At 42.9% G+C, this 72,089-nt stretch overlaps 1 protein-coding gene and 2 pseudogenes across 1 annotated transcript; 1 reads left to right on the forward strand and 2 right to left on the reverse strand.

Moving 5' to 3' along the window:
• LOC146566588 (uncharacterized) overlaps positions 1 to 1,195 on the forward strand; it is a 1,832-nt pseudogene extending 637 nt beyond the window's left edge.
• Positions 1,196 to 2,349: 1,154 nt separating this feature from the next.
• On the reverse strand, positions 2,350 to 4,203 carry LOC146566589 (uncharacterized; annotated as a pseudogene).
• Positions 4,204 to 31,243: 27,040 nt separating this feature from the next.
• Positions 31,244 to 33,072, reverse strand: LOC146566590 (uncharacterized). Its single transcript, XM_085285884.1, has 4 exons — positions 32,753 to 33,072; positions 32,360 to 32,611; positions 31,702 to 31,791; positions 31,244 to 31,530 (listed from the first exon to the last, which is right to left on the reverse strand). The coding sequence occupies exons 1-4, from the start codon at positions 32,880 to 32,882 to the stop codon at positions 31,271 to 31,273; spliced, it is 732 nt and encodes a 243-aa protein (XP_085142010.1). The 5' UTR covers positions 32,883 to 33,072; the 3' UTR covers positions 31,244 to 31,270.
• Between the last annotated feature and the right edge of the window lie 39,017 nt (positions 33,073 to 72,089).

Below are 72,089 nucleotides of genomic sequence, written 5' to 3' on the forward strand. Positions count from 1 at the left end.
CTGCTCCATTTGAAACAATCAGCCATGATGTGACATACATTGAAGACACTCCAAACGATAACCTTCCACAATCTTCCACGCAGTCTCTAAGCGCTAACACTTCTCACAGCAGTGACATTATTTTTGTTGGCCCCTTTTCTGACAGTGAGCCAATAAATTTGGATGACACCCAGATTTTTTCTCCACAACCTGGTCCATCCAGTGAGAGAGTGAGGAGAGTAGTGGTGGTCCACAGAGGGCAGGTAATGTCAGAGCTCATTTCACATTTTAGTGATAAGGACCTTGAAGATGTCGACATCAAAATCCAGGTCTTACTGCCTGATGGAACACCTGAAATGGCCCATGACGATGGGGGAGTTGTGAGAGACTGTCTTTCAGAATTCTGGAAAGAATTCTATGGCCAGTGCACCACTGGAAACGTTTAAAAAGTGCCCTTCTTAAGGCATGATCTTGGGCAACCGGAGTGGGAGAGTGTGGGCAGAATCATTGCATTTGGATGGGTTAGAGAGAAATATCTGCCTGTGAAAATTGCACCTGCCATTCTGGAACAAGCTGCCTTTGGATATGTAAAGAGTGATATTGTGGAGAATTTCCTTAAGTTCATGCCTGACTCTGACGTACAGTGTTAGAGGCGTGGTGATCAGACTTTAGCACCGTGGACCAAGAAGAACTTATAGACATACTTGATAACCACAGCTGCAGAAAGATACCAACAGCCTGCAATGCCACTGAAGTCCTATTGGAGCTTGCACACAAAACACTTGTCCAAGAGCCTGCCTATGTTATTGAACAGTGGGCAAGAACACTCAGCACTGCATGGGAAAGCCTTTGTGATCTATCTTCAGTTTATGAAACCCTCCAACCAACTCTGAGAAAAGTTCTCAAGTGTCTCACTTTCCCTGAAACAATGACGGCTCACCAGAAGCTGATTCAGAAATATCTAACTACATATGTGAAGAATGCTGAGAAGGAACATTTGTGTTTGTTCCTCAGGTTTTGCACAGGTTCAGATTTAAATCTGGGAAAGAACATCATCATTGGGTTTAACGAACTGAAAGGTTTCCAGAGACGACCTGTGGCACACACATGTGGGTGTGTACTGGAGCTGTCGATAAATTATGACAGCTATCCTGACTTCAGATCGGAGATGAACAGTGTGTTGGAATCAAATGTGTGGGTTATGGACATTATATAAAGGTTTGATTCACGGACAATGGCTTAAAAGCCATTGTTGTTTTACAACAGATTATATTTGAGTTGTGAACTAAGACTAAAGTGTTCCCATGTGAATGTCACAGCAAAGGTTTCAGGTGTTTAAAAACTGAGTTCCAAGAAAAAGTATTTGGTGAAATACCACTGTAATGCAATTTGAGGTACTTCTTTGTGTTTCTGTGTTTTCCTATTACAACTGAGGCAATATTTTTCTAAACACTTGTGAAATGCATTTCTGCAGCGGTCTCAGAGTCTGGAGACCATTTATAAGCATTCCCATTTCCTCAGTCAGCATGTGTGCATGTGAACAATGAAAGCAGTTTTTCCACCTTTTATTCATTTTTTCTATTATTTGAATCCAAAATCAACTTTAAAAAATGCATTAGGTTAATTTTAATTTGTCAAATTTTATTAATGTAATGTCACAAGATGACATGTATTGTAGTGGTTCACCAGAAAATTAGAGATTGAGACCCCTGCAATATGTAGTATATAGTACATGTAGGAGATATATGCAATATCTCCTACATGTTTTATCATCGTGCACACATTTTACAGTTTACAAGTCAGGTTTTACTATATCATTGTATTTTATTACAGTTATGTTTGTACAGTTCTGTTTAGCCATCTGGGTTATGGTGACTTTTGCTAAATTGAATGGCCATAAGGCACACCTATATGCTTTTATTTTGGATTTCTGTGAAATCAGCAATTGCTTAGCTGAAGGTTGATTTTTGGTTGGCTTTTCCTGATTTTTGTAATGGAAAAAAACCCTTGTGTATCATAGCCCCCTTTTTCAAAACTGCATAGCCAATGGGGTAGTTATTTAAAAGATATTTTCCTATATTTTGGTTTTCATGTTTGAACCTAATGTATTTGCTTCATAGTGGTTTTAGACCACACGTTCTTATTCTTTAATTGTAGGATATTGTTATCAGATCTTGCCATATTATCCTCAATCTCTTTTTATTGTCCCATTCTTTTTGTATTTTTAATAATTATTGAATTTTTGCAAAACATATTGCATATTTTTGTTGAGTGTATTGTCGTACTTTTTCCAAGTCTTGTGCTGGCAATTAGCTTTTTATAAGAATACTCTAAGGTTTTTTATGTTACTGTAAATACAGTACAGTTATTTTGTTTTAAGATAAGATGATGGCAAAAGATCTGTGTTTTATAATAAAGTGTTCAATGAGACAAATTACATCTTTCATTTTGGTAATTTCTGGGTTTTTATTATTCTGAGGCGCAATCCAAAAAAAAAAACCATAGGCCCATAAATCTCACTTAGTTAGGTTATCCATATGCTAAAAAATATATAATTATACTGCCCATAATCAGGAAAACAGTCAGTATATATAAAAAGTCTCAGCAGTGAAAAAAAATGACAGTGAAAAAAAATTTTTTTACTGCTACATAACCAGATATTTCAAAACATCAATAATTACTCAAATAAAAAGAAAGATGAAAAAGCATATTTACAAAAAGTTGAAATCATAATTCCAAGGTGACATGCGCTGCATATCCTCCAAATAGCAGGTCTAACAGACATTATGTTTACATATGTTTTAATAATAAGGCTTTTAAAACAAAAAGTTGGTTTGTTAATTGAAATAAACCATCCAAAAAAAAAGAAAAAAAAAAAACCCCTCCAAAAATTAAATACAATTTTTATAGCCTTTTTCAATTGGCCCTGTTTGTGAAATACATTTTCAGGCCCTCAAAACCCATGTATGTGTGCCCCAAAAACGACAACCATCCAAAAATTAATAACTCATAAAAGTTTACAGTTTAAATATGAAAATACAGCATTAAAAATGCATAACGATGTCTAACCTTTAAGGCAAAAGCTCCAACCCAGTAAGCATCAACTGCCTTAGCTTTACATACAGATCCACTGTATGAAACACATCATCTGAGAAGTCCAGGTTATGTTCTGACATGAGTTCTACACAGAGATGAAAGACATCCTCTTCACATGGAAAGTCTTTGAACACGCATTCTTCAAGGCAGGCTTCAACTTTGTCCATATTGACATGTTTGAGACAGTCCCTCGCGCCATAAATGTCTGGGAGGGCATACATAAAAGATGGTCGGCCATGAGGACTTCAGGAGTTGTGGACTGGGCGCATTCTGTGGTCATTCCAGGCCAAAGCAACTTCATTTAATTCTTCCTAGATGAAAACAAAATGAACAAAAGAAACATTTTCAGGCATACAGTATGAAAATGTTAATGTACAAAAGCACAACATTGATTTTCTTAGCTTACACACCATTAATGTAGCTTTGAGCTACATTAATGATATCTATCTGTATTTATATATATATACACACATACCTATACACACACACACACACACACACACACACACACACACACATATATATATATATCATGAACAGACAGATACTTATTTACTTAGTTTTGCCCCACCAAAAATGCTAACCGAGTACAGAGAGAGGCCTAAACACATAAATAATCAATGTGTTATAATGTATAATTGTGTTCCTTGATATATATGTGGATTTTTTTTTTTAACAAAACAGTTTTTTTTTAAAAAGCACTACTTTTCACGTGTACTTTAATATATCTGATGTTTCTATAATATACAAAGGCCGTGTGAGTTGTTACAAATTAAACAGTTACAATACATGTCGTTTACACAATCACCTATGTAAACTCACCTGTATAATGTGAAGAAAACAGAACTGGACCAATGATTTGTCCAAGAAAGAGTCTGAGAAGTGGCCATCCTCTCTTAGTTTGTCAAATAGTTCAATCCAGTACTGGATACACTGGCTTCGTAAGATTAGCCACCATCTTTCAATGCGTTGATTTCCTGTACTTGCTCCAAATATGACGTGCTCTCTTTCTGGTTCATTGTCTGTAAAGTGCAAAAATCATTGCATGTGAGCAACATGGACGTTTTCTGTTCCTAGATCTAATCTCACTCGATCAGGGCAACCACCTTGTTGAATCACGGCATCCATGAAGTAGCCAGCAATTACTCTCGGGTCATTATTTGTCTTGTAAGCGTCTAGCCATATTACACTCCTTGAAAATCTGTCAATGCATCCACTGATTGCAATCCCAAATGGCTTCAGTTTATCGTAGCCGTCGATATGCCACACATAGTTGGGGCCTCTGCTATGATACACTCGCCTCCACAGTCGTCTACGTGACCTCAAATCCACACCTTCTCCATCGAATAAACGGAGCAGAAGACGAACGGTTTCTCTGTCAGTAACAATGCCATTCATCCAACACTTCTGGTGCATCCAACGATACCCATGACACTGTCCTGAGGTTGCCAATTGTGCTTGTATAAAAGCTGCCACCTCTCCCACCTCTGTTTTGTTCTTTCTGCGCCAAAGTCGGTTGTTGTGTAAAATCCTTTCAAGTGTACGGAGGCTGATAGTAATGCCATGTGATTCAGCTAATAATGCAAGAATCTCCTCATTTGTGAAGCCACGCTTAAAATACTCAGCAATTTGTGAATTCATGATCCGTATCTGTAATACTGTTAGCATTTCTGTAGCATTTGTAGCTGAGAGCTTCAGCTTCCGGGTAACAAGGAAATGACGTCATTCACATAGATTACTGATTGGCAGAGCTAACTCGAAATTTTGAGAAAATAACTCAAAATTTTGAGTTATTTTTCTCATAATTTCGAGTTATTAAGTCAAAATTTCGAGTTGCTAAGTCGAAATTTCGAGAAAATAAGTCGAAATTTTGAGAAAATAAGTCGAAATTTCGAGAAAGATAACTCGAAATTTCGAGTTAAGTATCCTTTTTTTTTTCAGTGGCGGAAACGGGCTTCCATACATGTCATAGAGAAACTTTGCCTTAAAATCTTTTACTGAGAGCGAGAGAAAAAACAAGAACAGCAGGAGGTGTGTAAAATGATGCAGCAGAAGGGACTGAGAATTATTTACTGAAACTATCTTAACCCAACTTAACTGTCTAAAAAAAGACCATTAAAAGTCCTAATAAGGGCTCTAATTGTTGACTATCTTTATCCTGAGGTTAACACCTTTTGACAATGATGATAAAAGCCAAACCAAGACAGTTGTGAGTGTTTTCTAGGGAGTTTCCAGTCGGGGTGCACTTTGTATTCAGCTAGCTCCAGGCTGGAACACTTTTTTTGGCAAACCACACTGATAATGAAGGCAAGAAAAGGATAGTTCCTCTCAACGCGTGTGGGGCGAGAGTGTCCAAGTTGAAACATAACAATGTCTTGGAAACCCAGAGACTTCAGCTTCAAAGAACTGGTAATGTTGGTGCAAAATCATCACTGCCTGAAACCATCCATGACTGTTCAGTTTCAAATTCCACACCCATTTCAGTGGCTGCTTTCATGGCAGAGCTGAGACAGTTATTGGAACACTGTGATTTTGGAGGCATACTGGATGAAAATGCAAATGCAGATGCCTTTAGCTGCTTCCCCTTCTCTTGGATCCCTAGTCATTCTAGCTTTCCCCCAGAAACGTTTTTTTATTTAGATAGACTATCCTGCTCTCCTTGTGTGTGTGTATGCTACACAATTCAGCAGTAGCCAAACTCCTCTTGAAATACCGCGCAAAGTCAGGATGTAGCATCCAACTCCTTTTAATTAGTACATGTTTTTTCTCATGGAGTAAAACTGAAATACAAATGACATAGCTACTATGTCTAAAGGGTTATGCCACTGGAAATAGTTAATTCATAAAACATATATTAACTATACAAAGCAATACACAGCATAACTATGTAATTCTGTTCTCAGACATGTGAAGCTAGAGACACCAGCAACCATAGTCAATTGTCTTCCAGGGGCCAGAGCAGGCAACATTGAGGGAAATTTAAAACTGCTGGCTAAGGGTAAACGTAAATTCAGTAAAATCATAATTCAAGTCGGCAGTAATGACACCCAGTTACGCCATTCGGAGGTCACTAAAATCAGTATTTAATCGGTGTGTAACTGTGTGAGCTCCCAAAAAGACAACAAACAAACTAAAAACCAGCAACAATCGACTTAAACATAAAAAATCACAAAGAAAGAACAATACAGTATCCACATCTGAACCAAAGAGTAAAACAATGAAATGTGGATTATTAAATATTAGGTCTCTCTCCTCCAAGTCTCTGTTAGTACATGACTTAATAATTGATCAACAAATCGATTTACTCTGCCTTACAGAAACCTGGTTGCAGCAGGATGATTATGTTAGTTTAAATTAATCAACACCCCCGAGTCATTCTAACTACCAGAAATCTCGAAGCACAGGCCGAGGGGGCGGTGTGGCAGCAATCTTTCACACCAGCCTATTAATCAACCAAAGACCCAGACAGACTTTTAATTCATTTGAAAGCCTGATGCTTAGCCTCGTCCACTCCAGCTGTAAAACTCAGAAGCCAAAAAAACACTTTATTTCTTTGCACGTTGTCTTTTAAACAACTGCATCCTCCCCTCTCCTGAATCTCATACACAAAACATGCAGTTTCTCTTGAATCTAATGCCACTTCTTCAAGTGCCACTTTTTCTATTTGGTCACATTAGTTAAGGTGGTCTTCAGAAATTAATTGTCATATTTGCTTAGTAATTTGAACAATTGTCACTCCTATATCTTCTCTTTTCAGTTTTCACACATATAGCACCATCTTCAGGTTTAGGGGGTACTATCAGGGGTAATAGTTAGTATGTAGTAGATTTCAAGAGTTTCTGCTGTTTCCCATTTTCTGCATACAGTGGGGCAAAAAAGTACTTAGTCAGCCACCGATTGTGCAAGTTTCCTCACCTAAAATGATGACAGAGGTCAGTAATTTGCACCAGAGGTACACTTCAACTGTGAGAGACAGAATGTGAAAAAAAAAATCCATGAATTCACATGGTAGGATTTGTAAAGAATTTATACGTAAATTAGGGTGGAAAATAAGTATTTGGTCACCTCAAACAAGGAAAATCTCTGGCTCTCACAGACCTGTAACGTCTTCTGTAAGAAGCTTTTCTGTCCCCCACTCGTTACCTGTATGAATGGCACCTGTTTGAACTCATCATCTGTATAAAAGACACCTGTCCACAGCCTCAAACAGTCAGACTCCAAACTCCGCCATGGCCAAGACCAAAGAGCTTTCGAAGGACACCAGGAAAAGTATTGTAGACCTGCACCAGACTGGGAAGAGTGAATCTACAATAGGCAAGCAGCTTGGTGTGAAAAAATCAACTGTGGGAGCAATCATCAGAAAATGGAAGACATACAAGACCACTGATAATCTCCCTCGATCTGGGGCTCCACGCAAGATCTCATCCCGTGGGGTCAAAATGATCATGAGAACGGTGAGCAAAGATCCCAGAACCACACGGGGGGACCTGGTGAATGACCTGCAGAGAGCTGGGACCAAAGTAACAAAGGTCACCATCAGTAACACACTACAACGGCAGGGAATCAAATCCCGCAGTGCCAGACGTGTTCCGCTGCTGAAGCCAGTGCATGTCCAGGCCCGTCTGAAGTTTGCCAGAGAGCACATGGATGATACAGCAGAGGATTGGGAGAATGTCATGTGGTCAGATGAAACCAAAGTAGAACTTTTTGGTATAAACTCAACTCGTCGTGTTTGGAGGAAGAAGAATACCGAGTTGCATCCCAAGAACACCATACCTACTGTGAAGCATGGGGGTGGAAACATCATGCTATGGGGCTGTTTTTCTGCCAAGGGGACAGGACGACTGATCCGTGTTAAGGACAGAATGAATGGGGCCATGTATCGTGAGATTTTGAGCCAAAACCTCCTTCCATCAGTGAGAACTTTGAAGATGAAACGAGGCTGGGTCTTCCAACATGACAATGATCCAAAACACACCGCCCGGGCAACAAAGGAGTGGCTCCGTAAGAAGCATTTGAAAGTCCTGGAGTGGCCTAGCCAGTCTCCAGACCTCAACCCCATAGGAAATCTGTGGCGGGAGTTGAAAGTCCGTGTTGCTCGGCGACAGCCCCAAAACATCACTGCTCTCGAGAAGATCTGCATGGAGGAATGGGCCAAAATACCAGCTACTGTGTGTGCAAACCTGGTAAAGACAACACAACAACAACAACAACAACAATCTTTATTTATAGAGCACATTAAAAGCCAGGGGCATGCCAAAGTGCTTTACATGAAACAATAAAACAATAAGATGATTTACACTAAAACATCAGAATCATATAGGTGTGGGATTATGTTCACAGGTAAAAACCACTAATAGGAACAGTCAATAGCACACAGCTGTAGCAAAGAGAACTGTACCATCATACACAGTGATAGAGGACATAGGCAACGCAACAATAAAATAATAAAATAATTAAGACTATAACGTCAGAGTCATATAAGTGTGAGATTATGTTCACAGGTAAAAACCACTAATAAGAATAAACTATAGCACAGAGCTATAGCAGAGTAAAGCTGTAAAGCTGAACCATCAAACACAGTGATGGAAAACATTGACAGCACAGGACAACGCAAAACAACCAGACACATTAGAACATTAGAACAACACACTAGAAGCAAGGCGAGAATTTAACTGGTAGAAAAAGCAAGTTCAAACAGATATGTTTTTAGCCGTGATTTAAAAGATTGAATAGAATCAGACGCCCGGATGCCAATCGGGAGACTGTTCCACAGCTCAGGTGCAGCTAGAGCGAACGCTCGATCACCTCTAGACTTCAAGCGAGATCTGGGCTGAACCAACAATGACTGTGAGGAAGATCTTAAGGCCCTCGTAGGAAGATATGAATTTAAGAGTTCCTTAAGATAACTTGGCCCTGTGTTATTAGTAATTTTAAAAGTAAACAACAGAATTTTAAATTGAATACGAAATTTCACAGGCAACCAGTGCAGATCAGCAAGGACGGGAGTGATGTGAGCAAACTTCCTAGTTTTAGTTAGAATGCGTGCAGTGGCATTCTGGACTGTCTGTAATCTATGTAAAAGGGTAGAGTGGAGACCATAATAAAGTGAATTACAGTAATCTAGTCGTGACGTAACAAAGGCATGGATAAGCTTTTCCAAGTCATTGTGCAGGATGTAATGTTTGGCCCTGGAAATAAGGCGAAGTTGGTAGAAACTAGATCTGACGACAGCAGATACTTGTTTGTCAAGTTTAAATGAGCTGTCAAGTAGCACACCCAGATTCCTAACAGTGTCAGGGAAAGAACCTATAGTAAACGTTTGACCTCTGTTATTGCCAACAAAGGTTATGTTACAAAGTATTGAGTTGTATTTTTGTTATTGACCAAATACTTATTTTCCACCCTGATTTACGAACCACCTCAGCTGGCTCCTTTCGATGTGGAGCAGCAGCTGCTCTACTCTGAGCCCCTCCCGGATGGCCGAACTTCTCACCCTATCTCTAAGGGAGAGGCCAGCCACCCTTCGGAGGAAGATCATTTCTGCCGCTTGTATCCGCGATCTCGTTCTTTCGGTCACTACCCACAGCTCGTGGCCATAGGTGAGGGTAGGGACGTAGATCGACCGGTAAATTGAGAGCTTCGCTTTTACACTCAGCTCCCTCTTCACCACGACGGACCGGTGCAGCGTCCGCATTACTGCAGCTGCAGCCCCAATCCGTCTGTCGATCTCCGGCTCCCTTCTCCCATCACTCGCGAACAAGACCCCGAGATACTTGAACTCCTCCACTTGGGGCAGGAACTCATCCCTGACCAGGAGTGGGCACTCCACCCTTTTCCGGCTGAGAACCATGGCCTCAGATTTGGAGGTGCTGATCCTCATTCCCGCTGCTTCACACTCGGCTGCGAACCGTTCCAGTGCGAGCTGGAGGCCCTCACCCGATGAAGTCAACAGAACCACATCATCTGCAAAAATCAGAGATGAGATTCTGAGGCCACCAAAGCGAAAGCCCTCCGCCACTTGGCTGCGCCTAGAAATCCTGTCCATAAAAATTATGAACAGAACCGGAGACAAAGGGCAGCCCTGGCAGAGCCCATCACCCACCGGGAACGAGTCCGACTTATTGCCGGCAATGCGAACCAAGCTCTTGCAACGGTTGTATAGGGATCGAATGGCCCATAGCAATGGGCCAGACACCCCATATTCCCGCAACACCTCCCACAGGACACCCCGAGGGACACGGTCGAATGCCTTCTCCAAGTCCACTGTAGCTCAGGTGGCAGAGCAGGTCAGCCACTAATCAGAAGGTCGGTGGTTCAATCCCAGGCTGCCTCCTGGCTGCATGCCAAATATCCTTGGGCAAGATACTAACCCCGTGTTTGCCTACTGGTGGTGGTCAGAGGGCCCGGTGGCGCCTGTGTCCGGCAGCCTCGCCTCTGTCAGTGTGCCCCAGGGCAGCCGTGGCTACAATGTAGCTTGCTATCGCCAGTGTGTGAATGTGTGTGTGAATGGGTGAATGACTGAATGTAGTGTAAAGCGCTTTGGGGTCCTATGGACTAGAAAAGCGCTATACAAATGCAGGCCATTTACAAAACACATGTAGACTGGTTGGGCAAACTCCCATGCATCCTCAAGTATCCTGGAGAGGATAAAGAGCTGGTCCAGTGTTCCGCGACCAGGACGAAAACCGCATTGTTCCTCCTGTATCCGAGGTTCGACTAACGGACGAACTCTCCTTTCCAGCACCCTGGCATAGACTTTCCCAGGGAGGCTGAGGAGTGTGATCCCCCTGTAGTTGGAACACACCCTCCGGTCCCCTTTCTTAAAGATGGGGACCACCACCCCAGTCTGCCAGTCCACAGGTACTGCCCCTGATCTCCACGCAACATTGCAGAGGCGTGTCAACCAGGACAGCCCTACAACGTCCAGAGCCTTCAGGAACTCGGGGCGGACCTCATCAACACCAGGGGCTCTGCCACCAAGGAGTTGTTTAACTGCCTCAGTGACCTCGCCCCCGGAAATTGGCGGGTCATTCCCCTCATCCCCAGAACTCTGCTTCCTCCTCGGAAGACGTGTCAGTGGGATTAAGGAGGTCCTCGAAGTATTCCTTCCATCGCCTGACTATTTTCTCAGTCGACGTCAGCAGCGCTCCGCCAGCACTATACACAGTGCAGGTAGAGCACCGCTTTCCCCTCCTGAGACGTCTGACGGTTTGCCAGAATCTCTTAGAGGCAGTCCGAAAGTCTTTTTCCATGGCCTCTCCGAACTCCTCCCACACCCGAGCTTTTGCTTCAGCCACTGCCCGAGCCGCATTCCGCTTGGCATGTCGATACCTGTCGGCTGCCTCCGGAGTCCCACAGGCTAACCAAGCCCGATAGGACTCCTTCTTCAGCCTGGTGGCTCCCTTCACCTCTGGTGTCCACCATTTGGTTCGGGGATTACCACCACGGCAGGCACCAACCACCTTGCGGCCGCAGCTCAATGCAGCAGCTTCGGCAATGGAGACGCTGAACATGGTCCATTCGGACTCAATGTCCCCAGTCTCCCTCAGAATGCTGTTGAAGCTCTGCCGGAAGTGTGCGTTGAAGATCTCGCGGACTGGGGCCTCTGCTAGACGTTCCCAGTACACCCTCACTACGCGTTTAGGTGCACCAGGTCTGTCCAGCGTCTTCCCCCGCCACCTGATCCAACTCACCACCAGGTGGTGATCAGTTGACAGCTCAGCCCCTCTCTTTACCCGAGTGTCCAGAACATATGGTCGCAGGTCTGCTGATACGATTACAAAATCGATCATCGACCTACGGCCTAGAGCATCCTGGTGCCACGTCCACTTATGGACACTCTTATGTTCGAACAGGGTGTTCGTTATGGCCAAACTGTGATTAGCACAGAAGTCCAATAACAGAGCACCGCTCGGGTTCAGATCAGGGAGGCCGTTCCTCCCAATCACGCCCCTCCAGGTCTCGCTGTCGTTACCCACGTGAGCATTGAAGTCTCCCAGCAGGACAACAGAGTCTCCAGGTGGAGCACCCTCCAGCACCCCGCCCAGGGACTCTAAGAAGGCTGGGTACTCTGAACTGCCACTCGGCGCATACGCGCAGATGACAGTCAGGACCCGTTCCCCGACCCTAAGGCGCAGGGAACAAACCCTCTCGTCCACCGGGAAAAACCCCAACGTACCGGCAGCAAGCCGAGGGGATACTAGGATACCCACCCCAGCCCGCCGCCTCTCACCAGGGGCAACTCCAGACTGAGACAGAGTCCAGCCCCTCTCCAGGAGACTGGTTCCAGAGCCCGAGCCATGTGTAGAGGTGAGCCCGACTATATCTAGCCGGTACCTCTCAACCTCACGCACTAACTCAGGCTCCTTCCCCACCAGAGAGGTGACATTCCATGTCCCTATTGCCAGTCTTGGCAGCCGGGGGTCAGTCCGCCAGGGCCTCCGCTCCTGGCCGCCACCCGGCACACAATGCACCCGACCCCTATGGCGCCTCCTGCGGGTGGTGGGCCTGCGGGAGGATGGGCCCATGTCTCCTCTTCGGGCTGTTCCCGGCCGGGCCCCATGGACTAAGGCCCGGCCACCAGACGCTCGCCCTCGGGGGCCCCGGTAACCCTATCCCGGGCAGGGTAAACTGTTCCCTCGGTGTCTTTTTCATAAGGGTCTTATGAAAACTAGTTCATGAATTTATTGCTTGTAGGCTGGACTACTCCCTGAAAAATCCAAAATGCTGCATCAAGGGTATTGACTCCTACAGTATATTGGCTTCCCTTCATTGGCTCCCTGTTAAATCCAGAATAAAATGTAAAGTCTTTTTACTCACATACAATGTCTTGTACAGCTATGCCCCATCTTATCTTAAAGCACTTTGCTCTCAGACTGCTAACCCTGATGCAATTCCACCCCATTGAACCCATCACTCCAACCATACCTCACCACTGTCTGAATGGAAAGATAACCAAACTATTCAGTTAGCTCATGATTCTTATCCATATATTCCCTAAAAACTGCAAAAACGATTAAAATGATTTATGATGCTTCTGATAGTATTTTACTTAATATTACAATAAACACTGGATCAGTGACACACACACACACACACACACACACACACACACACACACACACACACACACACACAGGCCCCTTGCTTGCTTGTATAATAGCAAAGCAGGTCCGGTGAGAAGAGGTTTTACCATGCATGGAAGGTTCAGTTCTCCTTTTTAAATCCAGAAAGCCAATTCCCTTACCTTCATATCTCCAAGCCACACACACATATACACTCATATACACAATACCACAGAGCTCTCTGCTTCCCTGGCTTTCCCTCTCTGATTGCAATTAGTGAATTATGCACTTGGACTTCAGCCAGATACGCAGAATTCAATTATTCATGAATGCTAATAGGCAGACTCTCTCCCTCTCTACCTTTTCATTTCTCCAAAGCCCTCCTGGGCTCTTGCTCATATAGCCCACACCAGAGAGGCAATATAGACCTTTTCACAGAGGCATGTTAATAGGAGTTGCTCTCTATTAAAACAAATGATGACATTGTCTGTAAAGCACAATACAATAAGTCATTTTAGAGGGATTACATTAGCCTTCCCCCAGGAAAAGCAAGCACAAACTCAATACAGCTTTGGAAAGTCAAACTAAACTGAATAGTTATTGATGTTCAAACAGGTACCTCCAATACAGGAAGGCTGGAACTGCCTCTCTGTTAAAAAAGTTCTATATCTGATCCTGCAAGTATTATCCAGTAGGCAAACACAGCTTAGATGGAGTCAGGGACGAGACTTGCAAAGCTCTAACTGCTACTCAGCCCTCCAGATGTCGATGCAATGTCCTCTGAAGGCACTCTTGACCAGGGTGGCCCTCTGGCCAAGTCCTCTCCCTCTTCAGCAACACCCATTATCAGCAGGTCTATTCTAAAGCCATGCACTTGGTAACTAACTGGGTTTAATTTAGTGGCCTGGAAAACTAAGTTCCAAGGATCCCTTCATTTTTAAGGCTAGAATAATCCACAAAAGGGCTTATGAGTGTTGCTATTGTAATACATAGGTATTACATAGGCTTTACTGTTTCACAAAAGGTTTAAAAGGGATTGGGGATTGCAATTATTTCCCATGAACAAGGAATTCCCAGTAAGCACGGGTCATAAGCTCGCGTTGATTAAGTCCCTGCCCTTTGTACACACCGCCCATGTGTCCACAATTTCAACTTTTTGAATACGCGACATTTTACTAAAAGAATTTAACAGAAGCAAAGCAAAAGCCAAATAAAATAATGTTAATATTCACAGACACAAATCACTTGGATACTAAAACATATCACCTAATTAACCTACTCTGAGCCAATGCTGATTTTTGTTCTGATCTTGAGAGGAGAGAGACAGAAAAGCAGCATCCCTTAGAAATTCAATCCACAGGAAAATAGTGGAATTTACAATCTAACACAGCAAAAGTGAACACAAAAAAGCCACAAAACATAAAATCAAAGTCGACAGTCTAAACTTTCCCATATAGAAAAGATATATATAAATCCACAAAGTTTGTATCTGTCTTGTGTGAAACTTGTATGAAAAGCATACAAGAGTGAAAACAGATATAAGATCGCTTGAAAAACTATATAAATAAAACTTGTATGTTTTGGATACTTCCTAAAACAATATATGAAAGTAATGAGAACATGGCTACTTTCATGAGTAAATCATATAAGCCTTATATGATTTACTATATGAAGCAAGCCAAATCTGATGCAAGTCTTTTATAAGTTTTTTCTATTTTTTTCCATATGGGCTAACATTTGCAGAGAACACTTTTTCTATGTTATACATTAACACAATTAATTATTAATGAATTAATAATGAATTCCGTTGCAACTATTAAAACCCAAATGCATATTGTTTCCTTCATATTTCTTTCAGTTTTATGCTATTTTACCATGATTTTATTATTTTCTCAGATTTAACATTTGCTCCGTCACACATGAATATTCATTTCAACATGATCTGTTTTTACACTCTCTTTCACATCAGAATAAATCTGATAGATCTGATGTTTTTAACCACGATATGTACTTCCTGTGTCAGAGTGATGCTTAAAACCATTTATTACTTCTAGGCTGGACTACTGTCATTTGTTGCTATCAGGATATCATAATAATTCTTGAAAAGCCTTCAGTTGATCCAAAATACTGCAGCAAGAATACTGACAGGAACTAGAAAGAGAGAGCAGAGTAGAGGGGGTCATCTGATTATTGCCTGGCCAATCCAGTCTGTCGTCTGCATTCTTTACCCTTGGGCATGTTAGTCTGTCGGTATAGATAGAAACTAAGTAGGTGCCTAAAATCTTCCCTTTGGAAAGACAAACCCTGTTTATTAAGTTAAACACTCTACCAAGGATAAAGGAGGACTAGATCTGCGTAACTTTCAACACTACTTCTTAGCCAACAGGCTTCAATTTATCTCAGGATGATTAAAACACACCCTCTCAGATGAACCTTGGCTAGATATAGAACAGGCACTATGCAATAATCTAGAGATTTCAGACCTACCATTTATCAGCTCAAACATCAAACCACATGAATGCTTTAAAAGCATCAACATCAGCTCTTCTTTGACTGCATGGTGAGAGTTTCTAAAAATGACCGAGTCTTTATTGATCTCATGCAAACATACACCTATGTGGAGCAATCCTGACATATTACAGAACAATAACATGATTAGCTTCACAGATTGGAGTTGTAAAGGAATTAAATACTTGGAACATATATTCCATTTGACAGATTAGTTACAGAGTATGGGATCAATAAGAACAGATTCTTAGCATAGCAATAAATTAAATCTATAGTAAAAAATAAATTTAGGCTTAATCAAGTTACAAACACCACCAACTGTGGTACAATTCCTTTATCTCAACCACCCAAGTTATTGTCTAAAACGGGTCTCAGACTCGCATCCCTGGGGCCACTTTTGGCCCACGTCACTAGCGATGTGTCGGTCTCAAATGAAATGGCTCTTAGAGCCGGCTCTTTTTTTTTAATTTTTTTATTTTATTTTTAATACTTTCTCTTTATTGATTTTCATCTTATTTTACATACAGAACTAAAGAGGGCAAGGGAAACCAACACAGTCACATATGTTCGCATATTCCAAAATACACAACGCCTTGTTTTACTTACACATATTACACATTACACAGGTGCATGTTCCATTCAAACAAATTCGCAGCTGTCCCTCTGCATCACAGAGGTATCAGTTTCTAGTCTCTTGACATATAACGATCCCATCGTTCCCAAAGTCTCTCTCCTTTCTCCTTCTGTAGCCGCAGTGAGAGGGTAATCAGTTCCATATGATGAATTGTGTTAATAATGTCTATGACCAGCTTCCGTGTGGGGGGGCTTGTCTGTAACCAACACTTAGTAATTGCCTTTTTGCATGCAACCATAATTATTTTCAGCAAGTATGAGTCTCTGTTATTTATATCCTCAGGGATATTCTCAAGGTACATGGTACTAAAGGAGAAGTCCAGTGTTACTTACAGCACATCCATCACCATTTGTTTAATCTCCTCCCAAAAGGTCTTCAGTTTAGGGCATGACCAGAAGACATGGAAGCAACCTGCAGCGACCTCCCCGCACTCCCTCCAGCATGAAGCGCCTGAACCACTTATTTTGGATTTCTGCTTTGGTGTGATGAAGAATCTAATTAAATTCTTCCATCCAAAATCTCGCCATGTTAAAGAATTTGTGGTAGACAACACATTCTTCCACATCCGCAACCAATCGTCCTCTGAGATAGTTATACCTGCTTCTTTTTCCCATCAATGACTGACATATCTTGTTGAGGTCTTTTTCATGGCTGTAAAACTTCTGTATATTTTGCCTATAGTACCTCTTATAATGTTCTCACCATAAGCATCCATAAATATTTGGATCACCCCACTAGCATCTGCGTCAAGCATTCTAATTTCCTTCCGGAAGAAGCTCCGAAGCTGCAGGTAACGATAAAAATCTTCCCTGCCGATCTCGTAAATCTGACACGTCCTCAAAATTGATCAGCTCCCCATGCTTAACTATCTTACAGATCGCAGTGATTCCATGCCTGGACCACTCCCTGAATTTATGGTCTAACAATGCTGGAAGGAAGCGTGGGAGATACGCTGGCCATCCCAGCAACCCTATTTCCCTATTAAGACCAAAAATTTTAATCACATCTGCCCATTTTTTCAGGGAAAAACTTACACATAAATTTTGCATCTGATATGCCTGTGGCAAACTCTCAAGAGACCCCAGAACAGACTGCATTGGGAAATTCATCAAAGAAAGCTCAATGTCCTTCCATTTTGCCTCAAACTTAGAGTTACACCAGCACACTACAGGTCTGATCTGGGCTGCCAGATAGTAAGCCTCAAAGCACGGTAGAGCCATGCCCCCCCACTCACCAGGCAGCTGCATTGTTGCATATTTCACTCTCGGCCTTTTATTTCCCCATATGAATCTTGAGCAATGCATATCCCACTCCCTAAATTGTTTTGCTGGAACCTCAACTGGAAGTGCTGCAAACAAATATAGCAGCTTTGGGAGGATATTTATCTTTATCGCTCTAACTCTGCTGCCCAGATCGAGGGGGAGCAGACCCCACCTCTCCAGATCTTCATATATCTTCTTGTTCACCCGATTATAATTAACTTCATATAACAATGCAGGGTCTTTTGTCAGCAGGATCCCAAAATACTCCATTTGAGATTGATGCCATCCGAATCTATATCTTGCTACCAATTGTCTTGAGGGGTTAAAGAAGAATGTCAAGATTTGAGTTTTTTGAATGTTCAGTCTATAACCAGACAGTCTGCCATATTCTTCCAGTATTTCCATAAGCAGAGGAATTCCCTCTTCCGGGTTTCCTAGCGCTACCAGCACATCGTCTGCATACAAGCAAATTTTATTTTCCACATTCCCCGTTGTAACCCCCTCCAATCGAGTATCTTCCCTGATACATTGAGCCAACGGCTCAATGAAAAGGTTAAAGAGCCGTGGGCTCAACGGGCAGCCCTGCCTGCAGCCACGTTGTAGCGTTATCCGATTTGAGAGGCTTCCATTAACTTTGATCCTCGCTGTTGGAGACATATAAATCATTCTTATACACTGAATAAACCTGTCACATAGCCCAAATCTCTTCAACACATGAAACAGAAATTCCCACCCAACTGTATCGTATGCCTTTTCCGCATCAAGCCCAATGAGAACTGTTCCAGTTTTCCCTTTAAGTATCCGGTCAATAATATGAATGGCCCTTCTGATATTATCGTGTGTTTGTCTGTTACCAATGAAGCCTGTTTGATCCTCCTCTATCAGCGTGGGCATCAATGTACTCAACCTCCTAGCCAAAATCGCGGCAAATAGTTTATAGTCTATATTTAACACGCTAATAGGTCTATAACCTCTGGGGTCAGTTTTATCCTTCCCTGCTTTTGGTATGACAGAGATATACGCCTCCCGCCACGATGGTGGGAGTGCCCCCCCACTCAGAGAGTAATTAAAAGAGGCCTTTAGTAGCGGGATTAAGGGTTCCCTCATCTGCCTATACCACTCTGGTGGAAATCCATCATATCCTGGGGCTTTAAAAGTCTGGAGTTTTGAGATCCCAATGTTAATCTCTTCTGCTGATATTTCTCTGATGAGTTTTTCATTCTGCTGCTTACCTATAAATGGTAGATCTAGGCTGGATAAGAAATTCTGAATCTTATGCTCATCTGCTTTGTCCGGTTGTGTGTATAGCTCAGTGTAATATTCTTCAAATGCTCTCTGAATTTCTTCAAGTTTATTAGTTATCTTATTAGGGCCCGAGCACTGACAGTGCGAAGGCCCTATTGTAATTGCTCCGTTTATTATTATTATTATTATTAGGGCCCGAGCACCGAGAGTGCGAAGGCCCTATTGTATCTGCTCCGTTTCTTATTAGGGCCCGAGCACTGAGAGTGCGAAGGCCCTATTGTATCTGCTCCGTTTCTTATTATTATTATTATTATTATTATTATTATTATTAGGGCCCGAGCACCGAGAGTGCGAAGGCCCTATTGTATCTGCTCCGTTTCTTATTATTATTATTATTATTATTATTATTATTATTATTATTATTATTATTATTCACCCCAAACAAGGGCCTTTTTGAGGGCCTAAACATGCTCAAAAACTCATGAAATTTTGCACACATGCCAGGTCTGGTGAAAAATTTTGTATTTTAATGGTTTTACATATGAGCACTGGGAAATGGCTCTACAGCGCCACCTATGCCTTGTTAAATGCAGCCCTACGACCACATCGTTTCAGCTACATGTATGAAATTTGGCACACATGTGTATCATGCCAAGACGAACAAAAAAGTCAGTGGGCCCATTGACGCAAACCCAACAGGAAGTCCGCCATTTGGAAGTGAAGCTGACATTTTGGCTCTAATTTTGCCATTTCCATGCCTCGAACTTTAACGAACTCCTCCTTGGGATTTGGTCGTATAAGCTTCATATTTGGTCAGTGCCAACTACACCCTTGTGCCATGTTAAATTGCGGAGCTTTTGAGTTTTCACAATACTATGAGGCCGTGGCGCCATGGCGAATTTCGATGACTCGCCATGAAAATCTTATTGCCTCTCATTTTGTCATACAATTTCTGACCTTGACCAAAGTGAACACATATGATAAGGCTCCAGCCCTGAACATATTTCAACTGCCATATTTGACATCAAGGACAGCGCCACCTAGTGGGAACAGGAAATGTCATGTTTTACACTTTGGGGTACAGTATAGTGATGGGTGACATCTGCAGCCTCAAATTTCTCCAGGAAAGCCTTAAGGAGTTGGTCTTGGGTTACAGTGAAAACTGTGAGTTTTCGCGAAAGGGTGTGACCCCAGCAGCATGGCGAACTTTGATGTCACGCCATGAAGAAACAAATTAGTATAACTCAATGAAATCCAGTCTGATCAGTACCAGACTTTACAGGCATGATGTCAGACGCGCCCTGAACAGATTGATGTGCCCATTGTCAGGAATATGAAGAGCGCCACCTAGTGGGAACAGGAAATGTCATGTCTTACACTTTGTTGTACTGATTTTCACAGGTTCATTGTGACCACCTCAAAAGCGGTGAATATCACCATCAGTCCTTCATGATGCTTTAGTGCAAAAATTGTGAGTTTAAACTGAACGGCGCACCCTGGTGGCAACGCTGTTCACCATGAAAAATGAAGTGGCTTTTGAGGGGCTTGGAAAGTTTAAAAAGTCTTGAAATTTGGCGCACACCTCCAATGTGCATAAGGCTTTGTTGTTATGTGATCATTTTCATTGAATAGCGCAAAATGGCTCCACAGCGCCCCCTACGAAATTTCAAAACATCAGCCCCAGCTCTGTGTTTTATGTATGAGTCTTAAACCTGGTAAGCTTATAGGAGATATCAAGATGTACAAAAAAGTCTCTTGGAGCAATATCCCAAATCCAACAGGAAGTCAGCCATTTTAAAATTCATGTGTAATTTTGATGACATTTTCCCCCCTTTTCAGGCCTCATACTTTGACGAACTCCTCCAAGGGATTTCATCAGATTGGACCGATCTGCAGTTTGTGGAATCTAAAGACCTTTGTGATGTTAAATTGCGAAGCTTTTTACGTCCAGGGAAACGGGGTGGTTATGGCGGCACTTAGAGTTTGAATCACTCGCCAAAAAGCAGTAATCTGCTGTCACTCAAAAACACAATGTCCAATCTCTCCCAAACGTCTCAGGTGTGATGAGACTCGAGCTTGGAAGTGTTTGTTATGCCATTTGTACATAATGGTTAGAGCGCCACCTAGTGGAACGACTAACTAATCATGAATGAATGAGTTGAAATGTTAGCTGGTGGTTAAATGCATGAATTCCATCAATGTGACATCAGATCGGACGTGCTGGTTTTAGGTGTTGGGCGTGGCTCGACGCGCCGGGGGTGCGAGGGCCCTCATAACGCTGCTTGCAGCTTTAATTATTATTATTATTATTATTATTTCGGCAAATGAATTGGCCGTTTGAGGGCCTAAACATGCTCGAAAACTCATGAAATTTTGCACACGCGTCAGGTCTGGTGAAAATTTACGTATTTTAATGTTCTCAGACATGGCCAGGGAAAATTAGCTCAGTAGCGCCACCTAGAAAAATGAAAAACGCGAGCCCCCGATATGGGTATGACCTACATGTTTGAAAGTCGGTACACCTATATAACGTTCAGAGTCGAACAAAAAAGTCTATTATGGCAATGTCCTAAACCCAACAGGAAGTCCGCCATTTTGGATTGAAGGTGACATTTTGGCTCTGATTTTACCGTTTCCATGCCTCGAACTTTAACGAACTCCTCCTTGGGGTTTGATTTCATAACCTTCATATTTGGTCAGTGCCAACTACACCCTTGTGCCATGTTAAATTGCGGAGCTTTTGAGTTTTCACAATACTATTAGGCCGTGGCGCCATGGCGAATTTCGATGACTCGCCATGAAAATCTTATTGCCTCTCATTTTGTCATACATTTTCTGACCTTGACCAAAGTGAACACATATGATAAGGCTCCACCCCTGAACATATTTCAACTGCCATATTTGACATCAAGGACAGCGCCACCTAGTGGGAACAGGAAATGTCATGTTTTACACTTTGGGGTACAGTATAGTGATGGGTGACATCTGCAGCCTCAAATTTCTCCAGGAAAGCCTTAAGGAGTTGGTCTTGGGGTACAGTCAAAACTGTGGCTTTTCACGAAAGGGTGTGACCTCAGCAGCATGGCGAACTTTGATATCTCGCCATGAAGAAACAAATTAGTATAACTCCATGAAATCCAGTCTGATTAGTACCAGACTTTACAGGCATGATGTCACACCCGCCCTGAACAGATTGATGTGCCCATTGTCAGGAATATGAAGAGCGCCACCTAGTGGGAACAGGAAATGTCATGTCTTACACTTTGTTGTACTGATTTTCACAGGTTCATAGTGGCCACCTCAAAAGCGGTGAATATCACCATCAGTCCATGATGATGCTTTAGTGCAAAAATTGTGACTTTAAACTGAACGGCGCACCCTGGTGGCAACGCTGTTCACCATGAAAAATGAAGTGGCTTTTGAGGGGCTTGGAAAGTTTATAGAGGCTTGAAATTTGGCGCACACCTCCATTGTGCTTAAGGCTTTGTTGGCATGTGATCATTTTCATTGAATAGCGCAAAATGGCTCCACAGCGCCCCCTACAAAATTTCAAAACATCAGCCCCAGCTCTGTGTTTTATGTATGAGTCTGAAACCTGGTAAGCTTATAGGAGATATCAAGATGTACAAAAAAGTCTCTTGGAGCAATATCCCAAATCCAACAGGAAGTCAGCCATTTTAAAATTAATGTGTAATTTTTGTGACATTTTCCCCTCTTTTCAGGCACCGTGCTTTGACGTACTCCTCCAAGGGATTTCATCAGATTGATGCAATCTCCTGTGTGCGGAATCTTAAGACCTTTGTGATGTTAAATTGCGAAGCTTTTTACATTCAGGGAAATGGGGTGGTCATGGCGTCACGTGGAGTTTCAATCACTCGCCAAAAAGCAGTAATCTGTGGTCACTCAAAATCAAAATATTCAATCTCTCCCAAAGGTCGCAGGCGTGATGAGACTCGAGCTCGGAAATGTTTGTTATGCCATTTGTACATAATGGTTAGAGCGCCACCTAGTGGAACGACTAACTAATCATGAATGAATGAGTTGAAATGTTAGCTGGTGGTTAAATGCATGAATTCCATCAATGTGACATCAGATCGGAGGTGCTGGTTTTAGGTGTTGGGCGTGGCTCGACGTGCCGGGGGTGCGAGGGCCCTCATAACGCTGCTTGCAGCTTTAATTATTATTATTATTATTATTAGGGCCCGAGCACCGAGAGTGCGAAGGCCCTATTGTATCTGCTCCGTTTCTTATTATTATTATTATTATTATTATTATTATTATTATTATTATTATTATTAGGGCCCGAGCACTGACAGTGCGAAGGCCCTATTGTAATTGCTCTGTTTATTAGGGCCCGAGCACCGAGAGTGCGAAGGCCCTATTGTATCTGCTCCGTTTCTTATTATTAGGGCCCGAGCACTGAGAGTGCGAAGGCCCTATTGTATCTGCTCCGTTTCTTATTATTATTAGGGCCCGAGCACTGAGAGTGCGAAGGCCCTATTGTATCTGCTCCGTTTCTTCTTATTATTATTATTATTCACCCCAAACAAGGGCCTTTTTGAGGGCCTAAACATGCTCAAAAACTCATGAAATTTTGCACACATGCCAGGTTTGGTGAAAAATTTTGTATTTTAATGGTTTTACATATGAGCACTGGGAAATGGCTCTACAGCGCCACCTATGCCTTGTTAAATGCAGCCCTACGACCACATCGTTTGAGCTACATGTATGAAATTTGGCACACATGTGTATCATGCCAAGACGAACAAAAAAGTCTGTGGGCCCATTGACGCAAACCCAACAGGAAGTCCGCCATTTGGAAGAGAAGGTGACATTTTGGCTCTAATTTTGCCATTTCCATGCCTCGAACTTTAACGAACTCCTCCTTGGGATTTGGTCCTATAAGCTTCAAATTTGGACAGTGTCAACTACACCCTTGTGCCATGTTAAATTGCGGAGCTTTTGAGTTTTCACAATAGTATGAGGCCGTGGCGCCATGGCGAATTTTGATGACTCGCCATGAAAATCTTATTGCCTCTCATTCTGTCATACATGTTCCGATCTGGACCAAAGAGCACACATATGATAAGGCTCCACCCCTGAACATATTTCAACTGCCATATTTGACATCAAGGACAGCGCCACCTAGTGGGAACAGGAAATGTCATGTTTTACACTTTGGGGTACAGTATTGTGATGGGTGACATCTGCAGCCTCAAATTTCTCCAGGAAAGCCTTAAGGAGTTGGTCTTGGGTTACAGTGAAAACTGTGACTTTTCACGAAAGGGTGTGACCCCAGCAGCATGGCGAACTTTGATGTCACGCCATGAAGAAACAAATTAGTATAACTCAATGAAATCCAGTCTGATCAGTACCAGACTTTACAGGCATGATGTCAGACCCGCCCTGAACAGATTGATATGCCCATTGTCAGAAATACGGACAGCGCAACCTAGTGGCGACAGGAAATGTCATGGCTTTAACTTTGTTGTACTGATTTTCACAGGTTGATCGTGGCCACCTCAAAAGCGGTGAATATCACCATCAGTCCCTCGTGATGCTTCAGTGCAAAAATTGTGACTTTAAACTGAACGGCGCACCCTGGTGGCAACGCGGTTCATCATGAAAGATGAAGTGGCTTTTGAGGGGCTTGGAAAGTTTATAGAGGCTTGAAATTTGGCACACACCTCCAAATGGATGAAGGCATTGTTGTTATGTAACCATTTTCCTTGAATAGCGCAAAATGGCTCCACAGCGCCCCCTACAATATTTCAAAACATCAGCCCCTGCTCTGTGTTTCATCTATGAGTCTGACACTTGGTAAGCTTGTGTAAGATATCAAGGTGTACAAAAAAGTCTCTTGGAGCAATATCCCAAATCCAACAGGAAGTCAGCCATTTTAAAATTAATGTGTAATTTTGATGACATTTTCCCCCCTTTTCAGGCCTCATACTTTGACGAACTCCTCCAAGGGATTTCATCATATTGAAGCATTCTTCAGTGTGTAGAATCTAAAGACCTTTGTGATGTTAAATTGCGAAGCTTTTTCCGTTCAGGGAAACGGGGTGGTCATGGCGGCACGTAGAGTTTCAATCACTCGCAAAAAGCAGTAATCTGCTGTCACTAAAAAACACAATGTCCAATCTCTCCCAAAGGTCGCAGGTGTGATGAGACTCGAGCTTGGAAATGTTTGTTATGCTATTTGTCAATAATGGTTAGAGCGCCACCTAGTGGCATGACTATAATCCTGGTTGAATAAGATGAAATGTTAGCTGGTGATTAAAAGCATGAAATCCATCAATGTGACATCACATCGGACGTGCCGGTTTGAGGTGTTGGCAGTGGCTCGACGTGCCGGGGGTGCGAGGGCCCTCATAACGCTGCTTGCAGCTTTAATTAGGGCCCGAGCACTGACTGTGCGAAGGCCCTATTGTATCTGCTCTGTTTCTTATTATTAGGGCCCGAGCACCGAGAGTGCGAAGGCCCTATTGTATCTGCTCCGTTTCTTATTATTATTATTATTATTATTATTATTATTCAGGCAAAACAATGGCCTTTTTGAGGGCCTAAACATGCTCAAAAACTCATGAAATTTTGCACACATGCCAGGTCTGGTGAAAAATTTTGTATATTAATGGTTTTACATATGAGCACTGGGAAATGGCTCTACAGCGCCACCTATGCCTTGTTAAATGCAGCCCTACGACCACATCGTTTCAGCTACATGTATGAAATTTGGCACACATGTGTATCATGCCGAGTCGAACAAAAAAGTCTGTGGGCCCATTGACGCAAACCCAACAGGAAGTCCGCCATTTGGAATAGAAGGTGACATTTTGGCTCTAATTTTGCCATTTCCATGCCTCGAACTTTTGCGAACTCCTCCTTGGGATTTGGTTGTATAAGCTTCATCTTTGGTCAGTGTCAACCACACACCTGGGCCATGTTAAATTGCGGAGCTTTTGAGTTTTCACAATACTATGAGGCCGTGGCGCCATGGCGAATTTCGATGACTCGCCATGAAAATCTTATTGCCTCTCATTTTGTCATACATTTTCTGACCTTGACCAAAGTGAACACATATGATAAGGCTCCACCCCTGAACATATTTCAACTGCCATATTTGACACCAGGGACAGCGCCACCTAGTGGGAACAGGAAATGTCATGTTTTACACTTTGGGGTACAGTATAGTGATGGGTGACACCTGCAGCCTCAAATTTCTCCAGGAAAGCCTTAAGGAGTTGGTCTTGGGTTACAGTGAAAACTGTGACTTTTCGCAAAAGGGTGTGACCCCAGCGGCATGGCGAACTTTGATGTCTCGCCATGAAGAAACAAATTAGTATAACTCCATGAAATCCAGTCTGATTAGTACCAGACTTTACAGGCATGATGTCAGACCCGCCCTGAACAGATTGATGTGCCCATTGTCAGGAATATGAAGAGCGCCACCTAGTGGGAACAGGAAATGTCATGTCTTACACTTTGTTGTACTGATTTTCACAGGTTGATTGTGGCCACCTCAAAAGCGGTGAATATCACCATCAGTCCCTCGTGATGCTTCAGTGCAAAAATTGTGACTTTAAACTGAACGGCGCACCCTGGTGGCAACGCTGTTCAAAATGAAAGATGAAGTGGCTTTTGAGGGTCTTGGCAAGTTTATAGAGGCTTGAAATTTGGCACACACCTCCAAATCGATGAAGGCTTTGTTGGCATGTGATCATTTTCATTGAATAGTGCGAAATTGCTCCACAGCGCCCCCTACAAAATTTCAAAACCACAGCCCCTGCTCTGTGTTCTATGTATGATTCTGAAACCTGGTAAGCTTATAGGAGATATCAAGATGTACAAAAAAGTCTCTTGGTGCAATATCCCAAATCCAACAGGAAGTCAGCTATTTTAAAATTAATGTGTAATTTTGGCGACATTTTCTCCTCTTTCCAGGCATTGTTCTTTGACGAACTCCTCCAAGGGATTTCATCATATTGAACCAATCTCCAGGGTGTGGAATCTAAAGACCTTTGTGATGTTAAATTGCGAAGCTTTTTACGTCCAGGGAAACAGGGTGGTTATGGCGGCACTTAGAGTTTGAATCACTCGCCAAAAAGCAGTAATCTGCTGTCACTCAAAAACACAATGTCCAATCTCTCCCAAACGTCTAAGGTGTGATGAGACTCGAGCTCGGAAGTGTTTGTTATGCCATTTGTACATAATGGTTAGAGCGCCACCTAGTGGAACGACTAACTAATCATGAATGAATGAGTTGAAATGTTAGCTGGTGGTTAAATGCATGAATTCCATCAATGTGACATCAGATCGGACGTGCTGGTTGTAGGTGTTGGGCGTGGCTCGACGCGCCGGGGGTGCGAGAGCCCTCATAACGCTGCTTGCAGCTTTAATTATTATTATTATTATTATTCCGGCAAATGAATCGGCCTTTTGAGGGCCTAAACATGCTCGAAAACTCATGAAATTTTGCACACGCGTCAGGTCTGGTGAAAATTTACGTATTTTAATGTTCTCAGACATGGCCAGGGAAAATTAGCTCAGTAGCGCCACCTAGAAAAATGAAAAACGCGAGCCCCCGGTATGGGTATGACCTACATGTTTGAAAGTCGGTACACCTATATAACGTTCAGAGTCGAACAAAAAAGTCTATTATGGCAATGTCCTAAACCCAACAGGAAGTCCGCCATTTTGGATTGAAGGTGACATTTTGGGTCTGATTTTACCATTTCCATGCCTTGTACTTTAACGAACTCCTCCTTGGGATTTGGTCCTATAAACTTCAAATTTGGACAGTGTCAACTACACCCTTGTGCCATGTTAAATTGCGGAGCTTTTGAGTTTTCACAATACTATGAGGCTGTGGTGCCATGGCGAATTTCGATGACTCGCCATGAAAATCTTATTGCCTCTCATTTTGTCATACATATTCCGATCTGGACCAAAGAGCACACATATGATAAGGCTCCACCCCTGAACATATTTCAACTGCCATATTTGACACCAGGGACAGCGCCACCTAGTGGGAACAGGAAATGTCATGTTTTACACTTTGGGGTACAGTATAGTGATGGGTGACATCTGCAGCCTCAAATTTCTCCAGGAAAGGCGTAAGTAGTTGGTCTTGGGGTACAGTGAAAACTGTGGCTTTTCACGAAAGGGTGTGACCTCAGCAGCATGGCGAACTTTGATATCTCGCCATGAAGAAACAAATTAGTATAACTCCATGAAATCCAGTCTGATTAGTACCAGACTTTACAGGCATGATGTCACACCCGCCCTGAACAGATTGATGTGCCCATTGTCAGGAATATGAAGAGCGCCACCTAGTGGGAACAGGAAATGTCATGTCTTACGGTGTGTTCACACCGAACGCGATGGACGCGAATAAAACGCCCCAAACGCCCCTAATTTGACGCGTGTACATTCGCGTCTCAACGCGTGTCCAAGAAAAATCCATCGCGCGTCAAAATATCATATTTTGACGCGCGTGACGCGCGTGAACCGGAAATGTGGGAGTTTCCATCTTTGCAAGATGGCAGCTGTCGAGCTAGCGCTTGAAGAGAGAGTCTCCCTTCTCTATTTACTGTGGAGAGCAGAGCAGCAGCGTAAAAGACGTCCTCGCCGTACCTGGGTCCATCAAGTCCTCCAGGCGCGTGAGCAGTTTGGTGAGTTTCACCATTTGCTCCAGGAGCTGCGCCTGGATGACGGCAGATTCCAGCGATATCATCGTCTGTCACCCGGCCAGTTTGAGGACCTGCTTTCCCGCGTCGGTCCCAGAATCGCCCGCCTAGACACCAATTACACGCGCTCATTCCCACCTGCAGAGCGCCTGTCCGTCTGCCTGAGGTTAGTAAAAGTGGTCAATACGGTAGTCCTTTATTGATACCTGTGCTAATATATGCTAAACCATCCATTTATACACTGCTAACATGGATGTGCTATGCTAACAGTGAATGCTGTCGGCGTTTACTGATGACATAGCACATCCATGTTAGCAGTGTATCGTGTATACACTGCTAACATGGATGTGCTATAACAGTGAATGCTGTCGGCGTGTATAAACTATCGTTTATACACTGCTAACATGGATGTGCTATGCTAACAGTGAATGCTGTCGGCGTTTACTGATGGCATAGCACATCCATGTTAGCAGTGTATCGTGTATACACTGCTAACATGGATGTGCTATAACAGTGAATGCTGTCGGCGTGTATAAACTATCGTTTATACACTGCTAACATGGATGTGCTATGCTAACAGTGAATGCTGTCGGCGTTTACTGATGGCATAGCACATCCATGTTATCAGTGTATCGTGTATACACTGCTAACATGGATGTGCTATAACAGTGAATGCTGTCGGCGTGTATAAACTATCGTTTATACACTGCTAACATGGATGTGCTATGCTAACAGTGAATGCTGTCGGCGTTTACTGATGGCATAGCACATCCATGTTAGCAGTGTATCGTGTATACACTGCTAACATGGATGTGCTATAACAGTGAATGCTGTCGGCGTGTATAAACTATCGTTTATACACTGCTAACATGGATGTGCTATGCTAACAGTGAATGCTGTCGGCGTTTACTGATGGCATAGCACATCCATGTTATCAGTGTATCGTGTATACACTGCTAACATGGATGTGCTATAACAGTGAATGCTGTCGGCGTGTATAAACTATCGTTTATACACTGCTAACATGGATGTGCTATGCTAACAGTGAATGCTGTCGGCGTTTACTGATGGCATAATACATCCATGTTAGCAGTGTATCGTTTATACACTGCTAACATGGATGTGCTATGCTAACAGTGAATGCTCTCGGTGTTTACCGATAGCAAACTGGTACTGTTTATAATATTTCTAGTGATACTCAGATGGTCTCATCAAGTCCCGATTTAATTCGATTTATGCTGTTATCAGTGGTTGAATGATAGCATGGCTGTGGTGTCATAGGTATGCTCTCGGTGTTTGCTGATATCAAACTGGTATTAGGACCACTGTGGGTTAATCTTTGTAGTGATACACACTCCTTTTGTTTATTTATACCTGGTTTAATTTCTGGGATAGTTGAATATTTGTATATAATCACTGCAGACTGTTTTAGATTATATCAAATATATATCATGTAATTATCCTTATAATTACAAAATGTTTTATGTAAGATTTATGTTTTGGAATTTGTAATTTTGGTATTTCAATAATGTATTTTGTAACTGCAGTACACATAATACACATTTTAAACAATTTTGTCCAGGTTCCTTGCCACCGGGGACTCCTTCAGGACCATCGCGTTCAGTTTTCGAGTCGGTGTGTCCACGGTGAGCCAGATCATCCCCCAGGTAGCGACGGCCATCTGGGACTGTCTAGTGGACGATTTCATGGCTGTGCCTTCAACTGAAGACTGGCGGTCCATCGCAGAGTGTGTGAAGGCAACGTGTGTTCTCCACAATTTTCTGCGCTGTGTGGACGAGAGAGGGGCACCTGCTGTGAGGGGTGTGGCACCTGCTGTGGTGGAGCCGTTGCAAGGCCTGGGTCGTGTAGCAGCAAACAACTCCTCCAGAGAGGCTGTCCTGGTGAGGGAGAAGTTCATGGCCCACTTCTCGGCAGAGGGAGCTGTGTCTTGGCAACCAAAGGAGTAGCCTGTTTGAAGTCTGAGTGACTTCCCCACAACGGCTCTTTTAAGAGCCACCCACAAACCTCTAAAGAGTGTTCCTGTCTTTTTAAAATTTTCTTAATAAATGGATCTCTACTCCAAAATAACCTAACCTCTCTTTATTCTCTTAAGTAACTTGTCTTCACTATGTTCCTATAACCAGTGTGATGCAAAAGTTTGAGCAACGTTATTAATAGTCATTATTTTCCTGTATGAATCGGTTACAGTAAAAAATGTCAATTACATATATCATATAGGAGACACACACATTGATATACACTACATATTTATGTTATTTCTCTTTTTATGTGTTGCCAATATATGCACCTGCTTTATTTAGTGTAAAGTTATTGCACACTTTCTGTAAATCCAGTGAACTGCATTTCACTTCTCAAATATCACTGTGTGTGTCTCCTATATGATGTATTTAACTGACAATTTAAATTGTGACAAATAACGATTTGTACAGGACAATGATGGCTATTAACAAGGTTGCCCAAACTTTTGCATCCCACTGTATCAGTATATTTTGTCATTAGTATAATATGAAATAAATTCTACTTGTGTCAAGTCGGGTGCCAATATTTGCTGTGTAGTAGAACAGAGACATTTGTCATTATAAATGTTTATTTGATAAAATATATAAATTCAGTAATAAAAAGATTCAACATAAATATATGAAATTTAACTATTTACAGAGAGACAGGAATAAAAAGGACCCAGCTTGGAGTGGAAGAGCCTCAGGGGAGAAGGAGCAGAAGAATAAGAACATTGTTTCTGCCCTGGAGAGCTGCTGCCTCATCAGAAAACTACTGATCATTAGGGTCCAATGTTTCCAAATTTAGCACAGCTGTGCTGTTGTCAAAAACTAATTTATGAATTTGGAATTTCACGAATTCTCGTGTCTGAGGCGGCATGCTCTCCAGAGCAGGAACAAGGCCGAGGAGGAAATACTCTGTTGCAGACGGGCGTGGCCTCTTTAGGGACTCCAGGATAGCCAGCTCCACCGCCGATGGACCATCCTGGGACCCTTCCCTCGACCGCCTTCGAGCTCTCCTCCTCTGTGGGCCTGTAAAAAACAGAACAAAACACCACAAAGAAATGAGAAGGCTGCTACTAGATTGTCATTTTCAAAATTGAAAAAAACCAGGATATGAACAGATTGGTTGTAGATATTTAGTAAAGGTGATCACAAGGGAATCCAAGCAAGTAAAAAGCTATCAGTGCTTGATGTTCATACCTGTGGGTGCAGCAGCAGGAGTGGAGGGACCAGGGACTGGGGAGTCAGGAGAAGCAACAGGGGAGGACTCTGCTGCATGATAACTTGACTCTATCAAGACAATATTAAATGTTAACAGGTTGAAGACAATAGTCATAGAGAATATTATATTATTATATACTTATTATTATATACAGTGGTCTCCCATTTATTGCAGCACATGAACAGTAGTCACAGTTCTCACAAGTTGATTCTCAAAGTGCAAACCTTTGTCGATTTTAAAACGTAAAAGTATTATGCCGCGCTTTTTCTCCGTCTGCGGCGCCACTTTTGTGCGCCTTTTTTGCTCCCGGTGCAGGTGTCTATTTCCGAATGAGGGTCATAGTTATGAGTGTTTTTGTGCTGTTTTTTTCTATTTGAAGTGATGGTTATCAAAACCAAACATGATAAGTTTGGCAAGCGCAGGAGACACGACACGGAGGAGATTTGTCATTTGGGCTGCAGAATGCAATGCGCATCGTTGAAAGCTGTACGGTGCAATAAAAAAAATCAGCGAAAAGGCGAGGCAGTGACGGATGAACAGCGGGACTACTTTATACTGTTTATTAATAAACAAAATATATTCCTGTATGACAACACGCATAAATTAACTGCCTACATTAATTAATTGTAAACATACCTTCTGACTGACACTCCCCTGCTGCCTCTTCGGGCTGTCCCTGGTCCTCGGGAGAGAAGTTCTCCACGGTCCGCACCATATTACCGCTGGTCTCCCGCGGGGTGAGGAAGGGGTCCAGAAACCCCATGACCGCGAAGAACTTCCATCTCCTCCCCGATCCTGCTGCAGACCCACTCCTCTTCTCCTTCTCTGACCTCTTCTCCTTATTATATGTGTCCCTGAGGCTCTTCCACTTTCTCCTGCAGATGTCCTCTGAATAAACGCATTATCTGGTTAGCGGAAAGGTATTTGTACAACAGTGGGAAAATCGCGGGACAGTAGGCGCGCTTGCTAGCTTTTGCACGGCTTCATCGGGTCAGTTTGAAAATTAAAAAGAAGAAGGAATGAACTTACCAGGTTGCCCGATCTCCTCACTTATGTGTCTCCAAGCTAGGTCCTTTTTATTCCTGTCTCGGTAGAAATAGGAGCTGGCATCATATAGCTCGGGGTGGTTAGCCACGGCGCTGATCAGCTTTTCCTCCATACTGAATGAAGAATGAAGGGCTTTGGCTGGATCTGCCCCTTTGACCTAGGTCAGAGCCACGTCACCAGGCTCCTGATTGGTTGTCGCGGCGCGATTTGACGCTGGAGTTCAGATTTTTCCAACTCGAGCGGTAGACGCGAAACGCGCGTATGCACAAAGTGCAACACAAAAACTCACGCGCGTGGTTTTATTCGCGCGTCAAACGCGCCTGACGCGCTACACTGACGCGCGTTTCGCGCGTCAAACGCGCCTGACGCGCTACACTGACGCGCGTTTCACGCGTTTTGGCGTTTTGGCGACGCAAATCTGCTTCCGAATTTTCGCGGGACCCGCAATCGCGCGTCATCGCGCCTTTCCATTGACTTTACATGTAAACCTGACGCTCTATTCGCGTCCATCGCGTTCGGTGTGAACACACCGTTACACTTTGTTGTACTGATTTTCACAGGTTCATAGTGGCCACCTCAAAAGCGGTGAATATCACCATCAGTCCTTGATGATGCTTTAGTGCAAAAATTGTGACTTTAAACTGAACGGCGCACCCTGGTGGCAACGCTGTTCACCATGAAAAATGAAGTGGCTTTTGAGGGTCTTGGAAAGTTTATAGAGGCTTGAAATTTGGCGCACACCTCCATTGTGCTTAAGGCTTTGTTGTTATGTGATCATTTTCATTGAATAGCGCAAAATGGCTCCACAGCGCCCCCTACAAAATTTCAAAACATCAGCCCCAGCTCTGTGTTTTATGTATGAGTCTGAAACCTGGTAAGCTTATAGGAGATATCAAGATGTACAGAAAAGTCTCTTGGAGCAATATCCCAAATCTAACAGGAAGTCAGCCATTTTAAAATTAATGTGTAATTTTTGTGACATTTTCCCCTCTTTTCAGGCACCGTTCTTTGACGAACTCCTCCAAGGGATTTCATCATATTGAACCAATCTCCAGTGTGTGGAATCTAAAGACCTTTGTGATGTTAAATTGCGAAGGTTTTTACGTTGAGGGAAACGGGGTGGTCATGGCGGCACGTGGAGTTTCAGTCACTCGCCAAAAAGCAGTAATCTGCTGTCACTCAAAATCAAAATGTCCAATATGTCCCAAAGGTCGCAGGCGTGATGAGACTCGAGCTCGGAAATGTTTGTTATGCCATTTGTCAGTAATGGTTAGAGCGCCACCTAGTGGGACGACTATAATCATGATTGAATGAGATGAAATGTTAGCTGGTGGTTGAATGCATGAATTTCATCAATGTGACATCAGATCGGACGTGCTGGTTGTAGGTGTTGGGCGTAGCTCGACGCGATGGGGTGCGAGGGCCCTCATAACGCTGCTTGCAGCTTTAATTAGGGCCCGAGCACCGAGAGTGCGAAGGCCCTATTGTATCTGCTCCGTTTCTTATTATTAGGGCCCGAGCACTGAGAGTGCGAAGGCCCTATTGTATCTGCTCCGTTTCTTATTAGGGCCCGAGCACTGACAGTGCGAAGGCCCTATTGTAATTGCTCTGTTTATTATTATTATTATTATTAGGGCCCGAGCACTGAGAGTGCGAAGGCCCTATTGTATCTGCTCCGTTTCTTATTATTATTATTATTATTATTATTATTATTATTATTATTATTATTAGGGCCCGAGCACTGAGAGTGCGAAGGCCCTATTGTATCTGCTCCGTTTCTTATTAGGGCCCGAGCACTGAGAGTGCGAAGGCCCTATTGTATCTGCTCCGTTTCTTATTATTATTATTATTATTCAGGCGAAACAAGGGCCTTTTTGAGGGCCTAAACATGCTCAAAAACACATGAAATTTTGCACACATGCCAGGTCTGGTGAAAAATTTTGTATTTTAATGGTTTTACATATGAGCACTGGGAAATGGCTCTACAGCGCCACCTATGCCTTGTTAAATGCAGCCCTACGACCACATCGTTTGAGCTACATGTATGAAATTTGGCACACATATGTATCATGCCAAGACGAACAAAAAAGTCTGTGGGCCCATTGACGCAAACCCAACAGGAAGTCCGCCATTTGGAAGAGAAGGTGACATTTTGGCTCTAATTTTGCCATTTCCATGCCTCGAACTTTTGCGAACTCCTCCTTGGGGTTTGATTTCATAACCTTCATATTTGGTCAGTGTCAACTACACCCTTGTGCCATGTTAAATTGCGGAGCTTTTGAGTTTTCACAATACTATGAGGCCGTGGCGCCATGGCGAATTTCGATGACTCGCCATGAAAATCTTATTGCCTCTCATTTTGTCATACATTTTTTGACCTTGACCAAAGTGAACACATATGATAAGGCTCCACCCCTGAACATATTTCAACTGCCATATTTGACATCAGCAACAGCGCCACCCAGTGGGAACAGGAAATGTCATGTTTTACACTTTGGGGTACAGTATAGTGATGGGTGACATCTGCAGCCTCAAATTTCTCCAGGAAAGCCTTAAGGAGTTGGTCTTGGGTTACAGTGAAAACTGTGAGTTTTCGCGAAAGGGTGTGACCCCAGCAGCATGGCGAACTTTGATGTCTCGCCATGAAGAAACAAATTAGTATAACTCAATGAAATCCAGTCTGATCAGTACCAGACTTCACAAGCATGATGTCAGACCCGCCCTGAACAGATTGATGTGCCCATTGTCGGAAATACGGACAGCGCCACCTAGTGGCAACAGGAAATGTCATGGCTTTAATTTTGTTGTACTGATTTTCACAGGTTCATCGTGGCCACCTCAAAAGCGGTGAATATCACCATCAGTCCTTCATGATGCTGCAGTGCGAAAATTGTGACTTTAAACTGAACGGCGCACCCTGGTGGCAACGCGGTTCACCATTAAAGATGAAGTGGCTTTTGAGGGACTTGGAAAGTTTAAAAAGTCTTGAAATTTGGCGCACACCTCCAAATGGATGAAGGCTTTGTTGTTATGTGATCATTTTCATTGAATAGCGCAAAATGGCTCCACAGCGCCCCCTACAAAATTTCAAAACATCAGCCCCAGCTCTGTGTTTTATGTATGAGTCTGAAACCTGGTAAGCTTATAGGAGATATCAAGATGTACAAAAAAGTCTCTTGGAGCAATATCCCAAATCCAACAGGAAGTCAGCCATTTTAAAATTAATGTGTAATTTTGGCGACATTTTCCCCTCTTTTCAAGCTTCATACTTTGACGAACTCCTCCAAGGGATTTCATCAGATTGGACCGATCTGAAGTTTGTGGAATCTAAAGACCTTTGTGATGTTAAATTGCGAAGCTTTTTACATTCAGGGAAACGGGGTGGTCATGGCGGCACTTAGAGTTTCAATCACTCGCCAAAAAGCAGTAATCTGCTGTCACTCAAAAACACAATATCCAATCTCTCCCAAACGTCGCAGGTGTGATGAGACTCGAGCTCCGAAATGTTTGTTATGCCATTTGTCAGTAATAGTTAGAGCGCCACCTAGTGGGACGACTATAATCATGGTTCAATGAGATGAAATGTTAGCTGGTGGTTAAATGCATGAATTCCATCAATGTGACATCACATCGGACGTGCTGGTTTTAGGTGTTGGGCGTGGCTCGACACGCCAGGGTGCGAGGGCCCTCATAACGCTGCTTGCAGCTTTAATTATTATTATTATTATTCACCCCAAACAAGGGCCTTTTTGAGGGCCTAAACATGCTCAAAAACTCATGAAATTTTGCACACATGCCAGGTCTGGTGAAAAATTTTGTATTTTAATGGTTTTACATATGAGCACAGGGAAATGGCTCTAGAGCGCCACCTATGCCTTGTTAAATGCAGCCCTACGACCACATAGTTTGAGCTACATGTATGAAAATTGGCACACATGTGTATCATGCCAAGACGAACAAAAAAGTCTGGGGGCCCATTCATGCAAACTCAACAGGAAGTCCGCAATTTAGAAGTGAAGGTGACATTTTGGCTCTAATTTTGCCATTTCCATGCCTCGAACTTTTTCGAACTCCTCCTTGGGATTTGGTCCTATAAGCTTCAAATTTGGACAGTGTCAACTACACCCTTGTGCCATGTTAAATTGCGGAGCTTTTGAGTTTTCACAATACTATGAGGCCGTGGCGCCATGGCGAATTTCGATGACTCGCCATGAAAATCTTATTGCCTCTCATTTTATCATACATTTTCTGACCTTGACCAAAGTGAACACATATGATAAGGCTCCACCCCTGAACATATTTCAACTGCCATATTTGACCTCAAGAACAGCGCCACCTAGTGGGAACAGGAAATGTCATGTTTTACACTTTGGGGTACAGTATTGTGATGGGTGACATCTGCAGCCTCATATTTCTCCAGGAAAGCCTTAAGGAGTTGGTCTTGGGGTACAGTGAAAACTGTGAGTTTTCGCGAAAGGGTGTGACCCCAGCAGCATGGCGAACTTTGATGTCACGCCGTGAAGAAACAAATTAGTATAACTCAATGAAATCCAGTCTGATCAGTACCAGACTTTACAGGCATGATGTCAGACCCGCCCTGAACAGATTGATGTGCCCATTGTCGGAAATACGGACAGCGCCACCTAGTGGCAACAGGAAATGTCATGGCTTTAATTTTGTTGTACTGATTTTCACAGGTTCATCGTGGCCACCTCAAAAGCGGTGAATATCAACATCAGTCCCTCGTGATGCTTCAGTGCAAAAATTGTGACTTTAAACTGAACGGCGCACCCTGGTGGCAACGCGGTTCACCATGAAAGATGAAGTGGCTTTTGAGGGGCTTGGAAAGTTTATAGAGGCTTGAAATTTGGCACACACCTCCAAATGGATGTAGGCTTTGTTGTCATGTGATCATTTTCATTGAATAGCGCGAAATTGCTCCACAGCGCCCCCTACAAAATTTCAAAACAACAGCCCCTGCTCTGTGTTTCATCTATGAGTCTGAAACCTGGTAAGCTTATGGAAAATATCAAGATGTACAAAAAAGTCTCATGGTGCAATATCCCAAATCCAACAGGAAGTCAGCCATTTTAAAATTAATGTGCAATTTTGGCAACATTTTCCCCTCTTTTCAGGCACCGTGCTTTGACGTACTCCTGCAAGGGATTTCATCAGATTGATGCAATCTCCTGTGTGTGGAATCTAAAGACCTTTGTGATGTTAAATTGCGAAGCTTTTTACATTCAGGGAAACGGGGTGGTCATGGCGGCACGTAGAGTTTCAATCACTCGCCAAAAAGCAGTAATCTGCTGTCACTCAAAAACACAATGTCCAATCTCTCCCAAAGGTCGCAGACATGATGAGACTCAAGCTCGGAAATGTTTGTTATGCCATTTGTCATTAATGGTTAGAGCGCCACCTAGTGGGACGACTATAATCATGATTGAATGAGATGAAAGGTTAGCTGTTGGTTAAATGCATGAATTCCATCAATGTGACATCAGATCGGACGTGCTGGTTTTAGGTGTTGGGTGTGGCTCGACACGCCGGGGTGCGAGGGCCCTCATAACGATGCTTGCAGCTTTAATTATTATTATTATTATTCACCCCAAACAAGGGCCTTTTTGAGGGCCTAAACATGCTCAAAAACTCATGAAATTTTGCACACATGCCAGGTCTGGTGAAAAATTTTGTATTTTAATGGTTTTACATATGAGCACTGGGAAATGGCTCTAGAGCGCCACCTATGCCTTGTTAAATGCAGCCCTACGACCACATGGTTTGAGCTACATGTATGAAATTTGGCACACATGTGTATCATGCCAAGACGAACAAAAAAGTCTGTGGGCCCATTGACGCAAACCCAACAGGAAGTCCGCCATTTGGAAGAGAAGGTGACATTTTGGCTCTAATTTTGCCATTTCCATGCCTCGAACTTTAACGAACTCCTCCTTGGGGTTTCATTTCATAACCTTCAAATTTGGACAGTGTCAACTACACCCTTGTGCCATGTTAAATTGCGGAGCTTTTGAGTTTTCACAATACTATGAGGCCGTGGCGCCATGGCGAATTTCGATGACTCGCCATGAAAATCTTATTGCCTCTCATTTTGTCATACATTTTCTGACCTTGACCAAAGTGAACACATATGATAAGGCTCCACCCCTAAACATATTTCAACTGCCATATTTGACATGAAGGACAGCGCCACCTAGTGGGAACAGGAAATGTCATGTTTTACACTTTGGGGTACAGTATAGTGATGGGTGACATCTGCAGCCTCAAATTTCTCCAGAAAACCCTTAAGGAGTTGGTCTTGGGTTACAGTGAAAACTGTGACTTTTCGCAAAAGGGTGTGACCCCAGCAGCATGGCGAACTTTGATGTCACGCCATGAAGAAACAAATTAGTATAACTCCATGAAATCCAGTCTGATCAGTACCAGACTTTACAGGCATGATGTCAGACCCGCCCTGAACAGATTGATGTGCCCATTGTCGGAAATACGGACAGCGCCACCTACTGGCAACAGGAAATGTCATGGCTTTAATTTTGTTGTACTGATTTTCACAGGTTCATCGTGGCCACCTCAAAAGCGGTGAATATCACCATCAGTCCTTCATGATGCTGCAGTGCGAATATTGTGAGTTTAAACTGAATGGCGCACCCTGTTGGCAACGCGGTTAACCATGAACAATGAAGTTGCTTTTGAGGGGCTTGGAAAGTTTAAAAAGTCTTGAAATTTGGTGCATACCTCCAATGTGATGAGGGCTTTTTTGTTATGTGATCATTTTCATTGAATATCCCAAAATGGCTCTTCAGCGCCCCCTACAAAATTTCAAAACATCAGCCCCTGCTCTGTGTTTTATGTATGAGTCTGAAACCTGGTAAGCTTATAGGAGATATCAAGATGTACAAAAAAGTATCTTGGAGCAATATCCCAAATCCAACAGGAAGTCAGCCATTTTAAAATTAATGTGCAATTTTGGCAACATTTTCCCCTCTTTTCAGGCACCGTACTTTGACGAACTCCTCCAAGGGATTTCATCAGATTGACGCGATCTCCAGTGCGTGGCATCTAACGACCTTTGTGATGTTAAATTGCGAAGCTTTTTACGTTCAGGGAAACGAGGTGGTCATGGCGGCACGTTGAGTTTCAATCACTCGCCAAAAAGCAGTAATCTGCTGTCACTCAAAAACACCATGTCCAATCTCTCCCAAAGTTCGCAGGTGTGATGAGACTCGAGCTTGGAAATGTTTGTTATGCCATTTGTCAGTAATGGTTAGAGCGCCACCTAGTGGTACGACTAACTAATCATGATTGAATGAGATGAAATGTTAGCTGGTGGTTAAATGCATGAATTCCATCAATGTGACATCAGATCGGAGGTGCTGGTTTTAGGTGTTGGGTGTGGCTCGACGTGCAGGGGATGCGAGGGCCCTCAGAACGCTGCTTGCAGCTTTAATTGGTAATTTTTTCTCTAATGATAAAAATTTTATTTGTGAAGAAGTTCATGAAGTCATTACTAGTTAACGTTAAAGGGATGGTTGGCTCAACAGAGCTCTGACTGTTTGTCAGCCTGGCTACATTGCTTAAGAGAAACCTGGGGTTGTTCTTATTTTCTTCAATCAGTGATGAATAGTAAGATGTTCTGGCTTTGCGAAGGGCTTTCTTATAAAGCAGCAAACTATTTCTCCAGGCTAAATGATGATCCTCTAAATTGTGACACGCCATTTCCTCTCCAGCTTACGAATCATCTGCTTTAGGCTACGTGTTTGAGAATTATACCACGGAGTCAGGTACTTCTGATTTGAGATCTTAGTTTTCACAGGAGCTACAGTATCCAGAGTTGTACGTAGTGAGGAGGTGAAATTATTAACAAGATAATCGACCTCTGTTGGAGTAGCGTTCAGATAACTGCTCTGCTCTGTGTTGGTACAGGGCATTGAAGATGATAACAGTGGGTGGATTATATTCTTAAACTTAGTTACAGCGCTTTCAGAAAGACATCTACTGTGATAAAGTCTACTCTCCACCGCTGTGTAATCAATTATTGTAAATGTAAATGTTATCAGGAAATGATCAGACAGGAGAGGGTTTTCAGGAAACACTGTTAAATGTTCAGTTTCTATGCCATATGTTAAAACAAGATCTAGAGTGTGATTAAAGTGGTGGGTGGGTTCTTTTACATTTTGAGAGAAGCCAGTTGAGTCTAATAACAGATTAAATGCCATGTTGAGGCTGTCATTTTTAGCATCTACATGGATGTTAAAATCACCCACAATAATTATTTTATCTGAGCTCAGAACTAAATTAGATATAAAGTCTGAGCAATCAGACAGAAACTCTGTGTAAGGCCCAGTTGGATGATAGATGATAACAATAACATAATAGACTTCAGAAGGAAAAAGGCAGAGATCCAACCACTATTCATTAATGGGGACTGTGTAGAAAGGGTGGCAAGCTTCCGCTTCCTCGGAGTCAACATAGAGGAGAACCTTTCCTGGAGTGTGAACACCTCCGAGCTGCTGAAAAAGGCCCAACAGAGACTGTACCCCCTGAGAATTCTCAGGAGGAATAACATCACACAGAGACTGTCCTTCTACAGAGCCACCATTGAGAGTGTTCTAACCTACTGCATATGTATTTGGTACACTAGCTGCACAGGGGCTCAGAGTAAAGCACTCCAAGGGATCATTAACACCGCCCAAAAGATCACTGGCTGCCCTCTCCCCACACTGGAAGTTCTACACAACATCCACTGTTGTAAAAAGGCCCAAAACATCATAAAAGACACCTCACATCCTGGCCACTCCCTGTTTGAACTGTTGCCCTCAGGCAGACGGTTCAGGGCAATCAGCGCAAGGACTAATAGACTCAAATACAGCTGTTATCCAACTGCAATAACACATCTGAATACTACAAAAAAAAATGTCCATCACGCCACTCTTGTGTTAATCTATGCACTGTCTGAAGCATGTATGGGGGAATGTATGTGAATGTTTTACTGTTACGTCTTATTAGTATTTTAAGTACCGAATTTCCCAGACTACAGAGTGCACCTGAATATTAGCCGCACAAGCTAAAATCAGGGGAAATCCTGTTTTGTACATACATTAGCCGCACCTGACTAAAAGCCGCAGGTGTTTCAATGTTGACTTATCATATGTAAGAGAATATGCACAAAGCGAATTGTCAGGAAAGAGATGGCTGTTTGGAGACACACCCCTTTTTTTAATATTTTGAAAAACAAGTTATGGGTACATATTTGCATAACTTTTTAGGTATATGTACAAGTAGCGGTAATTACAAGTACGAAACATGTACTGTGCTTCATAAATGAGTCGAACACCCTCAGAAGGGCCGTGGCGGTGTCCTCCTCTCCATCATGCAGCAGTCCAGCCCTTCGAAATCCGTTGGTGATCGTGGATGTTTTCAAACTTTTCCACGCTGTCAGAATCCACTGGTGGAGTTGGGCATAACTTGCTTTTCGCAAGTTTATCGCCGCTCATCATCCACGCCTCCCACTGAACGTGTAGCGCTACTTTGAAGTTTGTTTTTCACACTACTAGTACGGCACTACGTTGCCTGGTGGACGGAAATGTGACCAACATACCACTCTTGAACCCCGATCCTTCCGCCAGGCAACGTAGTGCCGTACAACAGCGGAACAAACAAAACAAATCCTCTTACGATATCACAAAAATCATGGACAATCCATAAAAAAGCCGCACCTGACTAAAAGCCGCAGGGTTCAAAGCTTGTGCAAAAAGTAGCGGCTTATAGCCCGACAATTACGGTATTCTATCTATTTTATATATTGAATTTTATTGTTTTAATTATATTTTGATATTGCTAGGGATGATGCAATGATCGGGGACCATTCTTAATTTTGTTGTACCTGTGACAATGACAATAAAGTTTCTGATTCTGATTCTGATTCTGAAGTAAGACTGGTTTCCGAGTTTTACAGCTGGGGTGGACAAGGCTAAGCATCAGGCTTTCAAATGAATTAAAAGTCTGTCTTGGTCTTTCATTAATTAATAGGCTGGTGTGCCGCCATGGTCACCACCCATCTTGAGGAGTTTGCCCCCTCACATATACTAATGTGCCACAAACAGGACTTTAATACCACCAACCATTCCCATTTTATTACAGTGTATCCATATAAATGGCCCACCCCGTAGAAAGCAGGAGCACTAGATGCAAGACAAGGAACACAAAGGAGGCCCAATGACAAAACGGGCCTGAAACATGCTGTTGGGGAATTATATAATATTCTTAACCACTTTATGAAAGAAGTTTCCAAAACCAAATTTGTTTTAAGTTGCAAATAAAAATTTCCAGTTAACTCACTCAAATACTTTTTCTGCATCTAGAGACAGTACAACGGAGTTCATTTCCACCACTGAGCATCTTAAAAACGTATATATAGTTTAGATAATAAAGTATAATGTAAGTGTTGGGGTGGCTGTAGAGCAGGTCATCTACTGATCGGAAGGTTGGTGGTTCGATTCCTGGCTTCCCCTAGTCTGCATGCCAAATATCCTTGGGCAAGATACTAACCCCAAATTGCTCTCCGATGCATCCATCGGAATATGAATGTGTGTGAATGTTAGCTATGAAGCACTTAGAACCACAGTTTCACCAAGAGTGGAAGGCAGCGGCGGGCGAGTTACGCCACAATTTGCCAATGGATTGTAGATGCTTGGGCTAACATGTCTGCTGGCACTGTTGTTCGAGCTTTCGCAAAAGCCGGCATCATTTCCGAGGAGCCGCACGGCACGGAAAGTGACTCTGACAGTGAAGAAAGTGAACTTGGCATGTTTGATGGAGATTTAGCGCAGCTGTTCAATTCAGACACAGAGGATGAGGACTTCGATGGGTTTGATGATAAAAATGTGAGTACCAAACTTTGTTTTGCTCCTGCTTTATTTTTAAATACGCACACTTGTATGCTTGTGTGTTGTTGATGATGACGATTACCGGTAATAGAAATGTGAGTAAGGTACCGAACTCAGGTTTGCTCCTGCTTTCTTTTTAAATACGCATACGGTACTTGTATGCGCCCTATAATCTAGTGCGCCTTATGTGTGTGTTAAATACAGTAATGGCACACATAACTGAGACTGCGCCTTTTAGTACAGTGCGTCTTATGGTCGTGAAAATACGGTACTAGGCAGCAGCAGCAGCAGCAGCAGTGTTTTGTAGGCTTGATCGTTCAATCTAACAGCGCCTCACTTAGGGTCTTAGCGGCCTTCATGGTAGACTGTGTCCTTCAAAGGATGCAGCCCCATTTAGACACAGTCTACGTATCATTGATTAAAAAGCACATTACCTTGAATCCTTTTTTCACAACACAGATTAATCCTTTGCTTGTTTTCCACAGGTCTTGGTACAATCCTTTACCTGTTTTGGTTTTTGTCACTTCTGCAGTGATTCCATTTTTTTCTGTTTCCATTTTGTTTGAGTCCACTTCCTTTGTGTTTCATGTGTCTTGTAGTGTTTTTATATTTTCTGGTGCTTTTTTGAGTTACTGTGCAGTTGGCCACTGAGGGCCAACATACTTTCACAAATCATAGTGATTATTTATAAAACATTATAAAACATAAAATTATCAAATGTGTAATATTATCAGCCTAGAAATAAAAACATTTTAAAAGAGTTGTGTTTCGTAAGACATTTATTTTCTAATCTTGGCTTATGACCACGAAATCATCCTGGTTATCAACTGTGGAGCATTTTGTTTTGATGGCAGTTTTCTGTTGCACGTCACATTTGATCCCAAAGTCTGTACTGTTTGATGGTTCTCAGAGGCGTTAGTGTTTCATATTAGCCTTATAATTACATATTTTGGTCATTTATGTGAAAAATGTTTATTTACTAATACATAACAATATAACATTTCATATATTTCTACAAGCTCTGATACTTGTGTTTCTGTGTTTAAATGTATATGATATGTATGAACCTAATATGGTGGATGAACATGTCGACAGCTTTGCTTTTAAATGGAATGAGTTGTGTATCTGGGTCTGCAGAGTTCTGAAATCATATGGATGTTATTTACAGTGGGGCAAAAAAGTATTTAGTCAGCCACCGATTGTGCAAGTTCCCCCACTTAAAATGATGACAGAGGTCAGTAATTTGCACCAGAGGTACACTTCAACTGTGAGAGACAGAATGTGAAAAAAAATCCATGAATCCACATGGTAGGATTTGTAAAGAATTTATTCGTAAATTAGGGTGGAAAATAAGTATTTGGTCACCTCAAACAAGGAAAATCTCTGGCTCTCACAGACCTGTAACGTCTTCTGTAAGAAGCTTTTCTGTCCCCCACTCGTTACCTGTATGAATGGCACCTGTTTGAACTCATCATCTGTATAAAAGACACCTGTCCACAGCCTCAAACAGTCAGACTCCAAACTCCGCCATGGCCAAGACCAAAGAGCTTTCGAAGGACACCAGGAAAAGTATTGTAGACCTGCACCAGACTGGGAAGAGTGAATCTACAATAGGCAAGCAGCTTGGTGTGAAAAAATCAACTGTGGGAGCAATCATCAGAAAATGGAAGACATACAAGACCACTGATAATCTCCCTCGATCTGGGGCTCCACGCAAGATCTCATCCCGTGGGGTCAAAATGATCATGAGAACGGTGAGCAAAGATCCCAGGACCACACGGGGGGACCTGGTGAATGACCTGCAGAGAGCTTTGACCAAAGTAACAAAGGTCACCATCAGTAACACACTACAACGGCAGGGAATCAAATCCCGCAGTGCCAGACGTGTTCCGCTGCTGAAGCCAGTGCATGTCCAGGCCCGTCTGAAGTTTGCCAGAGAGCACATGGATGATACAGCAGAGGATTGGGAGAATGTCATGTGGTCAGATGAAACCAAAGTAGAACTTTTTGGTATAAACTCAACTCGGCGTGTTTGGAGGAAGAAGAATACTGAGTTGCATCCCAAGAACACCATACCTACTGTGAAGCATGGGGGTGGAAACATCATGCTATGGGGCTGTTTTTCTGCCAAGGGGACAGGACGACTGATCCGTGTTAAGGACAGAATGAATGGGGCCATGTATCGTGAGATTTTGAGCCAAAACCTCCTTCCATCAGTGAGAACTTTGAAGATGAAATGAGGCTGGGTCTTCCAACATGACAATGATCCAAAACACACCGCCCGGGCAACAAAGGAGTGGCTCCGTAAGAAGCATTTGAAAGTCCTGGAGTGGCCTAGCCAGTCTCCAGACCTCAACCCCATAGAAAATCTGTGGCGGGAGTTGAAAGTCCGTGTTGCTCGGCAACAGCCCCAAAACATCACTGCTCTCGAGAAGATCTGCATGGAGGAATGGGCCAAAATACCAGCTACTGTGTGTGCAAACCTGGTAAAGACCTATAGTAAACGTTTGACCTCTGTTATTGCCAACAAAGGTTATGTTACAAAGTATTGAGTTGTATTTTTGTTATTGACCAAATACTTATTTTCCACCCTGATTTACGAATAAATTCTTTACAAATACTACCATGTGGATTCATGGATTTTTTTTTTCACATTCTGTCTCTCACAGTTGAAGTGTACCTCTGGTGCAAATTACTGACCTCTGTCATCATTTTAGGTGGGGGAACTTGCACAATCGGTGGCTGACTAAATACTTTTTTGCCCCACTGTAAGATGAATGTTCTGATCCCAATAGTCCTCTGCTTTGGCGTTGGGATAATTGAGGCAGATCACAAGAATGTGGCAATGCAATTAGACCGACATGTTGACATTTAATGTCAATTTAATTCCAAGAATAATCAAAATAGTCTGATGGAATTTAATTTTAATGTGTAAATTTATATGCTTGTAAAGTAGTCCATTATTTTAAAAGAAGGATGAATGTTCTATTTCTTTGAACACCACTTGCTATATTATTATATTATATGAAGGGTTACTGTATTGCGTTATATTTCAAGTCTTCACACAAGAACCATAGTGCAAAGGAAATTAACAGGGTTCATGTACAGCTAGACACTAACTGAGCATTCAGGCAGTTAGCTTCACTGTAAAACTGCCACCTCTTTGTTATTCGATGTAGTTCTCTCTGTCTCTGGTCTCCCACAGTGTTGGACAGTCTGTCTGCCCTGAAGTCTTTATTAGTGCTGCTGGCTTGCCAAGCAACAGCAGGGGTAAGCAGAATCCTGCACTGCTCCTATTCTTTTCTCCCTACCATCTGAAATCCTCTTTTCTGCAAACTCCTCCATCTTCCTCGACCTGCCCTCAGTTAGCCAGTTCCTTCTGCTGTCCATCATTTGTTCTGCCCTCCATGCATCTCTATTGACTACCTGCAGGTACATGCTCAGCAGGAAAACATGTTGCTCTCACCTCTTCAGACACCAGAAACACCTGTGGGTCTGTGTGGGTCGCTACAGTGCCTCACAGCAGGGCCTCCTGGATAAAATACTTGTGTTTGGTTCATGTGCATCACACTGTGAGATATAGACAGAAACATGGCTACTCTCACCCTATCTTTGAGCTTCATCCACTGACAATAATCATCTCTTGGAGCCCCTGATATATAAACAATATCACTGGTTTATGAATACCTTTTTTTTGTTTAGAAATAAAAAACATAAAAAAATGTTTGGCCTTAAATGTCGGCATATGATGCACACCTAATACATATAATTTGTACTGTAGAGTTAGTCTGAATGTGCATTTTTGTTTGCATGTGTGTGTGTGTGTGTGCATATTTGTAAATGCTATTAATAAATGAAAAAAGAAAACAGATCTTGCTCCTCCATTTGGTGTGAGGAATGTAAAGAAGCTTTACAGTTTGTGAGTCAGTATTCAGATACATAGACCTACACAGATTTCAGTTCAATTCAATTCAATTCAATTCAATTTTATTTATATAGCGCCAAATCACAAAAAAAGTCACCTCAAGGCACTTCAGTTCAGGGCAGAATTTTCGAAGGATGAAGGTGAGGGTGTCCCCACAGCAATCACCCAACATTTAGCAATGAGATGAGACTGCAAGAAAATATTTTGCTTTCTAATGTCAATTTATCCATCCATCTAAAAGTAAATCAGCTGACTGGTGAACATTGGTGGACATTGTTCTAATTGTGCTATTAATTTATGCAAATTATCACTGTCCTGCTATCCTACCAGTCCATTGGCCAGTCCATGCTTGTAAAACTTTGTTGACAATTTTTTTAAAGCCGTATCTGTGCCAGTAAATTGACAACTTTTAATCAACTCTACCAATTCTGTAAGGAGAGTGGTCAAATATCCAGCAACAATGATGCTATAAGCTGATAGCTAATAAAAGCATCTGGCTGAGACTGTATGCATACTTTGTGGGGGATTCATTTAATGGTTAAAAAAACTGAATTAGGTGCAAAAGTTTTTAAAATGTATGCTATATAACAATTCCATCCTGGAAAAAGAACAGCCCAAAATTCCCATGATATTAATGCCCATTCTGACCACTACTATATGATTAGATTTTGTTCAAATAAAAAATAAAACAAGATTATCTCTTCACAGTGACAAACCCAGGAGTTTTTATGGACTGTAAACCTTCCTTTGAAATACATAAAATTTCAGTTTTCCTTGATATCCTCCCTCTCAGCAGAGACATGTGTCTGGTCATCTAAGCAGGCCTACTCTGTGTCAGCTGGCAACTACCCTTCCCCAAACCTAGCCTTCCATTCTTTTTCATCAAAGGCAATACACACTGTTCCCGTTAACCCCCACTGTGTTTGTCTACATGGGTGAGTCATACTGGGTTTGTGTCATCGCCACCCCATTCCCTTTACCTCCCTCCTCCCTTAGTCTGACTACAGGCCAGCAGTACCCTTTACACTGCAGGTGAGCTGTCACTGCCTATCTGAGCTGACAAACTGACCTGCCACGAATAGACTGAACTCCACTGTTTGTGCGGGCAGGTGTGAATGTCCACCTGAGTGTATGTATCATTAAATAAAATCCATATAGACTCAGTATTTAAGCTCTCCAAATTTTGCATTAATATTCCAAAAGACAGAAAACAACAACAAACCTATTATTATTACTTGTTGTTATTAAAAACTTCTTACTACAACAACTCTCATTCACCCAATCAAATCTCTCTCTCTCTCTCTCTCTCTCTCTCTCTCTCTCTCTCTCTCTCCCCACACAGGACCCCCAGAGGGACACGGTCGAATGCCTTCTCCAAGTCCACAAAACACATGTAGACTGGTTGGACAAACCCCCATGCACCCTGAAGTATCCTCGAGAGGATAAAGAGCTGATCCAGTGTTCCACGAGTAGGATGAAAACCACATTGTTCCTCCTGGATCTGAGGTTCGACTAACGGACAAAAGCTCCTTTCCAGCACCCTGGCATAGACTTTCCCAGGTAGGCTGAGGAGTGTGATTCCCCTGTAGTTGGAACACACCCTCCGGTCCCCTTTCTTAAAAATGGGGACCACCACCCCGGTCTGCAAGTCCAGGGGTACTGCCCCTGATCTCCACGCAACTTTGTAAAGACGTGTTAACCAAGCCCTACAACATCAGTCTTCAAGAAGCCTTCAGGAACTCGGGTGGATCTCGTCCACCCCAGGGCCTCTGCCACCAAGGAGTTGTTTAACTGCCTCAGTGACCTCGCCCCAGGAGATTGGCGGGTCATCCCCTTCGTCCCCAGACTCTGCTTCCACCACGGAAGGCATTCCAGTGGGATTGAGGAGGTCCTTGAAGTATTCCTTTCACTGCCCGACAATTTTCTCCATCGAAGTCAGCTGCACTCTCCCCGCACTATACACAGTGCAGGTAGAACACCGCTTCCCCCTCCTGAGTCACCTGACGGTTTGCCAGAATGTCTTCCAGGCAGTCCAAAAGTCCTTTTCCATGCCCTCCCATACCCGAGTTTTTGCTTCAGCCACCACCGCACCGCGTTCCGCTTGGGCTGTCGGTACCTATCAGCTGCCTCTGGAGTCCCACAGGCTAACTATGCCCAGTAGGACTCCTTCTTTAGCTTGTTGGCTCCCCTCACCTCTGGTGTCCACCATTTGGTTTAGGGATTACCTCCACGACAAGCCCAACTACCTTGCGGCTGCATCTCAGTGCAGCAGCTTAGGCAATGGAGGTGCTGAACATGGACCATTTGGACACAATGTCCCCAGTGTCTTTCGGAATGCTGTTGAAGCTCTGCTAGGGGTGTGAGTTGAAGATCTCACGGACTGGGGCCTCTGCTAGACATTCCCAGCACACCCTCACTGTACGTTTGGGCGTGCCAGGTCTGTCCAGCGTCCTCCCCGGCCACCTGATCCAACTCACCACTGGATGTTATCAGTTGAAAGTTCAGTCCCTCTCTTTACCTGAGTGTCCAAAACATATAGCCTCAAGTTTGGTGATATGATTACAAAATCGATCATCGACCTGTGGCCTAGAGTGTCCTGGTGCCACGTGCACTTATGGACACTCTTATGTTTGAACAGTCCAATAACAAAACACTGCTCGGATTCAGGCCGTTCCTCCCAATCACGCCCCTCCAGGTCTCGCTGTCATTGTCCATGTGAGCATTGAAGTCTCCCAGTAGGACAACAGAGTCCCCAGTTCTTTTTATTCTTTTACTGGACAGAGAAAACGCAACTCAGTTGGTAAAAATATTTATAATTATTTTATTCAATCATTACTTTCTGGAAAGGGATGTGCACGAGGCTAAACCCTCTGCAGATCTGAAGCAAACAAATTTCCCACGTGTGGGACTAATAAAGGTTATCTTATCTTATTTAGCCGGATGTTATTTCGGCACTCTTACGTCACACACAGTTTCGATCAAATAAAACTTCTTTACCTCTGCCCTTACGTGATGTGTGTGTTTGTGTGTTGCTTAGTTTTTTCTTCCGGGCCGTTTTTTCTTCTGGCTTGAGTGAACGCTGGTGCGCCAGGCTGCCACGCCTGGCTGCCGCTACTCATCGGTACATTTTCTATTATTTGGATTATTTGGATTCAGATTTGAATGAACAGGGACATTGACACTCAGGACCAGATGGATCTCTGATCGACGTCAGAGCTGAATGTGTTCTCACGTCTTCTTCTCAGTGAGCTGTACTAGCTTAACTGTTTGAGCTATTTTAGCCTACCTGTTCGTCGCTCCGGCCGGCTCGGCTCCTTTTCCTCCACATAATCGAAGATGTGGGCCAAGATATTCCTGAACTGGTCGGCACTATTTTGGATTCTCCTGACGCTCATCTACCATCCTACGGCTGGAGTGCTCCGCTATACAGCCACTGAGCTCCTGCGCCTTCGCGGGTAGCTGTCGCTCCTGTCACCGGCGGAGCTCCACTACCACCCAGACATCACTTTCCAGCCTCGCCAGAAATACATCCATCGCGGGTCCCGCAGGATTTTCCATAACTCCATTGGAACGAAATCGTTTTGGTCTGCTACTCGACGCCCTTGCAGGAACACTGATCAGGCTGTCAACCACCGATCTCTAGCCCACCTGCCCAGGGCACCCACCACGATTAGCAAAAAAAAAAATACTCCACTCAACTTCGGTCTTCTAAACATCCGTTCATTGACAAATAAGGGACCTCTCATCCAAGACCTCCTATCTGACCATAAGTTTGACTTTTTCTGCTTAACTGAAACCTGGCAACAACCTGATGACTTTTCTCAGCTAAATGAATCTACTCCTCTGGGGTTTGTTTACTTTTCAACACCCCGCTGCTCAGGTCGTAGGGGTGGTCTCGCGATCTTCTTTCGCCAGCACTTGAAAGTCCATCCATCCATCCATCTTCATCCGCTTTGTCCGGGGCCGGGTCGCGGGGGCAGCAGCCTAAGCAAAGAGGCCCAGACCTCCCTCTCCCCAGCCACCTCCTCCAGCTTATCCGGGGGAATACCAAGGCGTTCCCAGGCCAGCCGAGAGATATAATCTCTCCAGCGTGTCCTGGGTCTGCCCCGGGGCCTCCTCCCGGTGGGACATGCCTGGAACACCTCGCCCAGGAGGCGCCCAGGGGGCATCCTTGTCAGATGCCCGAACCACCTCAGCTGGCTCCTTTCGATGTGGAGCAGCAGCTGCTCTACTCTGAGCCCCTCCCGGATGGCCAAACTTCTCACCCTATCTCTAAGGGAGAGGCCAGCCACCCTTCGGAGGAAGATCATTTCTGCCGCTTGTATCCGCGATCTCGTTCTTTCGGTCACTACCCACAGCTCGTGGCCATAGGTGAGGGTAGGGACGTAGATCGACCGGTAAATTGAGAGCTTCGCTTTTACACTCAGCTCCCTCTTCACCACGATGGACCGGTGCAGCGTCCGCATTACTGCAGCTGCAGCCCCAATCCGTCTGTCGATCTCCGGCTCCCTTCTCCCATCACTCGCGAACAAGACCCCGAGATACTTGAACTCCTCCACTTGGGGCAGGAACTCATCCCCGACCCGGAGTGGGCACTCCACCCTTTTCCGGCTGAGAACCATGGCCTCAGATTTGGAGGTGCTGATCCTCATTCCCGCTGCTTCACACTCGGCTGCGAACCGTTCCAGTGCGAGCTGGAGGCCCTCACCCGATGAAGCCAACAGAACCACATCATCTGCAAAAATCAGAGATGAGATTCTGAGGCCACCAAAACGAAAGCCCTCCGCCACTTGGCTGCGCCTAGAAATCCTGTCCATAAAAATTATGAACAGAACCGGAGACAAAGGGCAGCCCTGGCGGAGCCCATCACCCACCAGGAACGAGTCCGACTTATTGCCGGCAATGCGAACCAAGCTCTTGCAACGGTTGTATAGGGATCGAATGGCCCATAGCAATGGTCCAGACACCCCATATTCCCGCAACACCTCCCACAGGACACCCCGAGGGACACGGTTGAATGCCTTCTCCAAGTCCACAAAACACATGTAGACTGGTTGGGCAAACTCCCATGCACCCTCAAGTATCCTGGAGAGGATAAAGAGCTGGTCCAGTGTTCCGCGACCAGGACGAAAACCGCATTGTTCCTCCTGTATCCGAGGTTCGACTAACGGACGAACTCTCCTTTCCAGCACCCTGGCATAGACTTTCCCAGGGAGGCTGAGGAGTGTGATCCCCCTGTAGTTGGAACACACCCTCCGGTCCCCTTTCTTAAAGATGGGGACCACCATCCCGGTCTGCCAGTCCACAGGTACTGCCCCTGATCTCCACGCAACATTGCAGAGGCGTGTCAACCAGGACAGCCCTACAACGTCCAGAGCCTTCAGGAACTCGGGGCGGACCTCATCAACACCAGGGGCTCTGCCACCAAGGAGTTGTTTAACTGCCTCAGTGACCTCGCCCCCGGAAATTGGCGGGTCATTCCCCTCATCCCCAGACTCTGCTTCCTCCTTGGAAGACGTGTCAGTGGGATTAAGGAGGTCCTCGAAGTATTCCTTCCACCGCCTGACAATTTTCTCAGTCGACGTCAGCAGCGCTCCGCCAGCACTATTCACAGTGCAGGTAGAGCACCGCTTTCCCCTCCTGAGACTTCTGACGGTTTGCCAGAATCTCTTCGAGGCAGTCCGAAAGTCTTTTTCCATGGCCTCTCCGAACTCCTCCCACACCCGAGTTTTTGCTTCAGCCACTGCCCGAGCCGCATTCCGCTTGGCCTGTCGATACCTGTCGGCTGCCTCCGGAGTCCCACAGGCTAACCAAGCCCGATAGTTCTCCTTCTTCAGCCTGGTGGCTCCCTTCACCTCTGGTGTCCACCATTTGGTTCGGGGATTACCACCACGGCAGGCACTAACCACCTTGCGGCCGCAGCTCAATGCAGCAGCTTCGGCAATGGAGACGCTGAACATGGTCCATTCGGACTCAATGTCCCCAGTCTCCCTCGGAATGCTGTTGAAGCTCTGCCGGAGGTGTGCGTTGAAGATCTCGCGGACTGGGGCCTCTGCTAGACGTTCCCAGCACACCCTCACTACGCGTTTAGGTGCACCAGGTCTGTCCAGCGTCTTCCCCCGCCACCTGATCCAACTCACCACCAGGTGGTGATCAGTTGACAGCTCAGCCCCTCTCTTTACCCGAGTGTCCAGAACATATGGTCGCAGATCTGCTGATACGATTACAAAATCGATCATCGACCTACGGCCTAGAGCGTCCTGGTGCCACGTGCACTTATGGACACTCTTATGTTCGAACAGGGTGTTCGTTATGGCCAAACTGTGATTAGCACAGAAGTCCAATAACAGAGCACCGCTCGGGTTCAGATCAGGGAGGCCGTTCCTCCCAATCACGCCCCTCCAGGTCTTGCTGTCATTACCCACGTGAGCATTGAAGTCTCCCAGCAGGACAACAGAGTCTCCAGGTGGAGCACCTTCCAGCACCCCACCCAGGGACTCTAAGAAGGCTTGAAAGTCCTGCCAGTTAATGTTGATACCTTTAGTTCTCTAGAGGTCCTTGCATGTGAGCTGATTGGACCCATTCCCACAATCATAATAATAATAATAATGGATTGTATTTATATAGTGCTTTTCGGGGCCCTCAAAGCGCTTTACAATTCCACTATTCATTCACTCTCACATTCACACACTGGTGGAGGCAGCTACAGTTGTAGCCACAGCTGCCCTGGGGCAGACTGACAGAAGTGAGGCTGCCATATCGCGCCATCGGCCCCTCTGGCCATCACCAGTAGGTGGTAGGTGAAATGTCTTGCCCAAGGAAACAACGACCGAGACTGTCCGAGCCAGGGCTCTAACCGGCAACCTTCCGGTTACAAGACGAACTGACAACTCTTTGAGCCACGATCACCCATAGCTACTGTATATCGCCCCCCCAAACCTAACCCTGTCTTCCTCAGTGACTTTGCTAATCTACTAACCCATCTTTCGTCTCTCTCCCCAAATGTTAACTTGGTGGGAGATTTCAACATTCACATGGATAATAATGACCTTCTGCTCATCAGAGACTTTTCCTCCTGTCTCGAAGGTTCTGAATTTAAACAATTTATCGACTTTCCCACTCACTTTAAAGGACACATCCTGGACTTGGTCTGCTGTTCTGGTCTTACTCCCTCGAATCTTTCTGCTACTGAAATCCCCACAACTGACCACTTCCTCCTTTCATTTAACCTCACTCTCTGCTGCTTTTTCACCAAGCCAACCCGTCTCATCTCGTTCCGCAACACGAAGAACATTGATATGGACATTCTCAATACCAGTTTGGACAATGATCAGATTCCGGACTTCCATTCTACTCCTGATGATTTGTTGTTATATTATAATAATTGTCTACGCAATGTCCTTGATTCTCTGGCTCCTGTAAAAACCCACTCTGTTTCCTTCGCTCGCTCTGCTCCCTGGTTTACCTCTGACCTCCGAGCTTTGAAGGCCAAAGCTCGGCAGCTAGAGAGTAAATATAAGAAATCTGGTTTAACTGTTGATTCAGAAATCTATAAATACCATGTACTTCAGTATAAAGACTCCATCAGCAAGGCCAAACAAAGCTTCTACTCTGGTATTATCAGTTCTTATGAGGGTAATGCAAGTACTCTGTTTTCAGTTCTCAACAAACTAATTCAACCCCCCAATGCTTTACCACCACACTTCTATTTGTCTGAAACCTGCAACTCCTTGATGCTGTTCTGGACTACAAAAATCAATAACATCCACCAGCAACACAGATCAAATGTTGTGTCTATCCCCTCTCCAGAACCTTTTCTCATTTTTGAGCCGTTTTCCACTTTTCATCTTCCTGATTTATCCGATATTTCCGAGTTCATATGTAAATCAAAGCCTGCCACATGTCATCTTCACCATGCCCACAGGGCTTGTGAAATCCTGCCTCTCTACTCTACTCCCACTCATCTCGGCTATCATTCACTCTTCTCTCAACACCGGTATCGTTCCCTTCTTATTCAAAACTGCTCTAGTCACTCCTATATTGAAAAAACCTTCTTTAGATCCTAACAACTTTAACAACCTCCGTCCGATTTCCAATCTACCCTTCATTTCTGAAAATGCTCGAAAAAGTGGTTGCAGCTCAACTTCATGTACACCTGGTTAATAATAATATTAAAGAGAGATTTCAATCTGGTTTTTGCTCATGTCACAGTACAAGAACTGCTTTACTTAAAGTCACTAACGATCTTCTAATCGGAGCTGACTCTGGTCTTCTCACCATTCTCGTCCTTTTAGATCTGAGCTCAGCCTTTGACACCATCTCTCACTCTGTACTTCTAAAAAGACTTTCCTCTCTCAGCATCTCTGACACACCCCTCGCCTGGTTTCAATCATATCTCCTCGACCGCTCACAGTTTGTTCAACTAACATCATTCCGCTCTCGTTTATTCCCCGTCACCTCTGGTATACTCCAAGGCTCAGTTTTAGGCCCTCTTCTCTTCATAATATACATCCTCCCTCTAGGTACCATTTTCCGCAAATTTGATCTTCAGTTTCACTGTTTTGCTGATGACACCCAGTTATATCTCTCTTGCAGACCTGATTCCTCCCTCCCACCTTCCTCCCTTTCAGAATATCTATCTAAAGCTCAATGAGGATAAAACTGAGATCCTCCTTATTGGCATCAAATCCAACCTTTTGAAGGCGAACCATTTCTTACTCACCATCGATAACTCCCCAGTTTTCCCTTCTCCTCAGGTTAAGAGCCTTGGTGTCATCCTAGACAGTTCACTTTCCTATAAATCTCACATCAATAATCTCACCCGTTCTGCCTACTTCCATCTACACAACATTAACAGATTGCTTCCTTCTCTTTCCACCCAGTCTACGTCCATTCTTGTCCACAGTCTTGTTACCTCCCATATTGACTACTGCAACTCTCTTCTGCATGGTCTCCCCCAAAAATACCTCCATATGCTTCAACTGGTTCAGAACTCTGCTGCTCGCATTATCACCAGAACCCCTCCTACCAGCACATCGCCCCTGTTCTTCAGGAACTTCACTGGCTCACCGTGAAATTCCGGATAATATTCAAACTTCTTCTGCTCACCTTCAAGGCCATTCATAACCTCGCTCCTCCTTACCTTTCTGACCTGTTAACCACCACCTGTTCTGCCCGTTCACTTCGTTCTTCTTCTTCTATCCAGCTTGCTGTACCTTCCTTCCGCCTCACCACCATGGGAAGCAGAGCTTTCAGCTGCTCTGCTCCCAGGCTGTGGAGCTCTCTGCCCCCAGAAATAAGAAACACTGGTTCTCTCCCCCAGTTTAAATCCCAACTCAAAACCCATCAGTTCAAATCTGTATACTCACTGTGAATCCACTGTTTGTTAATTTTATCTTGTGCTTTTTGTTTTATTGTTCTTATTTTGTCATTGTTTTATTATGTGTTTGATCCTATTGTAAAGTGTCTTTGGGTGACTTGAAAGGTGCTCATAAATAAAATTTGTTATTATTATTATTATTATTATTATTATTATTATTATTATTATTACTTCCGCTTTTTCTGTCTGCATCTGTTTCCTGTTCTTAATATACTGCACAAGACTTCCAGCTCCAGTCTGGCTAAGCAATTGGCTTGTGAGTCAAAGCTGGCCTGTTATTAAAATACATAAACAAAATAATCAGAAAATAAGCACTAAGAATATCTATCTATCTATCTATCTATCTATCTATCTATCTATCTATCTATCTATCTATCTATCTAGCTCTCTCTCTCTCTCTCTCTCTCTCTCTCTCTCTCTCTCTCTCTCTCTCTATATATATATATATATATATATATATATATATATATATATATATATATCAGGACCGGTTCCCTGACCGGAAGTCGAAGGGAACAAACCCTCTTGTCCACTGGGAGAAACCCCAACATACCAGCAGCAATCCGAGGGGATACCTAGATACCCACCCCAGCCTGCCGCCTCTCACCAGAAGCAACTCCAGACTGATAAAGATCTCTAATTTGGATGGTTGAAAGAGTTTTCATACTTCATTTTCTTTCATTCCATTGCTTTTCTTTAGCTTTCTATTTAAATATAGCTTCCCTCTGCTGTTGGAAACTGGCAGCTAGGTTTTCACTATGCAGACTAAGCCAAAGACACAAGAAGAAAATATTTTGACAATAGGCTTTGTCAAATTTGGCTTGAGATTCCTTCATCGCCTTGCGCAGCAGACCATTAAATTAAAGCTGTGCTTGTGTAAATTCTTTTCACTGCTCATGTGATTGACGTTCTGTTTGAAAGTAAAGCAACAATAAAAACACACAGACCACGATGTGGGCTTCATAGATAATTGGCAAACTTTCTGGAGGAAAACTGGTCTTGTTAGGAGAGACAGCATCCATCCCACTTTGGATGGAGCAGCTCTCATTTCTAGAAATATGGACAAATTTATTAAACCCCACAAAAATATGACTATCCAGAGTTGGGACCAGGAAGCAGAGTTGCAGTCTTACACGCCTCTCTGCAGCTTCTCTCCTGTTACCCCCCAAAAACCCATCTCCACAGAGACTGTGTCAGCTTCCAAAAAGAGAACAAACAAACTAAAAACCAGCAACAAACAACTTAAACATAAAAAATCACAAAGAAAGAACAATACAGTATCCACATCTGAACCAACGAGTAAAACAGTGAAATGTGGATTAATAAATATTAGGTCTCTCTCATCAAAGTCTCTGTTAGTACATGACTTAATAATTGATCAACAATTCCATTTACTCTGCCTTACAGAAACTTGGTTGCAGCAGGGTGATTATGTTAGTTTAACTGAATGAGCACCCCCGAGTCATTCTAACTACCAGAAGCCTCGTCCACCCCAGCTGTAAAACTCAGAAACCAGTCTTCCTTGTTATCATCTTTCGTCCACCTGGGCCTTACACAGAGTTTCTGTCTGATTTCTGAGACTTTTATCTGATTTAGTTCTGGACCTGTATTACTTTGTACTTTAAGTTCTGCAGTAAAGCTGTGTTTTAATTTAAATTTAATTCACGAGTCCTGCATTTGTGTCCAACTCCTGCCTGCTACACAGCCAGCTTTGACATTTTTTGGCTCCAGACATCTAAAAGATACACTGATAAAAGCTATTTTGGAGAGAGGTATATATAATCTATGCAAATCATGTAAAATTTACTCTATTATTGCACTCAGCCAAGGAATTATAAAGTAATGGGTTAATTATACCCTTTTCCTAACAGTAACAACATTACATTAAAAAATGCAGTAAAATATACCCCCAAACAATGAGTCTTATGTTCCTAATTGCGCATGCGCCAGACCGCGCTTTTTGACCAAGCGGGACAGCAAGCAAATTCTAGGTCCTCTTTCCAGGTTCCAACGAACCCGATCGAACCACAGAAGTGAAGGTAAGCTATTTACACAGGGTGAATAATATATAATAGCATATGCAAATGGTAATTTTTGAAGTAATGAGCTATAACACTTCACTTGTATTGCTTACGTCTGTGTAATGCACCATTACTTGAAATAAAACTTTGAATCTGCTGCTGTCTGTTAACCGTCTAGACAACTGCCGGTAAGTTGCAATGGTGCGCCTTTTATCAGTCAGCATGCATGACCAGTCCTGGACAGGTAATTGGAACGCTGAGGTTGTGTCCAAATTCATGGGCTGAATCGTCCTGAGGACCCGGCTTTCGCGGGCTATGTGGGCCGGTCCTCAGAAGGTTAGATAGGCCGGATGTAAACCTATGTTTAACCAGAGTAGCGTAAGATCTGAAAATGATGTGCCGGGATTGTGCCATTCTCGGCGGCTCTAGTGACCCTCGAGCTCTCGGCTAGCTATCGAACTGGTGGGTAACAGACATCTCCGAAAATGTCGAAGCACTTTTGCAAATATGCGATGTCTCGATAAACGGAGCAGATAGTTGCAGTTTACATACCCACATTCTCTCCTGAAAATATGTTAAAAGTTTATTTTGTGACCCAGAAAGAGTCATTTTAAAAGTTAGTAGCGGCCGCCATTGCCGTAAACTGGAGTTTGGCTGGGCCACGCTATGAATTCTGGGATATGGTGGGCCACGAAGGACACACCCGACCCATCCTTAAAATTCGAGCAAAAGGAGGACGCATTTGTCGGTTACATTCGGAGGAGTCCACGAATTTAAACAGCCTTCGGCACGTCGCTGTGACGTAATCGGTCTACAAATGCGTCCCCAGGAGGATGAAGCCCATGAATTTGAATCACAGTCTTTGCAAACTACTTTCCTGCCTTGATGAAAAAGAAAATGGACGTCAGACAATTTATTTTGAGAAATGAGAGGGGCAATCCTTAAGTTGTGGTGGCTCTGCTTCTGGGTCAACACATAAAACAGGTAAACAAACTTAAATCCTGTATGTCTTTGAGGTTCTATGAACATTGGGCAGATCATTCCCAACAGTCGTGTTTTAAACTCTTAAAAATCAGCTGTTGCTTCTGTCTGCATCTCTCCATTGATCTGTAGCTCCTCATCATTGTGGAGCGCTCACTGAAGATCATCGTAGAGTTCAGACGCATCACCAGTTTCGTTGGTGGAGACATTCGTGCTGAAACTTGATGAGTACACACCAGGTCTTTTGCAGCTTATGCCTGCTAAAGAAGGAGCTGCTGGTTCGAAGATGGTACCTCAGCTGGACAAATTGAAGGACGCATGTCATTTGACTTTTTTCACAAATATGTAATCATGGAGGGCCGCAGTGGGTAGCAAGAAGGTCCTGGGTTCAAATCCTGGCCCAGGGTCTTTATGTATGGAGTTCGCATGTTCTCCCTGTGCATGTGTGGGTTCCCCCCAGGTATTCCTCCCACAGTCAGAAAACATGACTGTTAATTGGTTAATTGGTCTCTCCAAATGTTGGTGTTAGTGTTCTGTTCTATGTATCCATATTTTTGATAATGTACATGCACAGAAACAAGCTCTTAGAGTTTCTGTATGTGCTTTTGGCTTTTAAAATGGACTAAGTGGCCTTTGAAAGTGTTGTCTGCATTAGCTGTTGTGTTGCACTTTATTCTGTGTTTTTATGGAATAAAACCATTGTGATGATGAACCATCTGAATGTCTTTTTTGGGGGGTACATTTTACCTTATATGAATAGGTAATGTTTATCAATATAATATCAATGATAATAATAAAATTTTATTAGTAATTATATAATTAATTTTACCTAATTTCAATGAGTAAGTAGCTGTTGAATATATGCGTAAATATGGGGTAAATTTTACCCAATTTAATTAAGTATTTCATAGCTTTTTATTGAAGCTATTTTATACACAATATATTGACTTAAATCTACCCCAAAAAAGTCAAATTGTTACCTCAGATTTATTGGGTAAATTCTATAGATGACTTCTTACACAGTGAACACACAGGAAATAATTACGCATGTTAAATTCACATTTGTGTGGAATGTATACATTTTTAGCACATAGGGAAAAAGACATGATAATAAAAACAGTATAATAATAATAAACAGTATAGAGTGGTTCTATAGTGTAATGGTTTATATATTCACCTAACAAGTGAAATATCAAAATAAACAGTACATACTTCAAATTTGACATAAAGGCCACACATGTTGTGTCTCCCTAAAGGCTTTATCCTTTTGCTTGTTGTTGCAAAGAAAATCCAACTTTTGAATAACAGTCAGTGCAAAGGCAGCACCATTGTTTTACATTGCTAACCAACAGTCACAACAAATTGCTTTCCTTTGCAGAAAAGTTTTGTGTATTTAAAAACAGATTTTTCCCAGTGCTACGGCCCCCATGCTGAGTTAAATGTAGGCATTTATTCTCCAACTGAATTGGGCCTGGAGATACGCTTTCATTAGGACTGTGATTAGCATAGTGCTTGTTACTACTGGGCCTGTTAGCAAAACAGAGCTGTCTGTCTGTCTCTACATGTTCCCTCATTACAAGCAACACAGAAAACAGCCGTAGAGTGGAGTTATATGAATCACAGGCAGGACACACAGGTTATAGCTCAAACTGTTTAATGGCTTGAGAAAAGAGTGATTGCTGATTTTAATGCACCTCAGCTAATAAACAACTAGGAGAAAGACTGGCTGATGTGTGGTATTTTTATCTCCTGTGTCGAGTAGCTGGTAACAAGAGTGAGAAAGAGAAAATAGTTCAAAACCTTTACTGGAAATGATTCACACGAAAAATCTAAATAGAAAGCTGGAGGAATCTGAAGAAAGGTTGTGGTGCTACATGGTGTTTCCTGGGTTTAATCATTTTTATCTGTCATTGGTTTGTGCAACAAAGTTAAGCATGGTTTAAAGAGGTCATACATGATAACGATGCCGTCTACTGAAGTAGCTTTTAATAAGTTTCCTATTTTCGTTCACCGAAAGATACTGAAACACCTGAAATTAAGTGGAAAAAATTGCTTGCTTGCACATAGTTAGGATTAGGGATGGGTACCGGTGTCCGGTGCCATGATGGCACCGGTTCTGACATGAACGGTAGTAACCAGACCGAAAAGCAGCGCACATTTCGGTGCTTTATTTCGGTGCTTTTTTTCCTGAGCTGTGATACACTTCTAGCCAATCATTTTACGTTTCCGAGGATAGTAGGCGGGGCCAGGTACGTACGTTCTGTTAGAGCAGAGCTACAGATTAAAAATGCCCAAGGCGAAGCGGTCAAAAGTCTGGCTGTACTTCATAGCAAAATATGCAAACTCAGCAGTCTGCAACAAGTGCTTTAAGCTGATACTGTGATACTGTCAAAGGAGGTAACACCAAGAATCCGATTAAACAGCTGGCGACGCATAGCGTTTTTTTTAAAAGCCCAGAAATGCGCCGTATTTGATAGCTTGCTGCGAGACCTCACACCGTGCACGTCGGGTGGGTTGCCAGTTATCGGACCCGGAGCAACATCCCCCAAAAACCCGAAGAATAGAGTCCTGGCCCCTAGCCCTGCCAGTGTAGCAGAAATGATGAGGATGATGATGCAGCAGCAGCCGTTCTTCTCTGCGTGAGTAGCTTAATGTTGTTCGTGTGTAATTTACGTTGAGTAGGCTAACCACGTTATTACATTAATGCATGTAAGGTGAACTAGCAAACATCATCATAGCTACATGCGGCTGTCTTCTTGTTTCATGGCAGATACTCCCTTCACCCTGGCCAATAGGGCTAAAATGACCAAAGAAAAAGTGGGAAACAGTTAAACATGAGAGGGTTTAAGTTTGTGTTTTTTCCATTGTTTAAGCACTGCTTCCAGCCAAGAGTGATGCCATATATGCCACATAGCTGCAGAAAAGGCACACATTGTTATCTTTTTACAAAAAAACCCAGCTGAACATGAGAGGTTTTTGGACAAAGTTTGTGTTCTCCATTCTTTAAGCACCGGTTCGAGCACCGTTTAAGCACCGGCACCGTTTCAAAAGTACCGATTTGGCACCGGTATCGGATAAAACCTAAACGATACCCATCCCTAGTTAGGATACTGGAAAAAAGGAATGTTCTGTTGTGTTTGCAATCAGTGATAAGATCAGATCAATGTCACACATGGTGGATAATGCTGTGGTTCTTGAGACATACAGAGTTTTAGGTCATTGATATGAGGTCATGTACGATAATGATGCCGTCAACTGAAAGTATCTTTCAATAAGTTTCCCATTTTCATTTTTTTAAACTCTTCTGCTGTTCTGAGGTACGTTAACTTTGATCTGACATTAATATGCCTGTGATGATAGACAAAATGCAGAATCAGTAGCCTTGGAAGAAGTTTGTGCTTGGAGAGTGCTGCTTTCAGGAGTTATGCCAGTCTATGACCAATTTCAAATCCCCTTTATCCATCACTTTTTCCCAGTAGACCGCATTTGTTCATCATAAACCCAAAGGCTGGGAATTGAAAAAGGACAAATCTTAAATACATTATGCTCAATTAATACAATTAAAAATCTTTATTAGAGTGCTTCTGTAACACTTCTGGAGTCGTTACAGTATACTAGGACCAGTTAGGTTCGACTACTAGAGCAGTAATGAGCGTAGCATGTAATAAAGACCACAGACCAGTAAATACGTTTAAATTGCCGGCTTATTATTTTGTGAAGACAGAGAATAGACAGTTATAGACACATTACATAAAACATTCAACATCACACATTTAAGGAAAACAAGATATTTTCTTTCCCCTTTTTGTTCAGTATGTTCTGTTAGTTCATCCTATTTATCTCAAAACCTTTTATTTGGCTTTAGAAGGATGTTATCTTCAACCTAGGTTATTGTTTTATTTATTTCAAGTTCTAAGTTCAAGTTTATCCTTTGATCTATTTGCATTAACACTGTGTTATTTTAAATCAAGTTCAGTTCTTTAGGCCCAAGATTTAATTTAATCTTGGTCTAGGTTCACTATTAATCCTGGAATTGCTCTGAATGATTATCCAGTGCTTTGAAAGTCCGCTGTTCTTTTGCAGAGGTGTATGAATTAATCCTACCAGTTTTTTTTAGCGAAAGAGCTCAACGTCCAGCAGGATCAAACTCCGATTCTAGCTTGGCATTTCCCGATCCAAACCATAATGGCCTACCATAACAACAAGATAAAGTGCATAAACATTCGAAAATAACACACGGGTAGCCCTTAAATAACAGTAAAAGTCAGTTTTTTCCAGCTTATTTAGCCGTAAATGAAGTGACGCCAATATCGCGCCCTGAAACACCGTCAAAGGCCTTTGAAGTACAGCCTGTGTGTCGGTTAAGCACGAATCCACCGTTTTTAACATAAAACAACATAAATCTGCTACCTTGGCTCTCCATTTGCATGAAATGAGCAATATAATACAACAAAACATTTCTTGCATGAAATAAAGTACAATTTCTGAACTCACCAAGTCCCGTTCGGTTATGTTTACAACGTCACCAAGGCAAGGACAGGTCGGAAAAACAAAAATACATTCTCCAGAGCACAAAAATGGCTTTATGTAGATTTCTGGCTTGTTTTTACTATTTTTTCACTCATTTAAGCAGCAGCTCTGCAAGGACTGTCTGCATTTCTCTCTCTCCAGCATCAAAAAGAAGGAACAACTCGACTGGGTGTGGCTATCACAGGAGTCACGCTGCAGCGTGCCCTTTCACAATAAGAGTCTTAACACATATTTTAGCCATTTTACCTGAATTAACATAAAACACCATGAATTAGCAAGTTCTGTACCCTTTTAACATGTTTTTAAACACAAACGAAATCCTATAACATGAATTATATCATTGCTGATGTTTTTAATGAATTTTCTAACCATTATGATCTATTTATTGACTATTTATCACCTGTAATATTTTTCTTATGACTGTTTTTACTAACAGGCTTTTATTTATTGATAGCTGTGTTAACCAGGGTTACACTTATATAAGTCTACAGTCTGCACATAAACATTTTACTACGTTCATACTTCAGGTGTGGATTGAACAGACTTAGGGTATATAACATATTAGCAGGTTCTGGCTGAGACTAGCCGGTAACATGTTTATTTTTAACATTTGCATCATCTGCATCATTTTGTTTTGTTGACTCATTTCAGAACATTCACATATTGTGTTGCTACAAAGGGAATTATGGGATTATCTTCTTTCCTTTCATAAACAATAGTCCAGTGTATCCTCTGCTAAATCATAATGCCATAACATAATAAAGTTAGCTTTTATACTGTTATTTAGAGAATTCGAATAGCTCTTTTTATGGCTGCCATGCAGATACTTCCATGTCTACTAGCTTTATCTAAAGTAAAATGTGCTTTAAAAAAACTCATCAGACTTAGAGACTGTCTTGAAAACTGCACCATTTTAAATTTTGAATTGTGGCCTTTCAAAAGTGCAATCATAACAGTATATATGGCAGCTCTGGTACTCATGTGTAGGCTACATGTCAAAGATTTCTGTTAATAGGAAAATTGTACTTAGTAGTCAGTATAATCTTTTAATGATATAAGTTTGCATATGGTAGAATGCTGCATGTAATCATTTGTGTGTAGAAGTATATAGTTGGTGGCATATTGAAAGAATGTCTCATCCTAGGAGGTCTGTAACATTCTAGGGTGTTCACCCCCACATCCTAGGAGCATGAGAGAGGTCGTACCTTGTCTTATTGTTTTACGGTAGGATTAACGTAGCTATGTCAGTTTCAGTTTAAGTGCTTTTTTTTACATATAGATGAACTGTTGGATTTTCCAGACCAGCAGGTTAAGGGAAGTCGTTTATGGGGCCACACTCTGCCCCCCACACACACACACACACACACACACACACACACGTACGTACACCTCCACATTCCAATGTAAGGAACAAATGCTCACTGAAGTATAAATAAAGACAGGGGCAGTTTCTCAGCGCGAGTCTCAGTCTGGAGACTGCCCTTGCTAGCAAGAAGTTCTGTGTGTTTCTCTTCTCTGAGTCTTTACTGAAGAAGTGTTTTAGAATATATTTCTTAACAATTTCTACCATTCTCTTGTAGGACACGCATCTTTCAGCTACTTAAGTCACTCACATGTTGTTGAGAGAAACACTGGAGACTGTTGAGTAATTAGCTCCTAATTTACTCTTTTTGTTGTGCTGTCTCTTGCTGCTTCTTCTCCCTTTTACTTTCTAAGCACACAAGCTATTGCTGCCCCTCTATGAAACCATATGTACGACAGGATTGGCATCCAAATTCAATATCTCAGAGACCATTTATTTAAAAGGAGAAAAAAAAAAGAAAATAAACAGCTTTAATGTTCCACACATACAAAACACTAAACAAAGGCTGAAACGAGGAATACTAAAAAACATGCACAACCATGACAAATGAGGGATGGCAATGAGACAGCTTGAGGGTGTTGATGAGGTGAAGCAAACCAATAAGAGTCACCAGTGAGGACAGCTGAATCTAGGTTACAGATATAAAATTAAACACTTGATTATGTTAGTGCAGTTTGGTGAGTCATTAAGATATACTAATGAAATGATACTTATATCACCGACATTTCTTTAAAAGGGACAATATTACACAGTGAAATGAAAAGTTTCTGTTCCATTCTAAATAGCACCAAATGACAACAACAGTTGGCTCTGCCCTTTATATTTAGTGATAGTAAAGACCACATAAGAAATTCTGATGTTATGCATTTAGAGATGGGAATTGATGAGAATTTAGAAAAACTACATTTAAGGAAATGAATTGCATGCTGTGGGTCAAATGTTTGTGCGTGTCTATGCATCTTTGTTGTGATCAGTGTTGGAGACATTACTTTAAAAAGCAATCATTACACATAGTACATAGAACACTTTTCTTAAAATTAATGCAGTACATTACTTAATTACTCCCAGGAAAACATAATTCATGTCACGCCGAGTCACCCTGCGACAGACTGGCTGTCATGGTCCTGGGTCTTTTGACCCAGCGTTTTAAGTTTGAGTTTATTTTGTTCATTAGGTTATCTAAGTTCATTTGGTTATTAGACTCCTTGTGTTTTCTTCCCCTGTATTTAAGCTTCCCCTCACCCTTCGTGTTTCATGCTGCGTGTCTTATGTTATCAAGTTTGTATTATTATGCCTAAGTGTTTCTAGTTCTTATTATTTCCCCCTCGTGTTTCCAACCATGTTAAATCTCCCCTGCTCTTCATGCGTTTCATGTCTGTGTCTTCCATTGTCAAGTTCTGGTTGTCGTGTCTAAGTCTGCATGTTTCCTGTTTTATTTTGAAAAGGGGTCTTGTGTTCTGTGCTCATGCGGTTAGTTTTACTCTTGCCTGTGCATCATTATGTTTATCCTAGTCAGCTGTTTCCTCATGTGTCTCCACTTCCCCTAATCACCTGCTGTGTATTTAAGTCCTCTATTTTCAGTGTGTGATTGTCAGGTCGTCTGTTGTCCATGCCATGCTTCCAAGTTTCTTGTCTAGGTTTTTCTTATTTGTTTGTTTAGATTCCCCAGTTTAGGTTTGTGTTAATTTTGCTTCATTTTGCCTTGCCCTTTGTTTGTACCTTTTCTACCAGCCATATTAAACGGCTCACCTTTTGTTAACATTCAAGTTTTGTTCCCTGTTCCTTGGAGTCTGCATTTTGGGTCCTTTTTTCAATTCATACAGTCTGCCCTCGCCAGATTGTGACAGAACGACCTGACCATGCTGGACCCAGCGGACATTTATTTCAGTGACTTTGTTGAATTCATATGATACCGATACCGATACTTTTGAATAAATAAGGTGGGTGCGTCATTAAATTGCTAAATCTCGATGAAGTTTCATGACCTTACGTGTTTTTTATGGAACGCCAGGACTGCCATAATGAATTAATTAAATACACCTTTAAATAATTAATTAAATGTGGCAATAATTAATTACAATGGGAAATAATTAATTAAAATGGGAAATAATTCATTAATGTTTTTGACACATTTAATTAATTAATTATTGCCACATTTAACTAATTATTTAATGGTATATTTAATTAATTCATTTTGGCACAGTGTACTCCTTCAGGTCTCACCATGAAATAATTTTATCTGTCAACCTCACCCATCAAACTCAGGGGGCGGGGTTAACGCTGATCGAGTCAAAACCATTGCTTTGGTCTGGTGGCCATTGCTTTTAGCACGCAACAACCGGCATGTGGAAGCTAACAGAACTAAACTTTGAAAAACTCTGTTTGTGTGTCACCAAATACCGTTTTAATATTTTTTTAGTAGTGGTTTATTTTTCAGATTTCTGGTCGGTTTGTCAAGATACAGCCTCTTTGCAAAAGTGCTTCAATGATTTCAGAGATGTCTGCCCAGTCTCATGGCAAAGCGTGGGATAGACCCGTTCGTGTCAGAGGTTGTGTGTGGAGGCGTGGAAGACATGACCCAAACGCAGGACTCACGGTGCAGAAATGATGAGGATTTATTGGAGTGGGTGAATGAACAACGCAGGAACGGCAGAACTGACTAGCTGACTGAAAGACTGAGTGGCTGGCTCAATAACTGAGCACTATTCTGATTCTGATTCTGATTCTAACGGGAACGACGACATAACATCAATGAAACGACAAAGAACTGGTGAAACCGAGGAACTTAAATACACAGGTTGAATGATGATAATGATTTGAAACAGGTGAGTACAGGGCTGAACATAATCTGACTAATGACACGGGAGACAAGCTGACACGGGGAAAAAACAGGAAGTGAGAACATTAATGTGGCGAACTAAACTGAACATGAACAAACTGAAATCACTGGGTCAACGACCCAGGAACCCTGACAGTTCGCCTCGCAAGCAATCGAGCTGTTATTACCACCAATGACACTGACTCATTTTACTGAGGTTATATTTATCAGGTTTTTATTTCCTGATGTTCTTATGTGTCCTATGTGTTTCAGTTGCCAATTTTGAATTAAAGCTAACATTAAAAACATGTTTAAGGAGGAGAGAGAGCAAATAAATTGGATTAACATCTGATCTTTGGGTTTTTGTTCAGTAATCAGCGTGACCTGTGTATAAACGCATAAACGAGATAACGTTGGTGTTTCCATCATGTAGTAACTAACATCCAGAAGTCTGCATGATGTGTTTCATAGTTTGTAACAAGCCTTTGACAGGTAAACATAACATGACCGAAACACCAATAAAAAAAAAGAGAGAGAAAAAAAATCACACAAATCATGTGTTAACCTCATTTATTTTTACATTTATTTTTAATTTTAAAATTCTAACAGATAGCTGGTGCTTACAATACACTTGAATAACTATTCAAAAACAGATGATGTAATGTTTGTGTCCAGGTTGCAGACTTCATGATGAACACGCTGTTGCAAACTCTGCTCCTCTCGGTTGAAATGCGCCTTCTCTTTCCTCTTTGTATAAAACATTTTAAAAGTCAGTTTAATCTCAAAATTCACTGTTAAATCCAAAACACACCAGATAAAGAAACGCGAATGGTTCAGTATAAGACACATGTGCCAGTGAACCATTAAACTTCAGTAAAACTATGCAGTTATGAAATGTAACTTTAACCTCAGCCAAACCGATTTGCTCAGTTGTAAATAAAACAGCGAAGTAAACGTGACCCGACAGACAGAACCTGAGTGAATGAAGTCCAGTGGAATATGTAAACAAACCGGTTAATGTGACCCCCCCTCCCCCCCTAAAAACTAACAAACAAACTAAAACAAAACAAAACAAAAAAAACAGTTAAGCTGGAACACCGGGGCTGTGAGCTCAGTGCACTCTGTCAGCTGACTGTTAGCAGAGCTAGTGACATCTCTGAAAACATCTGAGCACAAACATGTTCTGTTGACAACCTGACCAGACATGTGAAGATTACGCCATGACATTTGTAGCTAAAACACTGTTAAAAGTGTAGTTGGTGACAGAAAAACGGGATATTTTACTTTTGCACCACCATTGCTGCCTGTGATTTAGAATTCATTCTGGGATACCTGGCTGCCCCAAGTCCACAAAAGCAATCGATTATCTAGGATCGACGTGTCTTGACTTACTTTGCACAACAACCAATCAAATGTTAGAGAAGCTGCATGGGCAGCGTGAACCCCGCCCACTTAGTTTGATGGGTGAGGCTGACAGATAAAATTATTTCAAGGAGAAAAATGAAGGGGACAAAAAGTAGTGGATCCTGATCCCGAGGACTTGGCCTTTCCTCAGTGTACCTGCGCATCTCAATTAGAGCATCAGTGAAAGTTGTCTGATGGTGCTGAGATGCTAGGACTTTAGAGTCAAATTCTTCCCATATCCAACCTTTTGCTGCCAGTGAGGATGAAGCAGCCCCTCCAGATGAGCTTGAGGTAGTTTCAGGAGTTGGGCAGAGCTGGTGGCAGGGCTGTGGGCAGGGCTGTGGGCAGAGCTGTGGGCAGAGCTGTGGGCAGAGCTGGGGGCAGAGCTGGTGGCAGAGCTGGGGGCAGAGCTGGTGGCAGAGCAGGTGGCAGAGCTGGTGGCAGAGCTGGTGGCAGAGCTGGTGGCAGAGCAGGTGGCAGAGCTGGGTGCAGAGCAGGTGGCAGAGCTGGGGGCAGAGCTGGTGGCAGAACAGGTGGCAGAGCTGGATGCAGAACAGGTGGCAGAGCAGGAGGCAGAGCTGGTGGCAGAGCTGGAGGCAGAGCTGGATGCAGAACAGGTGGCAGAGCTGGGGGCAGAGCTGGTGGCAGAGCAGGAGGCAGAGCTGGGGGCAGAGCTGGAGGCAGAGCTGTGGGCAGAGCTGGTGGCAGAGCAGGTGGCAGAGCAGGATGCAGAGCTGGTGGCAGAGCTGGGTGCAGAGCTGGTGGCAGAGCTGGATGCAGAACAGGTGGCAGAGCTGGTGGCAGAGCTGGTGGCAGAGCTGGTGGCAGAGCTGGGGGCAGAGCTGGTGGCAGAGCAGGTGGCAGAACAGGTGGCAGAGCTGGGGGCAGAGCTGGTGGCAGAACAGGTGGCAGAGCTGGGGGCAGAGCTGGGGGCAGAGCTGAGGCAGAGCTGAGGCAGAGCTGTGGGCAAAGCTGGATCGATCCGCCCACCACTAGAAGAAGGGGCTGTGGCATGTGCAGAGGTGTGTAGAGTCACTATAATGAAAGGAGACAGGGATTCAGCTGGGTTCCAGTGATTTACAGTAAGTATGATTGAAGGAAGGAATACTTCAAGGGCGTCCTTAATCCTGTGGTGGAGTAGTTGTCCCTCTCCGTTTCCTCTATTGAAGACGTGTCAGTGGCATTCAGGTCACTGAGGTAGTTAAACAACTCCTTGGTGGCAGGGCCCCTGGGTTGGATGAGGTTCGGCCCGATTTCCAAATTCAAATTCAAATTCAAATTCAAATTTTATTTGTCACGTACACAGTCATACACAGTACGATATGTAGTGAAATGCTTGGACAACTGCTCGTGACCTAAAGAAAACAAAAAAGGAAAGGCTATGAATAAGATAGGAAATAAATATGAAAAATTAAAAAGGGTAAATTTAACTAGGAAGGAATAAAATATAAATTAAGGCTAAAAATGAAATAACTGTACAACACAAATTAGAATGAAGGGTAAATTTAACTGGGAAGAATAAGATAAAATATATAAATTAAAGTTGAAAATAAAATAACTGTACAACAAAATACACAATACACAATATAGAACTATATAAGAATGTATGAAGAAATCTAAATATAAATAAATATATACACAATAACAGCAGCTGTACAAGTATTAACCGGAAATGAAGAATATAGTGACCAGTGTTGTGCAAAACCAAAGTCCAGAAAGTCCAGTGTGTGTGTAAGAACCATATGTGTGGGTCAGTACTGTGTGGTGGTGTGATTGAGAGACCGTATCGCCTGAAGGCTCTGGAGGCTGTAGGGCTGTCTTGGCTGACATGCCTCTACAATGTTGTGTTAAGATCAGGGGTAGTATCTCTGGATTGGTGGTTCCCATCTTCAAGAAGGGAGACCAGAGTGTGTGCTCACACTATGGGGGGATAAGACTTTGCAGCTTCTCCGAGAAAGTCTATGCTAAGTTGCTGGAAAGGATGAAGAACAATG

The sequence above is a fragment of the Mchenga conophoros genome, linkage group LG9, assembly GCF_057382185.1.
Source record: "Mchenga conophoros isolate Kocher_MC1m ecotype Shallow Benthic linkage group LG9, M_conophoros_male_GT1.1, whole genome shotgun sequence".
In the NCBI taxonomy this organism is placed as follows: Eukaryota; Metazoa; Chordata; class Actinopteri; order Cichliformes; family Cichlidae; genus Mchenga; species Mchenga conophoros.

Bases quoted from the DNA above. Each gene is read 5' to 3' on its own strand.
- LOC146566590 (XM_085285884.1), bottom strand. From the start codon at position 32,882: ATGGAGGAAAAGCTGATCAGCGCCGTGGCTAACCACCCCGAGCTATAT. The intron at 32,612-32,752 runs GTAAGTTCATTC...GCGTTTATTCAG, and splicing joins TGAGGAGATCGGGCAACCTG to AGGACATCTGCAGGAGAAAG. The intron at 31,792-32,359 runs GTATGTTTACAA...TTGTCTTGATAG, and splicing joins AGGGGAGTGTCAGTCAGAAG to AGTCAAGTTATCATGCAGCA.